The 60948-nt window shown below is 41.5% G+C and overlaps 4 protein-coding genes across 4 annotated transcripts; 1 reads left to right on the top strand and 3 right to left on the bottom strand.

Annotated features, from left to right (window-relative positions):
* Positions 1–481: 481 nt before the first annotated feature.
* Positions 482–4653, top strand: slc14a2 (solute carrier family 14 member 2). The gene is made up of 10 exons (XM_020100833.2): positions 482–630; positions 954–1025; positions 1626–1791; positions 1983–2172; positions 2349–2477; positions 2771–2963; positions 3116–3263; positions 3529–3663; positions 3819–3868; positions 3956–4653. Exons 1-10 carry the CDS (start codon positions 607–609, stop codon positions 4361–4363), a joined length of 1515 nt encoding a protein of 504 aa, XP_019956392.1. The 5' UTR covers positions 482–606; the 3' UTR covers positions 4364–4653.
* Positions 4654–12656: 8003 nt separating this feature from the next.
* On the bottom strand, positions 12657–26460 carry lnpep (leucyl/cystinyl aminopeptidase). The gene is made up of 22 exons (XM_020101036.2): positions 26037–26460; positions 23742–23836; positions 23233–23435; positions 22204–22315; positions 21790–22047; positions 21509–21699; positions 21212–21350; positions 20330–20464; positions 20098–20218; positions 19832–19983; positions 19630–19743; positions 18912–19043; positions 18673–18807; positions 17468–17622; positions 17299–17387; positions 17018–17201; positions 16738–16894; positions 16232–16416; positions 15899–16060; positions 15403–15543; positions 15205–15286; positions 12657–15041 (listed from the first exon to the last, which is right to left on the bottom strand). Exons 1-22 carry the CDS (start codon positions 26062–26064, stop codon positions 14910–14912), a joined length of 3102 nt encoding a protein of 1033 aa, XP_019956595.2. The 5' UTR covers positions 26065–26460; the 3' UTR covers positions 12657–14909.
* Positions 26461–27124: 664 nt separating this feature from the next.
* erap2 (endoplasmic reticulum aminopeptidase 2) lies at positions 27125–34745 on the bottom strand. The gene is made up of 21 exons (XM_020100855.2): positions 34653–34745; positions 33407–33714; positions 33138–33324; positions 32868–33037; positions 32617–32755; positions 32274–32408; positions 32079–32199; positions 31827–31981; positions 31598–31711; positions 31375–31506; positions 30955–31086; positions 30483–30551; positions 30215–30390; positions 30037–30116; positions 29757–29940; positions 29472–29628; positions 29177–29361; positions 28892–29053; positions 28263–28403; positions 27857–27938; positions 27125–27643 (listed from the first exon to the last, which is right to left on the bottom strand). Exons 2-21 carry the CDS (start codon positions 33553–33555, stop codon positions 27497–27499), a joined length of 2817 nt encoding a protein of 938 aa, XP_019956414.2. The 5' UTR covers positions 33556–33714; positions 34653–34745; the 3' UTR covers positions 27125–27496.
* A 3307-nt stretch (positions 34746–38052) lies between these two features.
* Positions 38053–48290, bottom strand: rgmb (repulsive guidance molecule BMP co-receptor b). The gene is made up of 3 exons (XM_069523847.1): positions 47827–48290; positions 43225–43772; positions 38053–40431 (listed from the first exon to the last, which is right to left on the bottom strand). The coding sequence occupies exons 1-3, from the start codon at positions 47942–47944 to the stop codon at positions 39670–39672; spliced, it is 1428 nt and encodes a 475-aa protein (XP_069379948.1). The 5' UTR covers positions 47945–48290; the 3' UTR covers positions 38053–39669.
* Positions 48291–60948: the final 12658 nt, after the last annotated feature.

The following is a 60948-nucleotide window of genomic DNA, read 5'->3' as shown; positions in this document are numbered from 1 at the left end:
GCTGCCCCACACTTGCAGTCTTAATTGCTACCTTGCAGCATTTGATCCCTCATGCAGCCCCCTCTGGAGGCCCAGAAGTCTTTTTTACAACCTTTTTAACATGTGCAGTCGTTCTCCCCAGGACCCATTAACAGACTTTAATGTTTGCAATCAGAGATGTTCCTCTTCACGTTTACTTCTTATAGCAGGAACATGAACATGTCCAAGGAGACATTAACCTCAGGGTCTGGCAGCGACACAGATATCTGGAGTGCACAGCCTCTCAAATGTTGACTGTTGGACAGCGATCAGGGGCAGATCAGGTCATCCACTCTTGAGTTTGACACAGATGCTTCAGATACTGCATCATGTCATTCAACAAACACCTGCAGCTTTCGTCTGTCTGACAGCATCTTCAGTTCATTTGTGCTTCTAAACATAGGGGGACATAGGGGAGAATGTTTTTGATTGTGTGATGGTGTGATTAGAGAGACATGCCTGCAAGAGACATATTGCTGAATTCCAGTGATTCTTCCAGGAGGAGGGGTTATTTCAGTGGCCTGTTGCTATAAAAGCCTTCGTTGGAAGCTGCTGTTGTACAGCTTGAGAAAAGCTGGCAAGCCATTCATGCCTGGATCACACTGCTCAAAGGTAGGAGTATTTGCAACTGTTTGTCAAGATCCAGCAGGACTGTAAACCACTGTCAAACCTGAGTAAATATGTGTCTATCTGAGAAAATATTTAAAGATTATATGTCAAGCTAGGTCTATCTTTGTATGGTCTTTATTTGATTAATGGATGATTTATTAAAAATAAGTGAAGTGAAATTGTAGTTAAGTAATTCATCTTTGTATAAATAATAATTAATATCAAATGGTTTCTATGTTTTAATCTTTAAAGCCAACATTAACAGGTACAGAGGAAGAGTATTTGCAGCAAAGTGACATGCAACATCTTTCTTTCTGTACTTTCAGGATATTCAGAAGAATATCAACTGCTCCACCTCCACTGATCTGTCCACCAGCTCTCCGGTCAATAGCCTCACTGTACGTCACTGCTCACAGTGCAGACACACAGTATTTTTTTTTTTTTTGTCTCCCACACCATACATGTGTGACGACACCATCAAGTGTCTAATGCTAATGTCATGTTGCTACAGCAACTGGCAATGGGGAATGATATAGCTGAACAGCTACATTCGCTATATACAATATACTGTATACTGTGCTCCAAGATGTGGTTAGCTGATTTTAATTTTAAATAACTTTTTTAAATAAATTAGATTTATTTTTATTCCTTTTATTGCTTTTATGTACCTTAATATTTTATGTCTATTTGTTATTTTATTTATTCTATCCTCAATTAAATTTTTTATGTTTGTTTTAATCTGTATCTCATGTTTATCTTTACACTTTCCACATAGTTTCGCAGTACAACTTGCATGTTACCTCATGCTTTGTGCAGCGCATTGTGCTTCCATCTGGAATTCAATGAGCTATGTACATGAAGCTTTGCTTGCTTGTTTGCTCTGCTTTAGGCCTGTGAGTGACCTGTGAACAAACTGCCTTAACACAAGCCAAAGATAATGAATTTCTTTACAGCAATTCAAGTATCTAATGGATTTCTAACTGTATCAATAACTCCAGGAACTTCAGCCACTGATGTTGCAGGACAACACCCAGGAGGACATGAAGGAGAAGGAGCCAGAGCAGCCTGGAGGGCCCACTGGGCTGCAGAAGGCCAGGGCCCGATTCCTCAAGGGAGTCTCCTACTTCGCTGGAGACATGGAGTTGTTTGGGAAATGGATGGAAAGTAAGTAATCACTAAAGGCTGGCTAAAAAAACAAAACATCCACTGATTATTTCAGTGTCCATGGCTCCGCTTGTCTCTGTGGTTCTTCTCACAGTCTTCAACGATGTACAACTTTTGCCCACTGTCAAATAAATGTGTCTTCTTTGCAACTCTTGGAAAATCAGCCCTTTACTCTCTGCGTTCTCTTTCAGAACAGTTCATCCTGCTGCAGCTGCTGGACTGGGTTCTTCGCGGAGCTGCCCAAGTGATGTTCGTTAACAACCCTCTGAGTGGCCTCATCATTTTTGCCGGCCTCATCCTGCAGAACTACTGGTGGGCCCTCAACGGCTTTGTGGGCACACTTTTTGCAACCATTTCTGCCCTCATCCTGAAACAGAACAGGTTTGAACACTCAATAATTTACAGCCTCCACAGCATGGATGTCATCACCTTGTGAGTTTGTGTGTGGCACCAGGAACACAAAAACATGGGGTGACAATAGATATGGATGACTGAGAAATGACTACGCTATGCAACCGGAATAAAATGTATCTATTCAAACTACTTCCTACTTTTAGGGGTGCAATAGCTTCTGGACTGTATGGGTACAACGGTATCCTGGTGGGTCTGCTGATGGCTGTGTTCTCCAATGCAGGAGACTGGTACTGGTGGCTTCTGCTGCCCAACATCTTCATGTCCATGATGTGGTAAGCATATATAGACTGAGCAATAATGAGAATAAAAGTGCAAACATTGAGAAACTGAACTAGGCCACATAAATGTCTAAAATGATTGATTTACTGTAGTCTGACCTTAAGGGCCAACAGGTCTAAGCAATCGAAAGAAAAATAGTTAATGTTCTCTTAGATAAAGATTTGATATCATATTACAAAAATAATAAGAGGAAGAACCGTGCAGAATGAATTTTGAATGTGACCCAATCACAAGCAAAACAAATGTTTAAATCTAACCCTGCTGATGTTGTGTGATTGTGTTTCAGCCCGATAGTGTCCAGCGCTATTGCGTCTATTCACAGTCGCTGGGATCTGCCTGTGTTCACACTGCCCTTCAACATCCTGGTGTGTCTGCACATGGTCGCCACCGGTCACTACAACCACCACTTCCCCCAAGTCCTCATTCAGCCTCGCTCAGAGCTGCCCAACATCACCTGGTCGGAAATAGATCTACCCAAGGTCAGTGCCAGGCCAGGGTTGATTCTATATGTTCTGTGGGGGGCATTGTACAATACCTTTTAAAAGTGTTGCTTGGTGTTCTCAGTTGCTCTGACTAATGGATCCTAGCTCAGATATAATAATGTTCAACCTTTCTGTCTGTATCTCTTCAGCTGTTCATGTCAGTCCCTGTGGGAATAGGCCAAGTTTACGGCTGTGACAACCCTTGGACGGGAGGAATCTTCATAATCTCGCTCTTCATCTCTTCCCCCATCACTTGTGCTCATGCCATCCTGGGATCTGCAGTGGGCATGGTTTCAGGTGAGACCACACATTGCCTCGACAAGTGGGTTGTTGACAAGGGTGTTGAAAATTGAACACTTCTAAATGTGATTCTGTCCCACCTCAATAAACGGTGCTTCCGATTTCTGCTTCCTGTATGCTGATAGAATGAATTAAAGTCTCAATATGTTCCAATTCCACAGAGACCCAAAGATAAAATAACCAGGGGGTTATTATTTATTAAAAGAATCCAAAGATAAATTAAGTGAATCTCTGACAGGATGGATGTGTTTTGTTTTTGCAGGTCTGGCTCTGTCTGCTCCTTTTGGGGATATTTACTTTGGCCTCTGGGGTTACAACTGTGTGTTAGCCTGCATCGCTATTGGAGGAATGTTTTATGCCCTCACCTGGCAGGTGCACCTGCTCGCCATCACGTGTGGTGAGTAGAAACCAGGAAGATAAAACCACAATCTGAAAATGCATCAACAGGACGATCACATGACATGAAATCATGTCCATGAAACCATTTGTAATCTATGATCACACCCACCACAACGTGTCACCTCATGGTATCTCTCTCCTTCTCCACTGCAGCTTTTTTCTGTGCATATCTCGGATCGGCTATTGCCAACATAATGTCCAGGGTGAGTACTCATTGTCTCTCACTGTATTTAAATATATCAGCACATTATAAACTAATAATCGTAACATGACGTATTTGTCATCTACAGTTTGGTCTGCCAGCCTGCACCTGGCCTTTCTGTCTCTCTGCCCTGACTTTCCTCCACCTGACCACGGGAACCAGTAGGATCTTCAAACTCCCACTGGCCAAAGTCATGTATCCCGAGAAGAACCTGGTGTGGTTCTGGAAGATGAAGAAGGAGGAGAAAATGAAGAAGGCTGAGGCAGAGAGGGAAGAGGCGGAGAAGCAGCAGAAAGCCATCGAGGAGGAACTGATACTAAATGAGAAAGAGCAACTGAGGCTTGAGCTCGAAAGAGCGGAGGAAGGGAACGTACAAAACGATGCATCAGAGGTTAAAAATGAAGAGACAAACGTGGAAGAACAAAGAACCCAACGAGACAATGAAGAAGTCGGACACAACGACCAAATCGAGATCTCTCTTCCTGATAATGTCTAATACTTTATTCTACAATTATAAAACTATATTGAATGTATATTTTTATTAAATAAATATTTTCTAATAACTTGTTTTTCCATGTTGGTTTGTTCAGAATTGCCTGAATTTGAAGAGAAATATGAAATGATTGCAAATATTCAGTGAAATCTGTCACCTGTTCTAATTCTTCTTCTGAGGAATCTGAGAAATATAAATATGAATATATTTTTTGTTGCACAAACATGCACAGGACAAATCAACAATAAAGATTTCCCCTTGATTATTTATAATAAAATATATAAATAAGATTATATTGTGTGGTTAAATTTACAAAACATACTGATGTTAAACATACACTATACTTCCTGCTATATCATGTTACTGTAAAATGACATGAATTATAACAGAGGAAAAAACTGTTTGAAGTGTATACAGGACTTCAGGCAAATGGTGCCTGCAACATTCCAGCAACATTCCATCTCTTAATGAAGCGTATGGATAATGGTTTGGAGGATTGTGTGTGAAGTTATTTGTGTCAAGAGTCAAGCATGTGGCAGCTGACTATAATGTCAAAATGTAGTTAGTTGAATACATGGTTACATAAGGTGCAAACCCCGGTTATTTTGGGAGCACATTACAGTTTGGGTTAAAATGTGCACGTACAGACCTTTGTTGACATGGTAACCAGAGCATAAGTTGTGAAGTGGTCATGAATAAAGAGTTTTGACAGAATAAGACAGTTTCAGAAAGTGTTATGCTGACTCATCTGACCCAACCTCCTCCTAATACAGACGAGTTCCAAGTTTGCCAACATAATGACGAGCCGGAACATTCAGGTGGCTAAACTGCTTTGGTAGCCAAGCACAAGACTGTAGTGAACTCTTGTGATCAAGGAAGATTTGACTTTTGACAATTAGGATGTCAGTCAGCTCTGTTTGTCTTTCAGTTCAATATAGCATGATGGAAAATATATTGACAGATTTCCAGTTTCAAATACAATAATCAACTTAGCAGCATAGCATTCATTCTAAGGGCGTGTATGACTGGGTTAATAAAGTGCCAAGTGTGAACAGCTCTCGCCTCAAGCCCACAATTAACATCACTCTATTTTCTTTTACATGACACCCCCATTGAGCTAATGTTTAGTTTCTTTTTCCCACACATTTGCAATGACTGTATCCATTCCTTGCTATCGTTAACAATAACGCTGATTAATATCTTATTTTATTTTAGCTTTCAGTTTATTTGCATGGGTGAACAACTAGAGCACATATGGTCTGCAATGACCATGACAACGTGTGATCAAAACCTAACAATTAAAAATGTTTCAACTCTGATCTAATTAATGAATGTGGGCTTTAGAAAATATTTTAGTATGGTAGACAAGCTGAAACTTTACTTTTATATTCCCGAAACTGTAAAACTATGGAGACAGAACATTTTACAAGACAAATCTTTCTAGAAGCTCACAGGGCCTTCTTCCTCAATCATGTGAGAGCATAAAGAAGATCAGATAACTCTGCCCATATCAGCTCGAAGCTTTCCTGCCATTTGTTTGGAGAACTAAATCACTGTGAACACACTGGACATGCTGACAGAGTGCTGTACATTTTGACCTCATACAACCAACAAAATAATAATATCTTTCTTTAACTCATTTATGGCTCCTACAAGGGTGATCTGGGTGGGGTTTGGGGGGATGAAGAGGGTGAGTCTTCATTGGTGGTTGTTGATGGGGGGGGTCATGGTATGGGCTGTTTTCTGTTTTGACTTCCTCCTGTTTTGACTCTTTTCTTTAGTCTTTGGCAGAGGGAACAGGTTGGTGACGCACATGCAGCTGAAAGCCATGAGTTCAGTGACAACAATCTGTTGAATGTCTCGCCTCCTCTTCCGACTGGTGCATGTTGTATTCTCCCTGCCATGTCAGAGACTCTATCTTTGGGAAAAACATAATATTTTAGTGCTTTTACTGCACATGCTTTTCTTTCACAGCAAAGTCGCCTGCAAAGTTTCATACTCAGCCGTTTCCTTTTACTTTTGGATTTATTTGAAGTTCATACCCTTGTCTGTGAGGATAAGAAGTAATGCCGGCCATTAATGTCGATCCAATATCCTGCAGTAGTGGAGCAAATCTGTTCTCATGATTTTGTTCTTAGTTTTCCCTCTTGCAGTTGTCCACGGCTGTTTTCTGGTCAGTACAAGAGTACAGAGGCGAAGGAACGAGGTGTATTCCATGAAAGGTGACTGTAACATTTCCATTTTTCTCCCTCTCTGGTGGCAATTTAGATAAATAGCTGCCATGGCCGCCACAATAAAATTTCATGGGGGCTCAACATCCACTTTTTTTTTTAGAATGACTTAGGCTGCAAGTGTGACGTATTTGATGCTTTTATCCAAAGATGCACGTTTGTTATAATTTTTTTTAACTAAGCTGCAGTTTCTCTATGTGTTTCTATAGGACACACGAGGTCAGTTGAAAGTTTGAGAGGAAAGCTCTAATAGTGCAGCACAGCAGTGTTATCAGAGGACTGGCAATGTAATGTGGATGTGGTCTTATCCTAACATCTCGGTAGCGTGCACGTTATCAGAAAATCCAAGAACCTCCCGAGAAGTCTTATCAGACAGACTGGGGAGGAGCCACCAAAACTAAAAACTGATGATTAAAACTGGAAGTTTGCCAATTTAGATTGGATTGTGTGATGACCTGAATAGCAACTTTAAACGGGCACAAATGGCAAATTCAATTCTTTGCTAATTTCAATCCTATTATACCACTTCACATGTTAAGTACCATAGCAAGACACTGGTGAACTTTAAACACTAGATCAGAGAGCAGAATACACTGAAATCCAGAAATGAAATGTGTGTTCTTGAATCCGGTCAGTTGTCAGCCTTGTGAAAGAGCTTGTGTGTGTGTGCGAATGTGAACACGGCTCCAGAGGAGGATATCAGAGGACATTTAGTTTTTGGTGAACAATCCCTTCAAACTCTGCAGGCACAGTTGTCAGAGAATCAACAATCACGAACTTGGCCTAAACTACTGGTCTAAAGTCACCATTGGATGGCAGCAGGGGGGAATGAGAGGTTGCTGACCAGATACACACAAGTAGCTCATGTTTGCATGAAGCCTTCAACAAGCAGGCCTTTCCGTCTCTTTTATTGTCACCTTATCACCCCGCTCACCTGAGCCTCACATTTCCTCATTCAGACTTTCACACAATTCTTTGCGTGTCGCTTTCGATCTCACCCGAATCACAAATGGATAGTTCAATCTGATTTCAGCTGAGGTGACACTGCTGATACTGACAGCCTGACCTCTCTGATTAGCAGGATTACATGTTTCAAATAGTTCTTGTGCTTCTAGGAAGGACCGTGATAATAGAATGACAGAGAGGTCAAGTGGCACGTGGCACACGGGCCAACGTGCGCTTTAAGCATCCTCATAGCATCAGGGTACTGACCTGAGACACATGTGACCTGACAATCACCCTCAATCAGAGGCTCAGCATGTGCAAGGTTCTTTTGTCAGACAAATTCTGAAGTAATGCAATGTGGCCTGATACGGTCATCTTATCATTTCTCTACCAATGTCTGCTGTCTCATATCCTTTGTTTATACTTTGACCAGTGACCTTAAAACCTTAGACATAGCTGCTGATTACATTAATTTCAAGGTGGCGTTATTGATTTTGCCTCCTGATGATAGCATTCTCCAACAAATTGACCTTAATCTGCTGTCTTTGCAGTCACTGGTCATGTCTGCAAAGACATACAAATGCTGAGCAAAGAAATGAAGTATTATTATTAAGTATCATAGAACAAAGTAAGAATACATTTTTTCAGTAAGAGAGGATGGGACATTTTATGTTTTATAACAAATAATTGGAATATGAATTGGAATTAATTTACATATTTTAGGTTTTATTACATTTTTTTTTCTTTCTTTGGAATTTTACATGTGAACCTTTGATGAGCACAAAAATGAAAAATGTCTCATTAAAGTTTAGAGTGAGTCATCTACAATATTGGTGGATATATATATTGTATGATTTTGTGAATATTTGTCATATTATATATATTGATTCCATATTTGCTGTTATACTTAAGGTGCCTGTTTAATATCTGGCTTGGGATAACAGATGATAGTTAGTCTCACTGGTATTTCTGTCTTATTCAGTTGTCTTTTCTTTTGAATCAACATGGTCCACGTCAAATAAACGTATAAAATAAATGTTATTCTCTGAAAGGGAATGCTTAACGTGTCAACAATTAATTATGTAAAAACACAACACCTATGTTGACACTTAAGCAAATATTGAATACTGCCACACTTTTACTCAGATAAAATTTTGAATGCATGACTTACTTTTACTTGAAGTATAATTCCATTGCAGCACAGACAATTTTATTTAAGTAAAAGATTTAAGTACCTTTTCCATCTATGGTAGCAGGACCCACCAATACTCTTGTATAGAGTACCTACCGGCATCTGTAGATTCAGAACATACATGTAGTTATGTAAATGTTGGAGTCATGTGACAGGTTATGTTAAGTACATCTGTGATTCAAAGTTACACATGGAATGTCTATGGAATGAGGACACGCCATAGCAGTCACCTCATCTCTTATGCAATACATATGACTGTAACATAAAGAACATCTATCCACATTCCCATCTAACTGTGCTTTGTTGCAGAACCACTGCTGACCTTCAAAATATACATGCTTTTGTGTCGTACCAGATCACCCGATTTAATTGTGCAACACACACACACACAGTTACGTAGAAATGTGTCTATCTATCTATAGTAATGAAGTAATGAAGTATATTGAAGTACTGAAGTGTCATGTTCAGCATGTTTACCATTTTGGTTTAACTATTTTAGCATGCAATAACATTTGCCGATTAACACAAAACAAAAGCTCGGCTGATGTAAAGTGAAATTTTGGAGCCAGAAGAAAAGTCAGAAGAGTTTTTACTGACAATTGTCTATAGTTGTTGACACATTTGACTCAAAACCACAAATATTAACCTTGTGGTGGGGGAAGAGAAAAGTCAACTAATCACCAATGTCAATCCAGCTAATAGTATTTTGGTTAATATTTTATATTTCTCTCTTTATGTCTGATTGACAATCCCACATGCCATCCTCAGACCCATGCCTCTACCGTGGCTAAAAACTGCTGAGTAATGTCTCACCAACTAACCAAATGTTCCAAATATTATTACGTTTTTTATGATATTTTTATGTATCAGTCCCAGGATCAGTCATCAAGATCCCATGCTTTTACATGTATCAGTGAAAATGTAAAGAAATGTCCTATCTCACAAAGTGATTACAAAAACCCTGTGTGTAATCCTATAGACAACCAAAGGGCGAAAAATACTCCTTGATGGATGTACACTCAGAGAAGTCAAATGTTCATTTCTGTGAGAGATAAAATGAATGAGAGATTTAATTGAAGATAAAACCTTAAGTTAGACTATTGTCAGTTAAAGTAAAATCCTACATTTTAAAATTAAAATGTGGGTTCTGTTCAATTCGATTCGATTTGTATAACGTCACATCACAAAACACAATATCTCACTGGTGAGGTCCAGACCTTACAACTATTGAAAAAAGTGACAGTTCCCACAATGAACAAGCTCTTGGCAACAGCGAAGAGAAAACAATCCATTTTCTTTTACACAGACGTGCAAGTGCAATTACTCTGTGTTATTGCTAAACGTGTTTCAAATGTTACTTGAAAACAAAGATTGAAACTGTTCTGACTCCTCCACCCACAGGCATTGTCTCTTTGCTCTGCAGATTTATGAGTTTACTACTGAGGAATCTCCAAAGAAGATTATGATAACTGAGCTCAAGATGCAAGACAGAAAATGTGTCTGACTTGTCACTTTGAACAGATGAAGCAAAAATAATGGGCTTTGCAAACACAGCAGGAATTGGCTGCATACACACTCAGGTGCTACATATCTTCTCATCATGACTGTTGGATTGACAAAGTGTACCAACAGCTACCATGACATCTGGGCCTCTGGCAGAATGAGTCATCGTGTCATTCAAATGTTTCGTTTTTTAAAGCAACATAAACATAAACATTAACACCATTGTCTCCCAAAGATGGGTTCTGTGTTTTTGGGTAGTTCTCAGTAAGTTCTATAAACAGGATCTTTCTATCTGAGATCTATCTTTCTGAGATCTAGCTGAACTCAACCTAACATCCACAGTCAGGTGTCAAAGGGTCACACGAAGCTGGTTATCAACTCGTTAAGTCAACCCAGGTTATTCTTATCAAGATGTGAGTATGCGCACGAAAGGGGCGGGGTTTACTGCATATGATCAATCACTGACATGAACAAGTTTGACTGACAGCAAAGCCTTATATTTCACAACAAGGATCAAACTATTATATTAAAAAAATAGGAGGAGAACATACACATTGTCCAGACTAAAAGAAACACAGTTACAGCTGCTGAATGCAAGAAACACATCTCTGATTGTGTGAATGTGTTACGGAGCCACAGGTGACATTTAGGGAAAAATATATTACGTGACCACGATATAATGGAAAGGAGATAAATAACTCAGGGCCAAGTAATATGGATCTGTTCTTTACCAACAAGACATGTGGAGGTGAAGTGAAGAATGGAGAGAGATGAAATGTTTCACTTAAGGACATGATGTAGCCTCTATAATGAGCATTAGTTTGACACACTGTCTGAACTGACTGAGGTCACTTTGTGGTGGAAACGTTACATGCGAACGTGACAGTCACAAGGTAAATCTGCCAGCTGGATGTATTATATGTATATGACATGTTTGGTCTGTAGATTTGTAAATGTTTTGGCAAAAATAGCCATGACAAAAGAAAAGACCCAGAACAAATGCTGAAAATCAAAGCAAACGCTTGCTAAATTCTAAATAGCATCTGAGATTTGAAACTGTGCGAGGAATATCACAGAAGCTCACGAGTGAGTCTCATGAGCGTCTGAAGATGACTCCCTCACCAGCGGATTCATCTCTGTATCTGGGCAACAATATGATGTGAATCCTAACAAGATAAAACGAATGATCATCATTCAAGGCAAAGACACTGACACTGTTGAAACGTTGGACAAAAACCAATTGTTCTGGGCCCATGTAGCATCTGTGTCTGGGTCTCATACAGCTTGTTCATTCATTATACTCAGTTTGGATTATTTCTTTTCTTTTTCTCAATATAAAGCCCTCTGTTGTCTTTATACCTTGTGCACTTGGGTTGATTGGCCAGGAAAGAAAGAATGAGAGTGAAAATACTGCCTGTATGATGTTTTCCAGCTGTGCGGCGCTTGGCCAGAACACAAAGCACAAAACAGACTTCCTTAAACACATACTAAATAACACACACACACACACACACACACACACACACACACACACACACACACACACACACACACACACACACACACACACACACACACACACACACACACACACTAGTTTGCCACAGTGGACTGGATTAAAATGCACAAAACCCTGCAGTTGCATAAAGTAAAAAAATCTCTTTTCTAGCTGGACAAGTGGTTTTATTTTGTTTTACAGACATGAAGTTGAAGCTTCAGGCTTTTAAACAATATAATTCCAAATAACATCTCCAGAGTACAAGTCAAACATGTAAAGGATTTTATATCTATGCAGTATCTCAGACTATCAACAACATGAATGAGAGCAAATGAGCAAGTTTCCAGAAGAGCAAGAAAGGCATCTAGTGGTACAACCGAGACACATCATGAAACAATTCACTGCACAAGAAAATGCATGCACACAAGCTGCATTGTGTTTAGACAGCATCCTCGCAGAATTGCTTTTATTTTTCAGAACCAAAAAAGTCACTAAAAGTCACTAAAAATATTTTGCAGGCACCTTAACCTGGACACATGGACTCGCACTCAAGCATTTATTTCAGATGACAAATTAAAAATCATAGGAATTTAAATTTGCGTCAATCAGTTTCAGAAAACAAAGACAAGTCAATTTAACTAAAATGACCCTAAACATACCTGGTGTTTCTTAAAAAGATCCATAAATTAGTCTCTTAGTAACAACGAAAATGTTACTGTGAGAAAACTGAATCCTTGATACGCTCCCTGATACGGATCTGCACCAGGATTGGATTCTTTTCCTGACCCATCCTTTCACAAAGTATTTTGTGTGAAATGCTGCTAACTTTAACAGACAAACTGACAAACACAGATAAAAAAAACATAGAACCATATAAGTATAACCACAAAACCAATTAAGTATAGAACCAAAACAAAAAGTCCAACATTTTCATAAAACAACTTTATTAATATTTTGTCCACATAAAGAGCAACACATTTTTAAAAGCATCTGCAGCATTTCTTCTCAGTGCAAGAACGAATAGAATCTGATCAGCTTTACTGTAACTGTGGTCGTCTAATCTAATACTATTCTCTAATCGCTGAAACCAAGACTTCGACTGAACCTCGTACCTGATCAGTAAGAATGGGATCTAAAACTCCACTCTCTGAAAACCTCCTTCAACATGGATCAATTACTTTCTGACAAAAAATATGGCAGTAAAATCAGTTTTACATCCCATTAATAAAGCTGAACTGATTCCTGGATTTTGAAGAATTATATGAGCGCTTAAAGGCATATTTTTGAATTCCAATCACACAGACTTTGACTGACTGGAAGGAGTGAGTCGATGGATATACTGTCAGAAAATGCAGACCTAAACCACAGAAGAATTCTATAGGTAAAGTCTAATTTAGACTTTACCTAATGCCCCCTACCCCCCTACTGTTAACCTGGGGAGTCAGTTGACAGGCAGGTGCCTCCTACAGTATAGTGTTGCGATGCCTTCTAATTATAAGCTTCATTATAATCGATAGGAGTCACTAAGGGGCAGAGATAAGCACCTGGTCCCACACTGGTTTACCACCCATGCACAGGGTCAGGGAGGTTTTGTCTTCCTGCCACATAAATGACACGTCAAAGCTTTGATAGTAATATGACAACTAGAAACAAACCTCATGAATCAAAATGTCTGAAAAACAATAGACAACAAAAAATCAACAGATCTATTTGAGGTCAGTTATCCTGAATAATATGACATTGATGAAGAGAATAACTACCGACTTAAATAAAGCTCAGAATGAGTGTACAACTGTCATTAAATAACATCTTGGAGCAAATGGTGGGGAAACTCCTAACTACACTCTCTTAATAAATAGCTATAGGCTTCTCTTCATTCTGGTTAACATTGGAGAAAATCTTGATCAATTGCATTTTCATTTGGCTGATGAGCTGGACACCCAATATAGATCAATCTTCTATATCTATACACTGTGTATCTTCAATATGCATAGCCCTTAAAACACCAACATTCTTCAGCCAAGGACCTCCACCTGGTGGTTGAAATCAGGAAATACTGTACAGTAAAAAGTATCTGACCAAGACTCTTGCTCAATTCTAGGAATACGTGACCCTTTTACACTATATACACACACGACAGAAAGCAAATCTCAAAACGTTAAAAGTTTGAAGGTTTAAAAGGGTACATCCAAAAATCGCAGGGAAAAGGGTTTGTGGAGGGGTTGAGCATATTTACATTAAAAGATTACAAGCACACAAGTTAAAGGAGTCTACACAGTGACTGCACTGCACACGAAAAAAGCTAATAACATACAAGTCGAAGATGAGAGATAAACTGTGCTCAAGACTGATAGGAAGGAAGGAAACTAAGGGAAAGTAAAAGAAAGAAAGAGAGAAGAGAAAAAAGAGAAAGAAAGAAAGAAAGATTTGGCTCCATTGTAAGCTGCCAGCCCTCACCTAAGACACATTGGTTGTCGATTCAAACCTTTGCTGCAGTGCGCCATCTGCTGTACACAGTGGGAAGGTTTTGTCAGTACATTCGAGTGATGCTGCAACAAGTTTGGTGCTTCAAGCTACCAATCAATCAATCTTCAAGCCAAACCATGACTAAAATAGTAAATGTTTCAACATGGTTGATTCAAGAATACTGACTTCTCATCGAGGGATCTCTGACTGCATCTACATACATCCCACCATTGAGAGAAAATCCAGGACCGATTGAGTTTACAGACATAAAATGGTATCAGTGACATTCTTCATGTTCGCTCTTTCTGAAGTGCCCACTATACAGCTCATGGAGTGAAGTGCCTGAAAGAAAGCTGAGCCAAAGACGTTTAAGTGAAGAGTGATTGTCTGCTCAGGCATAAGGATTACATGAGCGCTGCAGTGGAGGGGTTTGGTCGACAGCATAAAGTATGAGGAGTGAGTGTGTTGGCATCTGATAACCTCCTGTTAAACACACAATCAGAGCAACCCTGAGCTAAAAAATACAACTTACAGGACCAGAGAACCAGACACCTTGTCCGGCCGGGTCGAGGACAACCTCTGGCTTTGTTTAGTTCTCTGGCCTGGATAAAGGGAGTCAGGAGACAGTCCTACAGGAGTGCAAACACTGCTGTTGTATTGACTACATGCTCCAGTTATCTGTAAGTGTGGCTGAGACCTGATGGAGTGCCTGTATTAGAGCCATTTTTGGAGTATAGGTAGATTCTTGTCCATCCAGCGCTGATTTAGCCTGATTGTTTCCAAAGCTTCCTGTACGCTTCTCATCTGAGAGCCACGCTCCTTCAGGCCAGAGAAGAAACTCTGAACCTGCACCACACACAAAAGCACATTCAGATGTTTGCCAGAGAAAAGCAGTCATCAATAAAGCAACAGAAGCGTTCTATGAACTCTTCACATCTCCTACAAGCAAGTGCACAGAGCCTCAAATACATTATTTATGTATCCTGCAGAGAAAACAGTGAAAACATACCTGGTCAAGGTGCGCTTGTGTAGAGAACTGGAAGGTGGCAGATTTGACGATTGTCTGGATGGCAAAGGAGCCCACAGAAAACCTACAACCAAAAACACAATGATGCTGATTTTATTTAATCTTTTCATGTTCATTTGAGATAATCCTTAAATGTATTCACAGTAATAAGACATATGAAGCTGAAAAGGGGCCACTCACTTTTCTATGAGTCGGTCCCAGTTCTCTTGTACAAAATCCCAGACAAACAAGTGGCCAGCGAAGCCTTTAACCATGGTGTTGATGACCAATGGCAACTCCTGTGTCTGGATGATGTTCCCGCTCAGACCTGCTTTAAGGATCCTAAACAGACCAGAAACCTGCTCTGTTCAAATCCTCCTCAGTGCATCAACAACACTCACTTCATGATCATCACTTCCACACAGGATCTCAATAGATTATTTACCAAACTCTTCAAAGATTTTCCTGGTCCTAATTCTTTAACGAACTCCAATTACACCAATAAATTGCTCATGCTAATGTATCGGCCGATATCAGCTTATTGCAGACTTTGTATTTGTGAATATATCATTGAATAAGCTATTTAAGTATTAAAAGTACAGAAATGCAAAAGCGGTGAAGTCAATTCTGGCTGTTTTGAAAATGGATTTACTTTGAAATTTGTTTCACAAACACAGAGACATACGCTCACGCTTACCACACTAACTGCCGTATATTCTGAGTGGATGCCAGCCCCTGTAGCATTTTTCTCTTGTCTGCATCGAAGGTGGCGTGTCCATACATTTGAAGCAAAGTTTCCCAACCTTCATCTGACTGAGCAGCCACAGTGAACACAACTTGCTGCAGATCACCTGGTATACTACAGAAATACATACAGGAGGAAGAAATATGCAAACATATTCATTTTTACTTCGACAACTCAAAAGGTAATTTCTATCTGTAAATATGTGTCCTACACTGCTCACCCTGTTGCCACCATGACCCTGACCAGGTAAAATTAGGTAACGTTTTTTTGTGTGCTTTCACGTACCGTAAAGTCCCATTGGACTCGACATGCTGTTTGAACAGGGCTTTAGCTTGCTGAATGCATTTTTTTTCATTCAGACTACACGCCATCTGCAGAAGGGCTGAGCGCAGCTCCTGTTTGGACACACTCTCCTCCTCTCCCCATGTTTGTTTGTCCATCAGAGACCCAAAATTGTGCAAAATATAATTCTGGAATTGTGTAAGAGAAACAATATGGACATTAATATTAGTACACACACACTTACCTCAACTAATTAGCTCTATTTTCATATTGGCACACTTTGTGAGAAACAGTGGTGCAAAAGTGTTTTTCTGTGGAGGTATTTTCCTTCACTACACCAGTTCGGTATCTTGGTGTCTGCCGAGGAAGAAGAGGCTCAGAAGAGGGTGTGGTGTCACCGAGCTATAAACTGTAATTTTGGTCCTAAGAATGAATGTGTTTTGCACAATCTGCACCCTGATGTCACATCATAATTTGTCCACTTTCAGGGATATCACACACATACAAACCTTCATACGGGCCACAAGAGCTTCCTCCTGTCTTTTGTCCAGCAGCCTGTGGATACTTTCGAGCTGTAACAAGGCTTCCATCACAGGAGTAGTCTCTGTTTCATTTGACATGTAGTTCAACAGAGTGAGGACTTGATGGAAGGATACCCTTCCCAGTCTGTTGAAAATACAGGAAAGTGACTGAGGAGCGAGGTGGAGAGCAAAGAACTCGACAATACTCCTCCACTTGTGTTTTTTTTGAAAGAAATAACATTGACAATTTCTGAATGGTCCCTCTTACCTGGAGAGAGCAAAGATGTTGTGTATGAGCGCGGCACGGTCTTCATGTGTAAGAACACTGACGTTGTTGGACAAAGCATCTTTAAGAGCAGCCCAGCCTTCATTACCGTAGTGCACGATGTAGAAGCCTGAGTTCCTGTAGTTCAACTTCAGCCACTTTACACTTTCTGGCAGCTTAAAAGTGCCTGAAATCAGAAAACAAAGACACATTTAGCTTTTGACATGACTGGCAGACCTAAGATTGAGAAACTTAATCAAGCTGAACAACACTTTTTGTTTTACCTGTCTTTGTCTTCAGATTAAAAACTTGTCTGCACTCAGGGGCAAAACTACAGCTGTCGTTTACGTACGTCACCGGTATATTCCACAGGCTAAAGAGAGTAAACAGTATATTTATGGTTGTGGTATCGTTCTATGATCTGTTGTGTAAGTGTGTGGTAACGTTACACACCTGGAAGTATGAGTGGCATTGTCAGATGTGAGGAGGAAGTGCTCTTGTGTGAGGGTCACTTGATCTCCCTTGCGGCTTACAGTGACCAATGGGAAGCCTTTCTGTGAGGTCCATGAGCTCATCATCTCTGATACATTCTGGTGCTGTGTTGACACCTGCGGATAGGAAGAGGAAATACAGTGTATGCTGTTTTTATTTTCTGAAGCAAAAATGGGATATCCTAAAACTGTTTACACAGTTCACAGATTCCATCCAAACCACATCTTCTGACCAACAACCCAAACCCCAACCCTCTGTGAATTTGAATTAGCCTTTAGGCCTTACCATACGGCCCCAAAGCAAGTGTCTTTGTCAGTTTCAGACCAATGAAAGTTGTCATTTTCCCATCCAAAGCCTGCTAAGTTTAAAGCAAATGCACTTGCCCCATGGGCATTTTGGTCTTAAGATAAGGTGTGGTCAAGGGCATTTTGGGCACAATGTTATCTTAGGACAGTAGAATGTAATTACTAGACTGTCAAACAAAAACCTGGTCTGAAGTCAGTGCTATTTTAAGTGTGCAGTTTCAAGATAGTAATAGGTGCCTATATAGGCTGGTGCAGAAACCCACTGCTGCTCAGATCACATGCTGTCACTTTGAACTTGAAGATCAGTTTCCTCGGCAGAGGTGTCTGGAAAATCGTTTTTCATGTTTCGTCAATAAAGTACATTTTCATTTAGGACTAGTAGCATGATAGGGGAGGCAGTAGCTCAGTCCATAGAGACTTGGCTTGGGAACTGGAGGGTGGCCAGTTCAAGTCCAGCATGGACGGAAGTTGGAGAGGTGCCAGTTCACCTCCTGGGCACTGCCGAGGTGCCCTTGAGCAAGGCACCGAACCCCCCAATTGCTCCCCGGGCGCCTTCATGGCTGCCCACTGTTCCGTGTGGTCACTGTGTGGATTGTGTTCCTGTGCAAGTCTATGTGCAAATTAAGAATCTACAGAAGCAGCAAGGGAAAATAACGAGTCGACATTCTGCCATTAAACTGTGTGGAAGCCTTTCTGACAGCAATTACCCAACCTACTGTTAACATCTACAATGTCCTGTGCTCTGGCTTTCCTATAACATTTTGACATTATCAACATTCACATAAGTCATTTTCTGTTCTTGTAGTGTCCAATAAAATCCATAAAAGTGGCTTGTACCAATACACAAACACACACACACACCTGTGTAAGGCTGTTCCAGAGGTCGGCAGTGTCTGTGTTTAATCCACTGAACTGTTTGAGGTATTGAATGATCCCTTTTCTGAACTGTTGGTCCCCTGGCAGGGACGCGTTCAGCATAAGAAGAATGGATGCACCCTGAAGACAGAGAAAGTGAGGCTCAGAAATGCTGGATAAAATTGTTTGGTTAATTAATGAAAACCGTCTATTTCTCTAGATACATATTTCAAATAAAAGGGTACCTTTTCATAGGAGACAGAGTCGAACATCTCTTCCACCTGTTCCTTTGTGTTAACCTCTGTCGACACAGCATGGGAGGAGTTAAGTGCATCTTTGTCCATGGCTCTGAAACGCACTGCCAGGAACAAATTACCCTGCAAAACACAACACAGGACTTACTGCCAAGACACAGTGAAGCACACAACATGCTCTGCTTGAAAGCATCCAACAGACTTTCTCCACAGGGGCTGTATGTGTGAACGCAAATGTCCGAGTGAGAGCCTTCAGAGTTTCTGCGGACTTTCTCTGCCTGGCCCCCTAAAATAAAGTCAGCAGAAAGTCCGAAGGAGCCGATGTGAAAACACAGCAGGAGATCCTCTGCTGGATTCTCCAAGAGTTTGTGGGGGGGTTGATGGAGCTTTTAACATGCAACAGACGCAAAAATGTTAAGATAAGAGCCGATGCCCGTGTTAATGTGATGTAAACATTAATTTCTCGGCACATGATCTCCACCGAGAAATGAATGTGTTACACCCTATCTCTGCCTGATGCACCACCCCTTGCCTGAATCCTCCAGAAGATTTGTTGCTGTTGTGAACGTGTCTGGGCGAAGAATCTCTTTCAATTGTGAAAGGGAGCCTCTGGATAAAATCCGGGCCCAATTCTCTAGAGATTCTGAAAGGTCATGTCTGAAAACAGCTTATGTGAGAAGTAATTTATAATCCAGATGCGAAAGCTTACAATGTCCAGCTGAGGCATCGTTTTCTGCAGTGACATGTACTGCATGTAAGTGGCAAAGCCTTCGTTGAGCCACAGGTCGTTCCACCAGCTCATAGTCACCAAGTTTCCAAACCACTGCAAGACAACATCAGAGATAGGTTACAACCTGTATCATCTTCACTGTATCTGCTCTTTTCACAACCACAAAGATGGACAAAATTACCTGATGAGCGAGTTCATGCGCTACGACTGAAGCAACAACTTGTTTCTCCAGAGGGGAGGACTGTTTGCCCACCAGCAGGCTGGTCTCACGGAAAGTGATGAGTCCCCAGTTCTCCATGGCTCCTGCCAAGAAGTCTGGGATGGCTACCAAGTCTGGCAGAAGAGAAAGAATGAGCATATTGGGCATGTAAACAGTGAAGAAAAGGAAAAACAATCAAAGGAGGTTAAATGTGTATTTGTGTGAAATGTGTAGGTGTGTGTACTCGCCTAGTTTTTTGAGGGGGTAGTCTATTTCAAAGAACGTATTGTAGAACTCCAGCAGTTGGGAGGCTGTTTCCAGAGCATATTCAGTGTGCTCCTTCTTCTCTGGCACAGAGTACACAGATACCTAAACGATTCATCCAGAAAGTTTATCAGCAGTTACACAACCGCAAATATATGTAGATCATATTAAGCCAGAACTAAAAAACAAAACTCACAAAATTTGTGTCAGACCTACTTGAATGTTTGAGACATTTTTGCTGATCGGGGTGAAATTAGCAACGATGAAGGCCACCAGATAGGTACTCATGTTGACAGTGGTTTTTTCAAACTCATCTTGGATGAGGCCACCAGAGAGGGGTGTGGATTTAGCCTGAAACACACAGCACAAGGACAAGATGACTTAGAGCTAAAGTTGCTATTATACTCCAAATAGAATTTTGGATCGTTTTAAATTAAGACTGCTGTGGAAGACAGTACTGCAAACACATACAGCACCAAACACATACAGCACCAATATGTAGTCTGTTAACTTAAATATCCTCATGCTTTGACCCTAAAATCCCAGTTGGCACATTAATGACTCACAGGTCCCTCAGGAAAAGAGGGGACATAGTATAGAGAGTGAAAGTCAAGAATCTACTGTGGTTGTTTGAGTGAGAAATACTGTATTTTGGAGCTGCCGTTAACAATGTAGTCACATGCTAGTAATAATTAAAACCATAATTAAAAACATCTGTTGTAAGGTGGTGATGCTGAACACAGGCACTGATACATTCTGTTTCTTGCTGGTAAACTTTAAGAAAGATTTGCTAACAGTCACTTGTAATTGGAAAATGAAATGTCCCACAACTGAAACCAAAAGTTCTTCAAACCTGTGTAAGGTTTAAAGTCACTTACTTTGACCATTAAATAAAAAAGGATGAAAGAGAGCAGCTGTCAGTGTTTCAGTTTAAAATTCAATTGTCAAATACTACAAGCCCTTCGAGTTTTTGAATTCGAGAGTAGCAAAAAAATTGTGTCAACCAAATAAATTGAAGAACCCATTTAGAAAGCAGGATGTTTCGACACTTGGTTACATATTGTTAAGATTAACAGCTCTTAAGTAATGTTACAGTACCAAAGGCATGTTGGAAACAGCCGTGTAGTTTGTTTTTCTGTTGATTGTAATCAGAAAGGTGGCTTTGAAAGATGGTTCATCGAAGCAAGGGAAGGCCTTCCTGGCTGACAGTGGTTCAAACTGGGTTGCTGCAAGAACACTAGTGACAAGAGAGAGACGAGCATGATTATACTGAAATAACAATTTAGATAAATGCGGTAAAAACAAAAAACGTTTTTCACTTATTTTTTACAGCACTGATTTGTTAGTACTCCTTGAGCTGAAGTAGTTACAGCAAAGACTGTTAGTCAAGCATACTTTTTGTTTCCATCTTTATCAGTGTAAGAGCTGTTGTAGAAACCATCATAGGTCTGTGAGAAGTTGGCAGAGTAATCCAGGGTCAAAACACAGTACTGGTCTGACTTCAGCTCTGCAGAGAATTTAATAGCAATCTGCTGTCTGGGTTTGTACTCCAGTATAGTCACATCATTGGCCTCCCCATCACCCAGCTGGAAGAGAGTAATTATCAGTTAAAAATTAGTACAAGCATAAAAAACAGTATAGAGTTCTGTGTACAATGATGGATGAGCCAATCCCACCTTGAATGTAGCTTTGGTAATGTGCAGATTAGCACTGTGCAGGATGATACGCTTGGTGTTGTGCAACACATACATGTTGATGACAGTGCGCCCAGTGAAGGTCATGTTGTCGAGGTCAGGGCTCAGGGTAAGGTTATAGCTGAGAGGACGTATACTATGAGGCAGCCGGAACTGGGCCCATGGAAACAGTTCGCCATTGGTGGCAATAGGGTAGACTATCTCCTGGGGAGTGGTGTTGTTTGGTTTACGACAACCTGCCTGCAATAGGATGGAGGGTAGAGCCAGGGAAATAGGTGTGTGATTGAACATGACAGAAAAAAAGGAGAAAATGTCTAAAAAAGATATTTGCATATTAACAATCATACATGGTATTGCAAAAGCAACCCAAAAAGAAATAGGGAATGGTTTTCTTACTCTGGTGAAGGTGCATTCGGGTAGGAAGTACAGTACCATGGTCATAGAGGCCACTATAACAAGGAATAACACACATACAACCATTGTCCTGGCTGAAGGTCGTGAACATGACCTGAAACCAAGAAGAGATTTACAACACTTTTTAAAAAGGATGCAAAAGAGCAGCAGTGTTTTTAAAGGAGTTGACAGTGGTGCTGTGGAGGACTGAGTGAAAGTTTAAGTTTCACACTTGTGCTGCTCAGTGGACATAAGCCCATTCCCATGCATGTAAACATTTACATATTTTGACATAACATCTTTTTTCAGTATAAGGAGATTTTATAAGCACACAGTAAACTATTATACCAGGAAAAAGTGTCATTACAATAAGTTTTAATGATGAAAACCTGAGAAAACTCTCCCTTGTCCCTATTTGTTATTGTTCAGGAAATACAAAACGTAACAAACCCTAAAGAGCATATTGTTCTTACAGATGTTAGATATCCAGGCATTTATACTGGATTTTGTGATCGCTAATTGAGAGATTAGGGCAGATATGTGATTTATTGACTTCATCTGATCAGCAATGATGAAGATGGTCTCAATAAAAAACAATATTTGAAAGGATTTCCTTCTTTACTTAGCTAGGTTTCTGACAGAGCCTGAAATGCTTGTCTGTAAACAACTGGTTGTTCACCAACTCCCTCACACGTTGTTTGATGATTCAATGTTAACAGCTAACAGAGATTACCTGTGGTAATGTAAATTGCTGGTATGTTTGTTACTTCCATCTACAGTTAATGAGGCTTAAGAAGACAAGCTTATCATGTGTCACCAAAAAAAGAAAGGTTTGGTTAAAGTAGCTGGACAATTACAATGCATTCCCTTCAATTCAACACTTGGTTCAACCAGGTTTCACAGATGCTTATGATATTGCATGCATGATTACTTATGCACGAAAAAAATGTCGTGAGGCAAACCTTTCTGGAAAAAGATCTTTATACCATCATGCTAAACAGCACCCAATCCAGAAGTCAAGCTTTGTATTACCTGGGTGGATTCTGTCTTGTGTACGGGGAAGAGTTGGGTCTGAGAGAAGAGCTACGATTCATGAAGGACATGCCCAACAGACGGGCTGAAGACTCGCAGTCCTCCTCTTCCTCATCCATTTCATTCTCTCCCAGGCCTCGAACAAGCAAACGTGAACTACGAGGTTCAAACACTACCTCATCTGGGTCAAGAGCAGGAAACGTCTGCCGAGAGCATGCAAAGTACACACCTTTATTCTCCAGTTATGCTGCGCAGTATGATGTTAATACATGGATTAAACTGCTATCCACAAGTGTGAGTCTTCCTCAAATTTACTGAACATTATTTATATTGCTAATTACCAATCTATTAACATTATCAGATTCACAGATGAAAGCACTTGAGGGATTTGCAGAATCAAGCAAATATGTATTTCTGAGATATGCAAATTAATGAGCCAGGCTGGGTCCTTGAAGTGAAGGCGTGCATAGCGTGCATAGCATGCATGGCATAAGATGAAATGAGCGTACCGGAAATGCAGCAGAGTCTTTGGCTAAATCCACGACATCAGGCTCCTCTTCAAACATGCTGTTCTCAATCATGTTCCTGGGCAGGTTGGCTCGCTCTACAAAACACACACAGGAAGAGAAAATAGACAATGATTTTTAGAAAGAGGAAATGAGAGAGGTGTGAAAAAGAAGAGAGCATATTCCTGATGGTTAAATACACTGAAACACTCATAGACAGTACAGAGACAGTCTGTCCACACTGTGTTTTAGGGCAGCAAAACACAAGTGCCATGAAGACACAAGCAACACAAAGGCCTGTTGTCATTGATTGTGCAGGCATCATAAAACCACATGTAAAAAAAGCAGGGGGTTTCTACAGGTTCCTGTAAGTAAACCTCCTGCAGTTTTCCCTAATACTTTGACCTACATAGCTGATTAAGCAGTTACATTAAAGTATTGCTATTAAAAAGTCTGTAAAGACAGAAAGCCCCAATTTCTTTATGAAAGCTTTAGTTACAACTATTCTTCATTTGACCACCCTATACTTCCCCAAACTAAACTGCATCTTCAGCATCATAAGAGTTCCCTCAAAAAAACATGTGATTTGCCTGACTGCTACATTCTCCCTTTAGTAATTCTTTAAACAATCAGAAGCATGTTCAACTTCCTAATTTGATTATAGCCAAAGTGGTAAAACGCTAAGCAGTGCATTTCACCCATTCTACCTCACGTTCCACTCGTGCTTTTATGAGTTAAAGACAACGCTTTTTTTCAGTCTTAGTTGCTGATAAAGTTAAGTGGAAATTAATAGGATGCAGACAGTGAGAGCATGTTGTTCACAGAGACACAAGGACGCCAAGAAAAAATGAGCTGTGATTACACAAAAGGAAGACAAGTGCTCAGAAATGTGAGAGGTGAATTTACTTCCTGGTCGTTACTGTGCAGTGTTTCTGATATGACTGTATGGGCTGTCACTGTGTCACTGTCTGGACTTCAGTGCTGTGGTAGGAATGTTTAAAAATAGACTGGATCTGAGTAGTTGGTTGTGTGTAATAGACAGAGAAGGGTATGATAAAAATTTTACCATCCCCAAAAAACACACATCAAACTTAAATGACAGCTAAGGGGTATGGTTATGCTTTTATGTTGATTGTAATGTCATATAACCAAGACGAGAGAGGCACGTAGCGGTTATTATGCAGTTATAATGATTGTGAATGTGAATAACACACAACTCACAACTCCTGATGCTTTGTCAAGTGTGTATGTAAATACAGCAGTAAGGCATGTTAGCTGCTGACTGTGCTCTTCCTGTTTTCTGAAAACATCTATCAGCTGCGAGGCCTTAGAGGGTTAGGGTTAGAGAACTACAGTTGAATACATGTCTGAGTTGGACAAGAGTATGTCCACTGATTGATACCAAGTAAAAAAAGACTGTTATCTGTTGGTTGGATGGTCAAGAAAAATGGCAAGGAAGAAGGAGCTCTGCCTTTCTCTATCTCTAAAAGTGATTTGAAATGTAAGCTTGAAAAGAGAACAAAGACACACACACAAAAAACAGGAAGTCAAACTACTTTGATTTGGTGTTTGCTGCTTCCAGGTCAAAATCTGAAATGAATCAACATCCACAGAGAACAACCCCTCTTCTTCCCTGAGAGCTGTTGTAGTGTGTGGTTGTGTGTGTGTGTGTGTGTGTGTGTGTGTGTGTCTGTGTGTGTGTTTGTCTTTCTGTTTGTTTTAATAAAGCCCTGGACGCCCTAGGGCCATAGCAGAGGTTATAAGGGAGCTGGCTGCTGGTTGGAGCCAGAGCTGAGAGAGCATGACTTATCAGCTCTCCAACCAAGACAAAACATTATCAAACCAACAGGCTTCAAATGGGCAAACAGTGCTGCTGCTGCTGCTGCTGCTGCTGCTGTGCTTGAACAGACAATTTGAACCTTGACAGTGACAGATGTCTCAAGACAGACATGTGGTTTTAACTTTCTTACAGAAAACCACTACATGAAAATCTGCTTTGTGTTTTGAGAAACAGTCATGTGCAGCAAAATATTACCATGCCTCTGCAGCACTGTCAACACACTGACAATGTGTTGAAGTTAGCTTCTGAGAATCCCTGAACCATAGACAACAACAACAAAACACACAATTACACAGAAGATACAAAGGCAGCTTTCATTAGGGTTTCCAGTAGTCAAGTCCAGCCATGTGTCCTCCGGTAAATGTCACTGCCAGCGAGCCTGCAGCTAATGTCCTGTTAGTTATTAGCTGGCCTGCTTCTGTTAGCTTCCTGGTGCTGTACACATCCAGCTTCCTTACCTGCACTGTTACTGTCGAATGGATCCATGGTGAGGACACGTCAGAAAGCTCCTCTCGTCCCGAACACGTCCACAGCGGCTCCACGGACGCGATGTGTTAGTGTGTCTGGCCACGACCCACCTCAGGCAGCCACACGCTCACAACACACAGCAGCCGCCCGTCCTCCCTTGCACTAACGTTAGCTCCTACGTAGCTAGCTTGGACCGAGACAACTTCCAACAATTGGAGCTGACTGAGGGACATTAATTCAGCTAGCGTTAGCTCGTCTCCACAACTTTATCCTCCATGGCTGTTTACTGAGCGGGTTTGTCTAAAATCACAACGCTACGGTAGAAATACGTAAACAATTCTTATTCCGACACGAAACGAACGAACACGCAAATGTCACTTTGTTTCCTCTCTGACCAGTTGTTGACAACCGCCCATCAAATTAAGACACTCGCACCCTATTGGACGATGCTGACGAGGGGCGGGGCCGGGATGTCACACGCACACCATTTAAATCAACATTAAATTATCACTTCTTATGACTCAAGTAGTTAATATGAAGGACTACTTATTCCTGTGCGCTTAAATATTACATATTATAATAAGAATTATCATACAACTTTATTTCTACATAATTTAAGAAATAAATGATAAAAAGAAATATGTAAAATAAACATCATCTGTTCAAACCGGTTGAAACGTTATATGTTATAAACAGGTAAAGTTCTGGCAAGTTTAATCTCTTAAGGCAAAGAATTCCAGAGCCTCAGGGTCCTGATGGAAGTCACCCTAAGTCACCAGCCTTGACTTGGAACTATCAGTCAGGGTTAGGTGGACGATCTTAGATTACGGCTTTGAGCAGAAGGAGTTAGAAGCTCCATAATAAACCTGGGGGCCGGACCATGATGAGCTTTAAAAGTTATTAAGATAGTCTTAAATCAATCCTAAATTTGACTGACAGCCAAAGAAGGGAGGCAAGAATTGGAGAGGTATGGGCCGTACACTTTGTGTTGGTTCATGCCAAACCTCAAGCACCACAAACCTTAACACTTAAATGAATAGTTCAAATGATAACTACCAAGAATAAATATACACGCAAGTACAAACACAATGAACCAATTTATTGTCTGTTTGGTGAAGAATCCATTTATGTGTTTATGATGGAATGGGTCTCTTTCTCTCTCTCTCTCACTCACTCACACACACACACACACACACACAAACACACACACACACACACACACACACACACTCACATAGACACAGTCATAGTACAAACTAGCTCTAGCTCTATAATAATATTTTTATCTTAATCAATTTAATTCTCCCTTAAAACTTACAGTCTTAAAACACTGTACAGCGATGTCAAGCAAATTACAATTTACAAATAAAAACACACATACAAAATCGAAAAAACATAAATCATCCTTAATATGGACAATGTCCACCACCACCTCCGTTGCTGCTGTGCTTCACTTCATTTGCTCATGGAGCCAGTTTCTCAGAGTCGCCAGGTTCCTCTGAATCCAGCGAACATTTTTCTGCATGTTTTCAAGGGCAACCTGAGTAGCTCTCAGCTGAGATGACTGCTCTTTGATGGACTCAAAGAAGGACTGCACCTGTGGGTCAAACACACCTGAATTTATACATATGCATACAAGGACACAACTGAAAAGTGGCAGTATAAAAATGTGTTATTGATTTTACTGAAAACAAATTGACACTTCACTGTTTCACCATAAATACATATACGTATTTCTGATATTGCCAATTCTGATTGATATCTACATCGCCTGTGGAATAATGATTATAAGATTTTAGAGTGTATTTACTTCAGTGAGCTCCTCTGTAGAGTAAAACTGGCCTGTGGTGCCAACGATGACGTTTCTAATGCAAGATGAGGCCAAGTGGAACCTGCAGGTCAGAAAACACAACAGTGGCAATAGTTAGAATATATGAATATATCTTTAATACACACAAGAGGGTCCAAAAGTCTGACACAACATTCCAGTTCACTTGAAGTGGAGAGAGAATGGTCTAATCTTGACCTGTTGGTCTAATCAGGTCAAAAACCTGCTCTATTTGTTACTGGATTGAACTTGCTCCCAACTCAGAAGACCAGACCAGAGTACAAATACTTGATGAGTAACAGAATGTGTTTTTGTATTTTATATCAAATGGTTTTACTGAAAACATTCTGTGTTTTCATTTGTAGTGTCTCTCGTATGATATACTCACTTTTTAACCAGCATGTCCCAGTTGTTTTTGACAAAGTTCCAGGCGAGGTGATGTCCCTGCGCGTTCCTGCTCACCATCAGGATGAGACCAGACAGGTCCTGAGATCGAATCACCTTCCCTTCCAGTCCCAACTCCAGCAGTCTGCAACAAACACACACACACACACACACACACACACACACACACACACACACACACACACACTCACACACACAGACGTGTTCTGATGAATAAAATACTAATACGTTTTCACCCGAGTGTGTTTGTTGGTTTGTAAGCAAGATGCATTATGGGTCAGGAAATAACGTTTTCATGCAGAATCTGATGGGGTGTGTACATTTTCCAGCAATTTTCCCTGTTTTCCAAGCAAATAATTCATGAATTTAGATTTTTTTTTGAAAACTACTTGTACATACTTTTTTCCCTGATTCACATCAATGTCACTGTAACATTTTCCTTTGACAACTGAAATAAAAATTGGACTATTGAGCCTTAGTGGAGGTATGCACTCTAATGTAGTACTGGCCAACAATGAGACAGTTCAGTGATGGCAGCAGTACTGTGTGTACACCATAAGAGTCACACGATTGCAACATCACAGTAACTGTGTTGAAGAAAATATGGTGTACCTTTCCAGTTTGCTGGTGTCTTTGCTGCAGGTCAAGGCGAACAGGATTTTGCTTTTTAGTGCTTCAGAGAGGGAGATGTTGTATGTGTGTAAGAGCGAGGCCCAGCCATGGTCATCCTGTGCTCCAACTGAATACACGGTCTCTGCCACATCAGTGGGTAAACTGTAGAATGAACACAAGCAGAGTCATGCATACTGAAGACCAGGTGAAACCTCACATTAGTGTTTATCTGAATTAAATCAGTGATTGTTGATCGATGTGTGTTAATATGAAATCTAGACTGACTTTAGTGTTCCATTAGACTTTAACCAGTCTGTGAAGCTCTGACGTGCCCGCTGAAGACAGCGAGGGTCTTCCAGGTGACAAGCCAGAGACAGGACCTCTGACCTCAGCCGTCGCTCTGACATAGAGCCGCTGTCGCTCCATGTCTGCTGGTCGATGATGGCACGGAAAAATCGCAGGATGTACATCTGCACCAAAGCGCACATATTGTCTCTTATTAACACAGCATCTCACTCATTCCCTTTCATGCTGACATTGATATAAACTTCATGCAGTGAGCGTTCGTTTGTCTTCTTACCCCCAGGTCGTGTGTTAGCTCAGACTCATTCCTTTTCTCAATCACATGGTAATATGTTTCCAGATATCCCAGTCCTTCAAGGAGAGGCACTATGTGTGTCTCCTGTCGCAGATAACCAATCAGGTCTAAGGCTTTACTTATCGGCAGGTGACCTGCACTATAAAGAAATACAAGATTATTTGAATGGTTGGGTGCTATTTCATTTATCTAAGTGTAACAACAGACACTCAGAGAAAATGTATCTCGGAGTCGGACCCACAAATACAGTCACACTTTGATGCTTACGTGACCAGTTGAAAAGAGTTGTGTATGAGCTGAGTCCTGTCTTTGTAGCTCAGAGCGGTGTGGTTCTCTCTTAGCAGTTTGGTCATCTCATCCCAACCATCGTCCTCGTAATGAACCACATAATAGCCAGTCATGTCAGTGTTTACCTTCACCCAACTGACCTCCTCTCCTATGTGGACACTGTCTGAAAGGCACATGCATAGAAAAAGGTGAAAAACAATATCATACCTTGGAAAGATTAAGATATGTATTGTATTTTGTGTTCTTTTGTCCCTCTTACCTGTGTGTGTCGTCATCAGGTGTCTGTGAATTGTGCTGGAAGCATCTGTCTTGTATGTCAGAGGGATATGCCAAAGAAAACTATACAAGAGCAGAAAGTATTTTTACAATAAATAACCTAAAACTGGAACTCAAGAGCTGTTTGAAATCAAAGTTTTGCAGGTTATGTGCATGCTCACCCCTTCTGCAGTGTGGGCCAGAGAGGGTCAGAGGGCAGCACTGTTCTCAGGAACCTGTCCTGTCTCAGCAGCAGACGATCCCCCTTCCTGGTCACAGTTACCAGAGGAATACCTCTTTGCAGAGTCCAAGTGTTCATCATGGCCGTCAGATCCAGATGTTCCCCTGCAAACAGGTACTGTAGGAGACAGCTGGATCAACACACGCTGACGGTAACATTTATAATTAGGAACAGAGGTCAGAGAGTTTATTTTTTAAATGTTTACTCACTGCATTCTTGGTGGCCTGACTGCTGCTGTAACAGTGTTTTCCAGAGATGAAGTCTTCTTCTGAGCATGTCTGAAAAACAAAATAAAACCAAATCATTGAATTTATGACATTCCCTGGTTTACTCCATGGTTTAGTCAATTTAATACAAATCACATGTACCTTACATAACCACTGACCATACAAAAGTATTTCCAACTCTCATAGATATAAGTTCCTTAAATGTGCTGGTAAACAGTGAGCTAAAGGGTGAAAAAAACATCTGGATCCGCACTAAAATTTAACATCCTTTTCCCTGCCCTATACGGCATCCATTCAGTTATTTTTGTTCCTCAAGATTCTCTTTTTCATGTAATCATATCTCCATAAGTGAAATCTGAATCATCTCAATTAAACTTTCTTCACTTTTCTTTTCTAATAGGATAACTGAGGATCACACAGTGAGTAGCAGGTTGAATGTAGTTTGTGCTCATACATTAGTCAGACTGTCCCACAGATCCTGGTTGACTGCATTATTGTAGCTGTACTTGCGTAGATATCGCACAATCCCCCTTTGAAACACATCATCAGTCAGAAAGTGTCGCAGCATGTGCAGGACACACGCTCCCTGGTGGGAGAGAGACGAAAGGTCAATTTAATCACAGCAGGTTATGTTATATGTTGGAGTCAGAGTAGATGTTCTATATATCAATCGATTCACAAGTGTATAACTGCTGGCAGTTTGTATACTATTTCAAACATGAGTAGGTCAAAAAAAATAGTAACATATCTATTTTTTAATTGAATTGGGGTTTTTTTGACAAAATCTTCACAGGTTATATATATCCCTAACAATACCCCATTATCTGTTGTTTACCCTTCTTTGTGACAGAAGGCACATCACATGTATACCTACCTTCTCGTAGGAGAATGAGTCAAACATCTGTTCGATCTGAGTGGGGTTCTCTGCTGTGCTGGATATTGGACGAGAGGAATTCAACGAATCGTGGCCAACTGCTATAAAGCAGGTGTGCAGCAGATATTCCTCCTGCAGGATTATGCACAGAACACCGTTATCAATCTTCTCTGTGGTTCTTTAATGTCCATTAATTAATCAATAATTAGATGGATGCACGGACCACAGAGAGCTCAGGGTAGGTGGCCTCCACTGAAATGAACTCCATGTATCTGGCAAATCCTTCATTTAGCCAGAGATCGTTCCACCATGCCATGGTCACCAAGTTACCAAACCACTGCAGGAGAGACGTTGGCTGTTACTGCACTGACTGTTTGTGTAATGAAGACATTTATGAGCATTTGCGTGAGATAAACAGACTATGTTATTGCTGTGTACACTGTCACACTCACCTGATGGGCGAGCTCATGTCCGATCACCATAGTAACCCAGAGTTTATCAGACACAGAGGAAGTGCGGGGGTCAAAGAGAAGGCTTGTCTCTCTGTAGGTGGTCAGACCCCAGTTCTCCATTGCACCAGACTGAAAGTCTGGGATGGCGATCAGATCTGAGAGAGAGTAAACACAGGACATGCAACAGCAGAAAGTGACAGGATAAACAGAAGATAGGTGGTTTAATTACAGAAATTAAAAGTAAAGGTTTACCTTGTTTGGGGAGAGGATAGCGAATGTTGAAGTATTCCTCGTAGAAGTCCAGCATTTTCACAGCAACCTCCAGGGCATAGTGTGTCTGATGCCACTTCCCAGGAGCAGCATAGATGGACACCTATAGATCCACAACAATGCGTGAAAAAAAAGGAAAGTAGAACATTTAACCACACATTGTGTTGGAGGCCTTACCTGCACTCCAGAGGATGTTGTTGCAGTGACAGATCTGAAGTCACAGATGACAAATGCCACAAGGTACGTGCTCATCTTCACGCTCACAGCAAACCAGTCCTCGAGCAGAATGTCACTTACTTCGACTGTCTTGACCTGAATTACACAAATGTTTCACTGTAACCAATTTTTAAACATATACAATAACTAATGTAAGCTGGGGGGAGGGGCGGTTGTAACCTCACAAATTAAATAACTTCACTCACCCCAATTATATTATAGCTACATTTGGCTACTGGCTAGTTGGTATTATCTGGCGACTATGATGCATACATTATTATTATAAGAAACGTGTATCACTCACTACAGGCATGTTGGAGAGAGAAATCTGCTCTGGGCTCCTCCTAATCCGAACAGAGAAGTTGGCCTTGAAGTTCGGCTCATCAAAACAAGGGAACGCCATGCGAGCACTCGTGGGCTCAAAGTGAGTTGAAGCCAAGGTTCTGGGCAGAGACATCAGCAGGTTTTTTATTTTCGCATTGTATTATAATTGTAACAAACCTGCATGTGTCGGGTATTTAACCAAACTTCCTGTGAAATAATCTCAGCTCTTACCTCATCTCTCCTGTACTGGTTCTGTAGGTGCTACCGTAGAAGCCATAGAATCCTTCTGCTAGCTCTGCCCCAAACTCAATATACAGGAAGTACTTTTGCCCACTGCTGAGCACCCTGGGAGAGAAAATGCCAATCTGCTCATGCGAAGGGTTATGAAGAACTGGAAGAACCTGTAACGGAATGTTCAAATAAATTCAAGTCATAAAATGCTAAAAGAATATGGAATGGAGAGAAGTTGGGTCCAGTCTAAGATGATGAACTTCCATCTACCTGGTCAGAGAGATGATCGAGGTTTTGGTTCAATATGGTGGCTTTAAAGATCTGCAGATCTTTGCTGTGTAACACAACCCAGTTGGTACTGTTCTGGACATCGATCTGGATCTGCACTGAGCCGGTGAAACTGAGACTCGTGAGGTTGGGGTGTAGGAGGAGTTGGTAGTGAAGAGGAATGATGTACCTGAGATAAACAAAAATGAGTTGCTTTTTTAAACATAGCTCCACCAATTTGTGTGTAGTTGTAAAACATAAGTGAAGGGTACCTCGGCAGGCGAAGACGGCTCCAGGGGAAGGACAGATTATCGGTACCCAAAGGAGGTTGTGCTCCTGGAGGACTTGAATGCTGGGTGGGCTGACACTCAACCGGAGACATGTGAAGTAGAGACAGTGCTAACAGCATCACCAATACCATTGTGGAAGAAATGTCCTTGAACCAAGGCCAACCTGTGTGACAGGATGACAGCTAGTATTGAAATCACAGGGAGGGAGCAACTAAGGGGCATCTGATCTGAGTGTTGGACACCGATGTTGCTGGAGCAAAATGTCACACACAAACGTCTTCTGCTTGAACCTGAAAGACATAAGTGGAGGAAGAAGGACATTGTTATCTTAAAAGGCACAGAATTAAATGAGATTATTCTTTCATTGATTTAGTGGAGGTCCAGTGGTGGATCTTGGATTTTTCTAAGAGTATCAATTTACACAGATTATTTATTATATGTCCATCAATTATATGTCCAACATCCATGGACAATTTCTGATTCAATACGTGCACTATTAAATCATTCCATGTTCACTGTTAGCTCTATAACTTTGAGCAAAGCCACTAAAGATATTTTAAAAATGGCTCCTTGTTAAAGCAAATTGTCCACTTTAAATTCTTCACAAACTGTTATATTTATTTTTTTGTATTGTTTAGTAAGCACCAGTGTTTTCTTTTAAAGACTACTGACAGGAAAGGGGCACCTCAGGGGCCAGTCGGATTTTAGCTGGGGATAGACCCCCTCTGACCCCAGCCCAAGATCCGCCTCGTGGAGGTCTGTGCTTTCTACAGACAAGTTAGTCACTGCAATGGTTGAAATTAATATTCACTCACTTCTCCATATCACTCTCTCACTCCTCAATCTATGTGTTGCACTGGATTCTAGCCCAGGGAAGAAATGTTGACATGCTTACAGTAAGTACAAGTGTCAGGCCACAGCACATCTCATCCCAAAGGAGAATCAAACATGTGACAAATGAACCACATGATTTTCCATGCCCACAAAGCAGGAGAGGACAAATCTATCTATGAGTGTGAGGTGACAACAGCTGCAGCAGCATAACTGAAGTTCAAGTCCGGCCACACCACGTGGTGTTGTACCGAACCAAACTGAAAACATGAAGCTGTTACAATGAGATCAGGAACTGTAACTTACTGTGAGAGAAGAAATGTATTTAAATGCTTATAAAGTCAAATAAAGCCGTGTATTCTGAGGTCATGTTTATAGAAATGTCCGAAAGCTTTACCTCAGTCATTTTGTCCTCATCACCCTTCCTTGTTGTCCATGATAACTTTCACTTTCACTTTTAAACTCCCGCCCACTACAGAGGCAAAGAACCTGCCTCTCTCTCTCTCTCTGTGTTGTGTGTGTGTGTGTGTGTGTGTGTGTGTGTGTGTGTGTGTGTGTGTGTGTGTGTGTGTGTGTGCGCGCGTGTGTACTTGCACTCATTCATTTGTGACACACCTTTAACGACATTTTGGCTGTTTGGGGGTTAAGACTTGGTTAGGGTCAGAATAACTTGGGGAAAGGGTTGGAGTTAGGAATTTAGTTGTGATGGTTAATGTTAGGGTAAGAGGTTAGAGAATGTGTTATGGACAACTATGTACTCATTTGAAAATGTAATGTTATATTATGGTAATCAATCATTTTTTTCACAAAATGAAGAGAAGTTGTGAGAACAGCAGTTGTATCATTTTTTATAAATTTTTGATTTTAAGGTTTGATATTATCCACCTGACCACGTCAGCAGAGTGCAACATCTATTCATAACCAAGCAAGTTACATTATATAAGACATTATTTACCCAGGATAACATTTGAAGCAACATTGTCTAAACTATCTTTCTCATTCACAGACAGTGAGTGTGTGTGTGTGTGTGTGTGTGTGTGTGTGTGTGTGTGTGTGTGTGTGTGTGTGTGTGTGTGTGTGTGCAGGTGCACCCTAGAAGTGTTGACTAATGTTCTGGTTGCGTTGATATGATCAGCTTCTCACCTCAAGTCTAACAGACGTAGGCAGGTGTGTCTCCAGTTGTTCAAAATGACTCCTCACTAACACTCTAATGTCCACATCAACGTCCTCAGTTTTTGTTCTTTCTTTATTATTGCACATATATCTTCATACTCCTGTCTCTCTACCTCTCTATCTCCTTCTGCACGTGTGTGTTTAAGTTTGTATGTGTCTGTTGCAGTGGGGGCTGGGAGTGGGGGGAATGCCATCGTACATAAAAGGTCAAAACAATGCGACATGTCTATCCCCCATAATGCAACGCTCCAGGCAAATCCAGACGGCATGCCCCCATTTCACACACACACACTCACACACACTCACACACACAGATGGGACAGTGAGCACAGAAGCCATTCTGATGAAAGCAGACATGACTGAGACGTCCAGAGGTTTATTTTACCTTCCTATAATCTACTTATGGACTGGTAAGAGCTCTTAATCTCTCATACATGACTCCTGTAAATGATGGATAGTATGAATCAGTCAGTGAGAAAGTTTAACAGCATTGTTCAGAAGAATATACACTTCCAATGTGTGCGCTTTTGTTTTTTCAAATTTCAAAAGATTTTTTAAAAGACAGAGGCAGAAGCCTGCATATAAGAGGATGGAGACCTTCTTCCGAAATGACTACATTAAAATCATTAAGTAACAGCAGCAGTTTGCAAATATAATTTTAACGCACAGTTTGTAACATCATTACATTTATATATTAAGAAATAAGGTTAAATTCATTTTCACCTCATTTTTACCTGAGGTTATATTTTCATCATCTTGTTTTGTTTGTTTGTAAGCAAGATTATGCCGCAACAACTGGACGGATTTCCATGAAACTTAGTGGAGGAATGTTTTGGGTCATAAGGATCATAACACACAAACATTTTGGGGCAGATCTGAATCAGGGAGAATATTTCACTTTCTTTAACATTGCAGCATAGGGAGTTTTTTTTTTTACATTTTTACTGTTTTCCTAGCAAATACTCTATGGATCTTGATGAAAATCATATAATTAGTGAACTGTAATCTACGAGTATGTGACATTTGGTACAGTTTGATTGAACTGAAGGAGAAATTTGGGCCTTTGTAGTGGTATACCAAGTGCCATTCTAGTTTAACATTTTTTCAATCGTAACATATTTTTCTTCATGATCCCTCTTCCTCGTCTGGGTCAGGAGGGGTGAAGGGTGACATCCTGGCATCTCTGGCCCCTCCGGTACATCTGTCAGGGGAAAGGCTGGGCTGGACTCTGCTGGTTTGTATGGTAGGTGACTTCAGGATGGGACACCTGGAGGTCAGCTGGAGGTCACCGTCAGATGACGACAAGACTATCAAACCACACAGCATTGCTCTGAACAAGAAGCATCGAGGCCACAGCGCAGTGTCCATAATCACAGTAGTGACCAGCGACTGGCCGTCTTATCGTTGCTCCGTGAGTCACAGACGACACCCTAGAGTCGCCAAGCGACACCACATCACGTCAGCAGGTAGTAGTACAGCTGCACTGTGAACATATTGGAGTCTTATTGTGCTTTACTCTAAGATCTTGAAGTATTTCAAATCATCAGGTGATCAAGACGAGATTTGCAATGAAGATGAGAAGATGGAAGGTAAATTATTTTCTTGTTTAAACACAGATGTTACAGAACAGATGTTGTTCCTCATGCTAGTCTGGTGTGGTTTGATCTGCAGATGTTGATGTGTGGACTAACGCAGTGGTTGTACTGTCGATGAGGATGCTTCTCATTAAGAGCATTGGCTTTAACACCCTGATGACCTGTTATGCTGTTATTAAGTGGTAAGAGTCTGTGGATGAAAATATGATTGGTTTAGTTTATATATAGATTAGAATAGTATATTCTATTGTCTACTAGTGTTATAAACCATAAGCTTTATATTTTACTTTTTAGATGGAGATCTTCTGACATGTTATATGACCGTGAAAAGAAAAGTGTCCCAGGGAAGGGAACCTTTTTCATGTCTGAAGTCCACACAGTGAGGATTTCTTCACTGGAACATCATAGGCATGGTCCTGTCATCCTACGCAGAGCATTTTGGACATTGGACATCTTGGATTGAATTGGGAAATGATTCACAGTGATGATCAAAGGAGAAGCAGCTCTCAAATGCTTCAGATCTCGCGCCATTTTCAGCTCTTCCACTCCAGGTGTTGCAGAATTTGGCAGTTGAAAGCAGATTGTGTGCCTGTTTAAGACCTAACCTCAGACAGATGGGTTAGTGTGTGTGTGTGTGTGTGTGTGTGTGTGTGTGTGTGTGTGTGTGTGTGTGTGTGTGTGTGTGTGTTTTCCTTTTAATTACCTCTTTCCACCATAAACACTGATCTTGTCAGGACCTGTAGTTCCCATATGGACCAAAGTCAAGTCCTAATGAGGTAAAAGGTCACTTTCTAAGTTCCTGGTTAAGGTGAGGGGTAAATTGTGGTTATAGTAAGGCTATAAGCATGAAATTGTTATGGTTAGAAATAAGGTTTGGTTTGGCTGTCCACAATGCATGGACAATAATAAGGATGGCTGCATAAACCTGCATGTATGTGCGTTTGTGTGTTCAAGGTTTTTTCATCAGGGTTTACTCTTTTCTATTTTATTTTACTTATTCTCATAAATCCAAAATTAATAAACAAGAAGTATGCTTTGACCATTTGGACTTTATTGTTTTTTAAATAAAACACTTGCACACAGTTTGTTTCCTTTTTCTTTTTTTTTTCATAACACACATAGCAACATAGCACCACTAGGTGGCAGTACAATCACATCTGACATTATTTTTAAATTATTATCCAACAGTAAGAATATGGAGCTTTACTTCCTCTACAGGAGACTACGTTCATAAATAATTAAGTATTTCAACACTGACCAGTCACTCCGAACCGAACTGACACTCACACGTGATGTAAGAGGTCACAATGCCAAAAAAACAGATATTAAGCTTATATCGCCAAACAAGTGGGACATAACTATACAGGCTGTTACATGTTAAGAAAGCTCACAGTTGAAGGGATTGGCATTTCTACCAGGTATTAAATGGCATTCATTTCCCACTATACAGTGCTGGAGTATATGTATCGGAGCAGACTGTGTGGTGAAGTTTCCTCAGTGATTTGCAGTGTTTTGTCTACACTCCAGTATTGTACACATACGTCATTAAGGAGCAGCTTGTCAATTGTGGCAGTAGGAGAAAAATAGTCTACAGTAGCAATTTAAAAAACAGGGGAGAGAGGGACTGCGAGGAGGGGGAGTAGGAGGAGGGTGCTGGTTTGGAGGTGAGTTATGATTTCTTTTCTACATTAAAAAAATACACCATCCGTCTTTGGCTCAAATTAAAACAACAAAGAAAACACTGAGAAGCAAAACATGAGCCAGTATCGTCACAGATTCAAGCATGTCACCAATGACGCACCCATACACACTCACAAGTACACACACACACACACACACACATTTGAAATCAGGACTGAGGAAACACAACAAATTCATAAAGCAAAAAATAGCACTGATGGCATTTGCTGTGACAATGTTCATAATACATTCAACAGAACAACTCACAATGACCGACTTTCAAACAAGACACTGAGTCAAATCAGCTACTGGAAGAGTGATTAAATTTGACAGAACTGGCAGCTCTTTGTGATCAACTGACTTTTACTTTGAAAAGATCAAAGAACAAAATTAAAGCTAAAAAGAATCCACTGGAGCTTTATGGTGGAGGAGAGCAAGTGGGAGGAAGAAACACTGATGTGGATTAGTTTTCAAAAAGAAAATCAAAATAAAGTGCTTGTGTTAAAACAAACATCCTCTGTCTGAGGTATTAAAGAAAAATCACATCAAATGGCACAAAAAAACACTATGATATTACACTGTGCACTGATGACAAAATTAACTATATACAGTCTGTAGTGTATATCCACACACTCAATTCACCTACTCATCAATGTCTGTGTTATTGTCCATGGGTTCCTATCCAAAGAAGAAGACAAGATTGTGTAAGCCATCATCACATCTCCTGTGTTGTTTACCTCCAGAGGACTGATTCTAGCAGGTAAGATGCAGTCAGTATCTGCTGCGCCCACTGGGAGGGTCTGCCACCTCTTCTACAAAAAAATCTGGATTCTGGTAATTGTCACATCATCTGTACACTCGCTGCGTGAGAGGAATCAGTGCTCATCAAAAAAAACCTCTGTTTCTAGTGCACAAACATACACAAGCCCGCACGCATGCAGGCACACGAAAAGATTTCCTCTTCCGCTAATACGTCAACACCACACTTAGAGCAGATAGCAGGAGCAGAGTGAGCCGTTTGATAGGTTGGAAATCAGAGTGTAAGGTTGAGGTGGCCGAACCGCGGGGGTAGATCCTCCATCTGTCCCGGTGTGGGTGAAGACTTTCCATGTCCTTCTGGGCGCTGAACGCCGCCACTGTGAAATTAGCATCCCCAGTGGTCAAGAGGTCAAAGACGCAGGAGTGAAAGTAAATGTCCTGCACCTCCAACTTCTCCCTGCAGCGCTCCTTTGCCCCTTCCACGTTGAAAACCTGCGGAGTACCGTAGGGAGAGGATTGAATCTGTGAGGAGTAGCTGGGCCGACGGAGCTGCTGAAGCTGCAGGCCAAGCGGCGGAGGGGAGATGGGCAGGGGGAGGTGTCCCGCCTGGTCGATGCGTTCCCCACTGGGGCAGCCATTCAGACAGAGCTGCAGGTCCTGGGTGGCATCGTAGGCCTGAGCCAGCTCCTCAGGGATCCGCACCGCCATGGTCAGGTAGCGGCCCATCTGGCGAACAATTACAGTCACGCCGATGTAGCCGGCATGCAGCTCTACATGGTGGCCTGGGGTGCGCTCAGAGATCCATAGAGCCCGGACCTTCCCACTGGCACCGTCTGCACCAGCTAAAGAGTGAATGGGTTCTCCACTGCTCACAGTGCCATCATCGAAGGCAGCGGGGAGGTTGTCTGTGATGGCCTGGTAGACCCTCTGATCTGTGCAGCCTTCATAGGGTTTAAAGATGACGGTTATCTGTAGAAAAGTTATAGAGACTTGTTAAGTTTAAAGTGTGCTCAGTTAATTTCAGTTTCAAAATAAAGAAATGCAAGAAACAGTTCACAGTTACACTTCCATTCTCTGCGCCAACTGAATGTTTTTAGTCTATTTTTCTTTGCAGTCAGTGTGTTGTTCCCACAGCTGATTGTGTTGATTGATGTTGTCTATGTTAATACTTGTTGGATCTGAACCCTGGCTAAAATCCATTTAGGCTAAGTGGGACAATAAAGACAACCATGAACCTTGTAGTCCATGAAGGACAACAAAGCTTCGATCACTAACAATGGGAGTGGAGCTGAAACAATAAATTCTTTGTAGCAATTCATCTTCCTAAAAAAATCAATCAGGAACTATTTTGATAATCAGTTAACCATTTCAATAATTGTTAACAAAAATGTCATAACAAAAATACCAAATGTTTGAGTATCAGCTTCTCATATGTAAGTATTTGATCATCAGGCATACATTATTTATATTATTGTCATATAAATGTGATGGAAATAACTTATTTTAGGGTTCTTACACATGCCTACATGTAACTAACTGTGGATATTACAACACCAGTATTAACACCAGTAACTACAGTAGTAGTAGTAACACCAGTAACAGCAGTAATATCACTAGTAACCACAGTAACAGCAGTAGTGACTATACTAACTACAGTACCGCCATTAATAGCAGTACCACCAGTACTAACACCACTACTAACGATAGTAACAGCAGTAATGAAACAAGCAACTGGAGTAACACCAGTAATAACAACAGTAACACCAGTAACACCAGTAACACAAGTAATAACACCAGTAATAACAACAGTAACAACAGTAACACCAGTAACCCTAGTAACACAAGTAATAACACCAGTAACTACAGCAGTACCACCAGTAATAACAACAGTAACACCAGTAACCCTAGTAACACAAGTAATAACACCAGTAACTACAGCAGTACCACCAGTAATAACAACAGTAACACCAGTAACCCTAGTAACACAAGTAATAACACCAGTAACTACAGCAGTAACACCAGTAATAACAACAGTAACACCAGTAACCCTAGTAACATAAGTAATAACACCAGTAACTACAGCAGTAACACCAGTAATAGCACCAGTGGCAACAGTAATAACAACAGCATTACTATAAGGTCCTTTTTCACAATTTCTTTTTACATTTTTTGAATAATACTCGTCAAATGTATCAAAGTCATATCCACTTGAAGCAGTAGTTAACTGTTTAGTTGATCAACACAATTTATCTACAAATAATTTGATGGCTTATCCTTTGAATAAAAAAAACACAAAGAGGACATTCACTGGCGAAGATTTGTTGCTTCTCTCCATTTTGCATCATTATAAATTGAGTATTTTTCTTTGGGAAAAACTTTTATCGACTCCAAGATTTGTTAGTTATAAATCACAAGATTGGATAAGGAAAATTATCATTACAGCCTTAAGTAAAGGGAATCTTTTGCTCTCTCTCTCTCTCTCTCTCACACACACACACACACACACACACACAAATATCAACTCTCACCGATTACACAGGATATTGACTCTCATCACACAACATTTGAGAAATGACTAAATTACTTTTTAACAAGTTGTAATTTGACACAGCTATGCAAACATGCTGACACACACACACACACACACACACATATATATAAAACACATAGGGTGCCAGTAGTGAGTGGAAGCAGTGGTGGATGCAGGGTGTGGTGTGAGCATTACGGTTAGCACTAACATCATAGTTCCGGTGAATGGCTGCTTTGTTCACATGACAGCTGTGAGGAATGAGGCCTGGCAGCCCATTAAGCTTAGAGGGCTGTTAATGTGTGTGGTTTTTTGTGTGTGCGTGTGTGCGTGCGTGCGTGCGTGCGTGCGTGTGTGTGTGTGTGTGTGTGTGTTCCTAATAATCATGACTAATAACCTGCCCCACCTCTGACACAAGGTTAGACCTTCAGCTCCACTGTATAGCAACCCTACTACTTGCTTAATACATGCGTGTGTGTGTGTGTGTGTTGTGTGTGTATGACTGGGTGTGTATGTGCTTTAATAATTAAAACTATCGACTAAACTAGAGAGGGTAGTAGACCATCAGGGAAACATCAACATTGCTTCTTTAACACCACAAAGATGACCTTGTATGGCTTGTCATCCATTTGGTGTTTGTGTGTGTTTATAAGTGCATGTGTGTCATGCTACACAGATAAGGACGTATATTTTACATTAGTGCTTTAAGCGGAGTGTAAGAAGGGCCACGAGTCAGACAACACATGCGCACGCACTAACACTTGAGAACACATGCGTAAGTAAACAATAAGTCCTTTCACACATTTCATTCCATGTTATTAAAGGTCATGCTATATGCAGCCATTAACCAAGTTAGGTTTCCAACACTGCTTCAGTCAAAAGAGTCACAAGATCGGACTCTTTTCCTCACATCTGTGAGTCAGGAGGAAAGAGAGAAGGAAAAGTAGAGCTGGGAGAGTGAGGGTGTTTTTCCAGCTTCATGTTGATAAGATTTCTTTCTCTGAGACACGGGAGGGCAACGTAGATGTCATTATAGAAGCACACACACACACACACACAAACACACAAACACACACACACAGAAAGATATAAAGTAAATTACAGCAGCTGCTCTCACTTAGGTAACTCTTTCAGTCTTAATGACACCAAATTAGTCCACAGAAAGCCCACTTATCTGTGTGAGTGTGTGTGTGTCTGTGTTTTCTGCAGTCTCTCTGCACCAGTGAATTCCTCACCTTATTGGTTGCTGTGGCACTGGAGCCAGGAACCACGGGAACATTAGTGACCTGCACGGACAGATAGTCATTATCGATGAGAGGCCACGCCCCCTCCACCTTACAAGTCTGGAAACTGTCCTTAAATGTCCTCAGGTGTGGGTCTCCGAACAGCCCGCAAAACAGGTATGCAGGCGGAGAGTGGCCGTGGCTGTGAGAGGTTGCGTGCGAATGTGCATGCACGTGGGAGTGAGTGTGGGCATGCTGGGTGCGACTGTGGTAGCTGCAGGGCTCCAGGTGGACCTCGGGGTGTGTCGAGGAAGTGGGCCCATCTCTGGAGCAGTTCCTCTGGCTCATGAGGTCTGAGATGCCTAGCACGGCCGAGTGAAAGACCAGGTTCCCCCGGCAGGACTTGGCCGTCCTCTGGGTGCAGGCCGAGTACGCGCGTAAAGCCTTGCAGAATTCAGTGTGAAAGCCATCCACAGCCGGCGTCAGGTGGGAGGTCAGGGAGACGAAGTCGGTGGTGCACTTCTGGATACGACACTGAGGGGTGGCCACTTGACACTGACCTGGAGAGGACACACAGTTTGTCAGAAATACTGCGAGAGTGAGATAATATTACAGTAATCCAAGTGGGTGACTGGCTGAAAAACAGACAGAGAAATACGTCTGATAATTTAAAAGTGAGAGCTGGTTCTCACTGGAAATGGGAAGTCAATCACAGAAGACAACTGAGGTCGGCTTTGGAAGACAGAAAACTTTGATCTTAAACACACAATGCTACCAGCCTGTTACAATCCAGCCTCATAAAATAGGAAAAAGAACAAACCACTTGTTCAAAGTCTTGATCAATCAGCAGAGCCGCTCTGTGAGTGTAATAAACCTTAAGTGTAATAAACCAAAGAGCAGCCGGAGAGAAAAGATAAAGAATGTTTTCCCACAAGGAGTTAGATAACACTGCTTATACAGGAGCAAGTGAGAGAAAGACATTTATAAATTCAGTAGGCAGAGATAAGTGGACAATACAAGGTGTGCCTTGCATGCATTCATACTCCCGTGACTGTAAAGATTATTTTTCTTGACACCTTCCTAGATTAAACTCTGTGGTCAGTCTTGACATGCAGAGTCAAAATTCCCCTTCATGAAGTTAAAAAAGCAGCTTTTCTTACTCAAATGTTTGTTTACAGCCATAACTGTGATCAGCAGACCAGGCCAGAGTACTGCATGTGTCCTAGACGGATTATTCTGCCCTTGTGAAACCATCAAGAACCAATTTCTTGGTCTGAAAATCGTCTGTGATGTTTTATCTGTTGCTACGTTTCTGAATGTAACGAGGGTCAGACCAGCCTTTTCTATCATAGATCATCAGAGAGAGGGAGTCAGAGCAAGAGAGAGAGATTAGAGACCAGACCTAATGCATCAGTCACAGTGTGCTCCTATTAAATTAGACCAGAGAGAGAGAGAGAGGGGGGGAGGTTCTGCAGTGTATGGGCAGCCACACACACAAACATACACAAACACACGCATACAAATAGCTATAGAAAAAATGCTGGACGTGTGTTAAATGCGCACAGTCCCTGATTTGTTGTAATGGAAACGCATAAGCAGAAAGTACACGGTTCTTCACTGAAATCAACAGATTCCTTTAATGTCACAGAATCTCTTAACAACCATGAGTTACCACTGACACATAAACACACACATACGCAAACAGCACATTCCAGCTCTTCTGTGTACATTTATTTGATTTCACTGGCATGAAGGAGTTGGATGACACCATTTGGGGGCAGTAGTGCTCTGAGTTTTACAAATCAGGGTGCAGGTACGGACCCCCACTCCCTCACACTGTGCTTCAGAATCTCTCCCCAGCCTGTTAAATACTGACACCACAAACACTCCCGACACACACACGGACTGCCGTCCATGCCAACCACCGCTGCACAGACGGTCTGAGCACTGAGGACACATTGTGTGTTTGACTGGCGCACCAGCAGCCTCCGTCTCTCCCTTCTATCTGCCCCTGTAGAACCTAAATGCTGCTTCCAATCTAATCAGAGTGGGTTTTTATTCTCTTTCAGAGGATATCAGAATCTGGAGCCGCTCTGAAAACACACACAAAAGCTCTCATTCACTGACATTGTCCCCAGCAGGGTGACGTAGCGAAAAAAAAAAAAGGGCTGATGACCCTGTCACTGAAGGATTTCAAACCACTGACTTATACAAAGGTTAAAAGCTCTGTGATGACAAGTATCTGCTGAAGTTTCACACCAGCTCTCATTGTGCTTCTGCTTTTATAGCTCGCCCGGCACTCTCCCCTTGTGAATGCACCAGGATTTTCATATGATGTTCTGAATCAATATTAAAGCGTAATTTTCATACTTAAAGGCTTCCTCATGATCTCCCTTTTGTGGAGTCGTCCTCCTAAGTGTCCTCTCTGACTGCACATAGCAGTACTGTCAAAAGAAAATCCCAGCTGATGTTATGGAGAGGAGATTTTTGGTAAATGGAGCCGTGGTTGTGAGCTGAATTGACTTGACGGTATTGTTAAGGAGAGAATAAAGAACTCCACGTGTGAAGGCCTTTCAATACATGCACAGCCTGGTTTGTTTCAGCCCCAGGGGCAAATATTTAATATAGTCACAAATGCTCACACCATCACTTCCATGTCCTATATTAAACTCTCTATTTCACTCCATCCCCCTCTCCCAGCTGACCCTATCATCTCACAGGCCTCTTCTCTCAAGCATCAGCTGCTCCAACCTGCTCAGATCAGATTCTTCCCCCCCAGTTTGAATCATTTGCCTCCATCAGCACTACTCTGTTTTCAGCCTCATGGCCTTTCAACCCTATTCCCAGTCTCCTCGCCATTTCTCAGCCTCTCCTCTCTGCATCCTTAGGCTCCCTCGCCACCATCACACAGAGGTCAAAAGCTCCGACGGCTGAATCTCCCACGGTTCTAACCGGTTCTTTGTCTCCCCATACAGATGCCTGCAACTTCTCAGGTCTCTGGAGATCTCAGAGGGATCTACTGGGATCATCTCTCGGCTGGCAGAATGGCTTGTGAAGTGCTTATTGATCACCTTGTTGTGTGCACTCTCTCACACAAACAGCCCTCCAAGCCTTTGGTGATACAAAGCTTTACAGGAGCTCACTAAAGCGTGCACTCTCTCTCTCTCTCTCTCTCTCTCGTCTGGACACTGCAAACAATAGTCAACAGTTCCGACATTCCTGCCTTGAAGTCAAACCCGACACATGGGCCTGACAGCTGGACTAACAATGAAATGTGTTACATTGAAATTTTAACAAATTGCTGAAAAGGAGCAAATAATGCACATTCTTTCCAAATGAGGCACATGCAGGAGAAAGTGCCACGAGGGTCTTTACAGTGAAGTGGGTCTGTGTGTTCCCACCAGGCTGTGTGCGTTTTTTGCCTGAGCCGTGTTAAACTAATTACTGGAGGTGTGACTGCTCAACAGACAGCCACCAACAACAGCCGACCCCCTGCGCACACACGCACACACACACACACGCACGCACACGCTCTCTGGTGAGAGGGGACATTATGCTGCTTTTTGTACCAAATGAGAAATGCACATGTTTTTTCACAAGACTGAAGCAAAACAATTTGAATCGAATGATCAATGTGATACGGCACTTAAAGCCTAAATCATGACATTTGTCTATTTACAAATATGACACACATTATGTTTTACTGTTACTAATCCTTACAAACACCTTTGGCTTTAGGTCAACACACTCTTCTTTTATTTATTCTTTCTTATCTACCTGGGATTTGACTTTAAACTGGGATATGCGAGTTCTACCTTTTTCTGATTATCAAAAGACAAACGACAATAAATACAATGAAATTTAGTTTAGATGAATTCACTTTTTTGTTTTCAAGAGTCCAGCTTGCATTTTATGGAAATTTACATATTGTCATTCATGCTCATTAAGGAGGGTTGAGTGAAGACATTATAAAATACGCACACAGACAATATGTACATTTCCATTACATTGTGCAACTTCATTTCATGTTATGATTTTATGACGTTTTATTAATTAGCACCATGCAACTGAACATAAACTATATCCCACACAGATTTCCTCTGATTTAAAACAGTGCAGCTCAAATCCAAACTTTTTCTCATTAACACTCGGATACATTCTGCTGTTTCTTTCTTCACTCCTTTTATATTGCTCTGAGTGAAGCTATAATCTGTTCTATATAAGAATACGAGGAGAGGTAGTCACACTCTCTCCCCTTCTCCTCCCCTCCTCCATGAGCCATTAAGGGGCAGACAGGAGAATGACGGCCCAGGAGAGAGGGGAAACTCGATCCGGGCTCAGACTGCAGCACTGCCGCTGGAGAGAGAGCCATTGTCAGGGCCTAACACAAGGATCGGCAGCACAATGACTACTTAATAACTAATAAAGTGTCCGATGACTTCAGACTAATAATCCAACAGACTAAGAAGAAAGATTGCAGAGGTTTGTAGCTGCAGGAGCGCACAGAAATGAGTGCGTAACAGCGTAAAAGAGTGCGTAAAACCACAGATGTGTTGCGATTCATGACCGAGAGACGTGCAGTCGCTGCGGTGTGGAAAGTGCAGTTCTAGTTACCTATGTGAGCACCGCAGCACAGAGCAATGACCAGCAGTAGCAGTGGCCGGAAACGGCGCACCAGAGACGGGGAGGCGAGGCGCTCAGCCCCGCGGCAACAGCATCCGGCTCTCCCCATCCCCGTCCATGCAGGGCCAGGAGGGGAGAGTGGACAGACCTCCAGAGGGCGAGGAGGGGTGGTGTCCAGGCCTTCTTCTCACTTCTACCTCTTCTTCTGTCTCTTCTTCCTCACTCTTCTCTCCTTCCTCTCCTCCTCGGGTGCGCATTAAAACACAGCTGCTCCGCGGAATGCAGGGCGGAGCGGGTGAAGAGGAAGCAAGGAGCAGAAAGTACGAGCTGAAGTCACTCCGGCCAAAGACACTTTTACTTTTTCCTCCCTGCGTAAATCCAGTAAGTGCGCTCCCTCCACGGTCTGACTTTTACCTTGTGATGATCTCTCTCTCGCTCTCTCTCTCCCTCTCTCGGGCTGGGGTTTTCTCCTCCACTCCTCCCCCTTCACTTTCTTCTCCTCCTCCTCCTCCTCCGCCTCACCGACAAATCAATACTGAATCAACCAAACCCTGTTGGCGGAAAACCCGCCTACAAAGACTCAAGTACGCACACGCACACACATGCACACACATACATATATATGTAGAGAGAGAGACACAGAGAGAGAGAGTGAGAGAGAGAGAGAGAGAGAGAGTCTGCAAAATAATGGAGAGGCTGCAGATAAAACTTGTAAAACGTTGGTAAGATGCCTTTAAATCACTGGGTACAAAGAAGACAATAATGGGTTTCCAATGCTGTGCTGCCAACACATTTTATATTGCAGTGAAAGCTTTAAGTGAATCACCATATTTACTTCAGTGTGTGCATCCTTGGTTTCTAGTATTTTTCTTAGATAACAACAACAACAACAACAACAACAACAAAAGCAACTGCAACAACAACAGCCACAATAATAACAGCACCTGTAATAATAAAAATGATTTTTATTTCTTTGAATATGAAGAAGTGAGGGTTTTAACTGTATTGGAAAATGTCAACGTGGAAAATGTGAAGGTTTATATATATATTTTTTTTAATCACTTTTTGTTTTCACCCGTCTGTGTGCTTGTTGGCTGGTTTGTTTTTAAGCAAAAATTATGCAAAGGACTACCACACAAATTATCTGGAAACTTGGGTCAAGAGGTGGGGATTTTCGACCTTTTCTTCAATTTCTCAGAAAATAATTCATGGTTGTTGATGATGATGATATTCATTAGTGCCCAACTGGGTGCAGATCCGACTAAAATCTAGTGAATTTAAAATGTGGTTTCCAAAGGGGACTGTTGGTCCTTGATAAACCAGTGCCAGTGTTTTCTGCAGAATCAAGAGCCACTAGCAGCTGGATATTTCATAGGATAAAGTTTATTAATTAGTGGGTATTCACAAACCAGTGTCTGATTCCATGTCTGGTTCCTTGATTTATATCTTCTGATCAAACAACACTCTTTTAACTTTGTGCCAAATAATGATGTTCTAGTTGGAGGGAGCTGTGCACCAGCCTTCCTGTGTGTGGATTTCTTTAGATAAGTTTGCATCTCTGCTTACTTCATAAGCACAAAGGGGAGAAGAGAAACAGATCAGAACTGTGTGTGTGAATGGAGCACCTCTGTCACACTCAACTATCTAGACAAAATAACACACAGACACACACCACACTGCACAGTTTGTAAACCTGTACAATCAGTAGAAGACTGCAGAAGGTACAAAGTGAGCAGAGAATGTACACACCTCCCAAGAATAATGACAGAGGCTGAACATACTCAGCTTTATGCAAATTGGCCTGTATCGTGCTATTGCTATTGTTTCCTTCACCTACAGCTATTTACGACTAGTACACCTTCACACCCACATTCAAGTAAAGGTTGCTGAGTTGGATAAGTTTAAAGAAAGCACAGAAGTATCTCCTTTAAACAGTATTTTTTACTGTGTGTGTGTGTGTTTGCTCATTTAATAGTCAGGTTGTGTTCTGCTGAGATGAAAGTGGTATGAGAGAAGGTATTTGCTACAATCATTTTCTGCGACGACATTCTGTGTGTATGTGTGTGTGTTTGTGTGCATGTCTCTATAACCTTGCCTGCTATGCAGCAAACAGAGCTTCACTGTGATGGATATTTTATATGCCATGTGTCATAGCCTGGAAGTTTCACTGTTAACATGACTCAACTACCATCGCTATGAACACTCTCAGCGTTGCTCTCCAAAAGTTTGGTCATGGCCACTCATTCTCTGCTGATTGTGTGGGTAAAATAAACACACAGTCATTATGCGGCTCACGAGGATTTTACAGTAAGTGTGGCCAGCGGAGATGATGTGTGCAACGCATATGGCTCTGATATTAGATTACATTCACTTCCTGTTTCTGCCAGAGGCCTCTGATCTTACCAGTGGGGACACATAAAGATGTGAGTGTAAGGAAATCTCGCCAAAATGTCACATTTTTGTATAAACCTGTGGATTTGTACCATTGTGTATACTAGTTTGTGCCTGGAAGAGGTAAACATACTGACAGGAGACAAATTTAATGAAAACACTAGAAACTGGATGTAACAGTGGTTAAAAGTAATTAAGTACATTTACTTATGAACATCACTGCAGGATGAAGGGCTCTCAGTGAACATTTAATCAATGCTTGTACACTCCGAACACAGGCTGGTTAATTCAATTACATGTGTGCATATGGTGCTATTGATCGTGACTAATTTCATATTTCATTTGAATCACACATCAGCGTGCACACACTCACATACAAAGAGAGAGAGAGAGAGAGAGAGAGAGAGAGAGAGAGAGAGAGAGACGGGGAAGCCTAGAAACCTAGATAACATAATGACCCTATTCAATGGAGTTTAATTCTATATTTCATACTAATTAATTTAATCAATTACACCACAGCTGAGACACAGCAGAGGAGGACCCCTGAAACGAATTCATCCCCCTCCCCCCACACACACACACACAGACCCACACACACAGCAGAGCTTCTCTGCCTAGTTACACGTGCATTCATACACAGTAACGCAAGCACAAAGACAGTCTGTTTCTGAACGTCCAGCTTGTCTTCACCTCCACACCTCTGCCTCCCTCCTCCACTTTATACCTCTCACCAACTCCCCCTCACCCCGGGCAGTCACTCAACAAATGGCTCTCGCAACCCAACAGAACACCTGCATGTGCACGCATGGGTGCATGTGTCAGAGCATGTAAATGCAGAGAGTTTGCATTGTTGGAAGCACGTCAAAGGTTGTGTAGGGGAAGATAAGACATCTGTGTCACACTCACACACATATGTGTACACATACAATTAACAGATCCTTTCAGCAAAACCAAGAGTTCAAATTTATAATCAGTTGCATTCATAATCCCACTTAAGTAAAAATAAAGAGATATGTTCAAAATATTTGTTGAGTATTATTATAACTGCATTATTATAACTGGTGTGTTTATGTGTATGTAGCATTTTAGGTCAAAGTACAATCTTCTAAAGCTATAAATCTACCTGTAGGCTACAGGCTCCTAAAAACTAAAAGCATTTTAATTCAAATTAACTTGTCAAAATGTCACTGCATTTCAGTACTTCGATATGCAAAATCTAATTTGACTTCAGGAAATATTTGTAACAAAATAATTTGCATTGGTTTGTAATTGGACTGCACCCATTTGGTTCTGTTGTTTTTGGGCTTAAAATGAAATAAAATAATGTGTAAACTCAAATAACTTGATGAGAATAGAAATTTAGCATGGAACAAATGCATGATAATATAACAGGGTTATATGTTTTGTATAAAAAATCTTGACTAGAAAAGTGAACAGCTAAGTCTGAAATAAATAAATAAAAGTAAAAGTTTAATTTGACTTTTGAAAGGTTGAGGATTACAGGTATAAAAATATCCACTCACACCACACTTCATGTTCACTTATTCTCAGTTAGTCAGCACAGCAGACGAACAAAAATCCCTCACATCCAATCTCTGACTCAGATAGGTGGTAAAGGTGGGGGTTGTGGGGTGGGTGGTGGCGTATGTTTATATTCCTGATGTGAGACGAGAACATAAGAGATAAAATCAAAGTAGCCTCTCATAATGCAAGTGGAAACCCAATCCCATAATAACGTGTTTGATAGCTGTGTTCCTACCCAGGCAAACTCATGTTGTGTTTCACCTGACTTGGTCTTATCAGACCATCTTTTGTCTGCACATTCACTCCACTGTTACAGAAAGACACAGAGCGAGGCCGGGGCTGGTTTCAGGTGCCTCCATGCAAAAAGTGTCAGTGGGAAAAGCATAAAGCGCTTATCTTTGGGGTCAGTTTATCTTTTAAAACACTCGAGAGAAATGAAGCGTCACCGGAGACCTCATATCAGTGGGAGAGGGTTTCTTTAATACAGGCCAGAGAGGGAGGTAATCACACAGATCCTTCTCTGCTTACGCTCTCAGTCCCCAGTCTGTTTCCCAGACCGGCCCGTTGATGTGCACTGATTGACTGGTGCTGATGCAAAACCCAAATAAAACCATGACTCCACAGTTTTGAAAAGAAACAGAGGAGACTGAAGAGAGCTCATAATGATGATAGTTCTCTCTATTCTGCTTCTACACACATTTCTGAAACTCTGCTTTCCTTTCTTTTTGCTGTGCAGACTTTTTTACCTCTGCCGAAAAAAGTTGTTATTGTTTGCTTTTCTTTATTCTTTAATTAGCAGGATTACACAAAAACTACTGAACTGATTTCCATGACATTTGATGAAGGGGTGGGACATGAAGAAGAACTCATTACATTTAGATGTGGATCCGGATCACAGGCGGATCAAGGAATTCTTTTCACTTCCTTCAACATTGTTTTTCGACATTTTCCTTAAGGATCTTGATGAAGAAAATCAGACACAAGTAGGGGGCTGATATTTATAAGTGTGTGTGATTTGGGGTGAATCCAAAAATCCAGATCTAGTGAATTTGAGAGGGGACTGTTGAGCCTTCGTAGAGGTATGCACTCCACAGAATGCAATTCTAGTTTACTAGTGCAATGCACGTTCTTAATATGAATGTTTGGAATGGGCTGTTTGGTTGGCCTGTGGTAATGCTGGTGGCAGCATTCTTTCTGAAACTCCAATTGTGAATAATACATGTGTTTTTTCATTTTAAGAAGGATTGCTTTGATACGCTCCGGAGCAACTTCAGAATTATTCTATATATTGTGCTGGATGTTGTGTGCAAAGGTTTTAAAAAGAAGATAGAAAACGTTTTGTTCATCATACCTGGTTTAATGGCAATAAAGATGTTGTGTGTCTATGATCTATCGGATGCTGTTTTTTTGCATTGAATATATAAAAATTCCTGGACCTGACCCCTGATCTAATAATGGGTTCTTCCCTTCTGTGGTGAGTTTCGTGGTAATCCGTCTGCTAGTTTTTGCGTATTCCTGCTGACTGACACGAGAAAACATTATCTCCTTGATGGAGATAGTGATTCTTGCATGCATACGTGCATTGAAAATAATTATTTAATGCTGTGAAATCCAAAGTACACTGCCAATATATTTTGGTAAATATAAATGTATTGTTTGTCTGTTAAAGTATAAACCAAGATGTATGTTTTGCTGCACTTAGTGCAGTTTTTCAAAGATTAAATCAAAACCTAGCAAACACAATACAGAATGTCTAGTGAAAGTGTCACTGTCCCATAGAGACACTTTCCAGTTTTAGCTTGACAAGGTATCATTCCATAGAAGAAAAAAAACAAAAAACATGACTTGTAATTACAAAGGGAACTTTTCTCTGTAAATGGTATAACAAATCATGTGTGAATAAATCTGAAATAAACATCTATTTATCTCATCATCCTCTTTATCTTTAGCTTCTCCCTCTTCATTTCCCTCATCTATCATTTCATCCTTTGTGCTGAAACATCTGAAGCTGCACACAGCTGCATCAGACGGCACACTCAGTGACAACGAAGCCTCTGTTTTCGCTCGGCAAACACATCCACACACACACACATCCACACAGAGCAGTAAGAAGGAAACAGCTGAAGGATGTAATAGGGCAGATGAGGATCATGGGGTTGCAGTATGGTTTGAGTCAGGGTGAATGTTTGGCAGCTGCGGGACAAAGACACACTATTAAAACTGATTTCCTCTCGCCTTCAGCCCACTCTGCAGTGAAACTTGTTTTGTCAGTCATCTCGCCCGCTACCATCGAGTTAAATAAGCAGAAGCCTTGTGATTCTACCAACGCTCATTTTTCATGCATCATTTGTCACTTTTCCAGTCTGTACATCTCATCATGAAGGCAGCGCTGGTGATAATTGTTCACCAAGTTTGTTGCTATATTTTCTGTGCATATACTTTGATCACATCACACACAAACATCCCTCGTTCTTTTCCGCTCTGTCTTTCTCTCTCAGATACACGCACACTCAGACACGCACACTCAGACACACACACACACACACACACACACACACACACACACACACACACACACACACACACACACACACACACACACACACACACACACACACACACACACACACACACACACACACACACACACACACACAGGCATGTTGCTTTGTTGTTGTGCTGGTTTCTACACATGTAGAGACACACGTACACACTCGTACTGAGGCTTCATGGGTATTTTGAGCATTGTAGCTACAGATGGTCATCTTCCATCTCCTGCTGGGCCTTCCACATTCTCCAGTGGTAAACACAAACCCCCTACACACACACACACACACACACACACACACACACACACACACAGAGTGAGAGTGTGACAGAGAAAATGTAGGGTATCTATAAATCACTCATAACATCAGAGCCATATGCTCATACCTGTCTGTGAGGATGAAGCCCAAACACAGGTGAGCCCCTCACATTCCAGCGGCCTACAACCTGACAGATATGGGGGGAGAGAGAGAGCAAGAGACACATGGAGAGAGAGAGAGCGAGAGAGAGGGAGGGTAAGAGCTCACTACCCCACTCTCTTTCCTACATCCAGCTGTGACTGCCTCTCTCTCTCCTTCTCCCCCTCTCCTCCCCTCTATTCCCCTTGGGATAGAGTGCTCAGAGTGGCAGATGGGTGGAATGCATAATACATCGTCTATTTGGGGGGCTGGGAGGGTGCAGTGTCTGTGTGTGTGTGTGTGTGTGTGTGTGTGTGTGTGTGTGTGTGTGTGTGTGTGTGTGTGTGTGTGTGTGTGTGTGTGTGTGTGTGTGTGTGTGTGTGTGTGTGTGCAGTCAGTCCACAGGGAGTAGGCTGTAGAGTCATTATAGATCTAATGGTTGTGTTTTAGACGCTGCGCCGTGCCGATCTCATTTGAAGTGCAAAAGCCAAATGAGTGTGAAGCGTTTCATTACTCATGCTCTGTGTGTGCACACTCCCAGTCGGTTCATGGGAGGCAACAGATCAGTGATGCAGTCAAGACTTTGTAACTGACACATGAGTATATATACATATCTGTATGTATGTGTGTGTGTGTGTTTGTGTGTGTGTCTGTGTGTGTATCCTGAAGGACATTTAAGGTGGATGCTTGATTGGATTGAATCTTTTGTTCTCCGCGCTCCTGCTTCTTCTGCCTCCCTGCTCGTGTAAACAGACTTTATTTCCCTAATTACTATGATTACAGCAAGATGAGGCCTATGTATCATAATGTTGTGTAATTAGCACTCAATTGTGAACTAACAAGACCTCCTCAGGCATAGGTAATGGATTTTGGATAGACAAGCTGAGCTGAGGCATGACTAATATATCATGCGTAAGTATAATCAAGGCCTCCTTCTTTGGAACAAGGTTTCTTACACACACACACACACACACACACACACACACACACACACACACACACACACACACACACACACACAGAGGAAGTTTGAGTAAGAGTGCATCGATCAGCATTATTGTGAGAGAAGTTCATTTCATCCCTATCATGAATAACACCAGGGCCACGCTCGGACCATTTACCTCCTTGGGATTTAATGGGGGTACATATACCCAGAGCGGATAAAGGAAGGTTGTAAGCTGGTGGAGGTAAAACCCACAGCGGTGAGGGAGGCAGCATCGGTTTAAGCAGACAAACAGCGAGGGGGGGCGAGAGTGTGAGGAAGAAAACAACATGGTAGAAAACAAAGTGAGAGAACAATGAAGACAAGATGGAACAAGAGAGAGCTGGCAGTGGTTCGCTGGAGATTCATTAGGCTTGTCAGAAATGCTGGCTGTGAATATGCTTGCACAGCAAGCTCCTCTGTGGGCACACACACACACACACACACACACACACATACATACACAAACGTACACAAACATGCACACTCCATTGCCGCAGGTGTATGGAGCTCTCCTCTGCTGACAGGTAGGGATGAAAGCATGATAGGGACGGTGGGATTTGGAGCCACACTGCGAAGACAGCAGGCTGCATGTCTCCAAATGGCTGCTGCGGGAATTAACTCATCCTGAATGGCAGTAAGTCCTGTGCTTTGTGGCACACGTCGAGAAAAACGATGTACACAAAAATCTTGTGTAAACGTGACTGAAAGAGCTTCAAATTTTCTATTAGTTTTCTGGGACTCAAAACAAAGACGCTTAGTTTTCTACTGCAGCGCAACACTTTGGAAACTTTCTGTTCTGTGACAGTTAGTAGGAACTCGAGTGCCACATCAAGTCATAAAGAAAGAATCAGTGCCGAATTTGTCAGTTTGTCTGGTTAAATAGGGCTTAAAATGCTGCTGAGTGAGTGCCCAATGGAGTGAAAAAGTAGGTAGCATGTTATATCACAAGTAAGCTGCTTGAACAGGAACCAATTTGTACACGAGACACTCTCTTTCTACTCCCCTCTCTTTCACTTCCAGAATAAATCAATGATTCTATTATGCTTGTTTGTTTAAGGTGAAAAGCTTGAGATGAAAAATGACTAACAGATGATGAAATGACCTGAAATGTGTGATGCAAGCTGTGCAAGTGCAAGACTCCTTTGTGTGTGTGCACGCATGACTGCATGCATATGCATGTTTCGTCTTGGAGCGCTGTGTGCCTGGGCTTTGGGCAGTGTGTAAATCTCAGCTTTTAGGTGGAAGACAAAATCCCCGTCTGATTCTCCAGCTGTTCACACAGCCGTTTCTCTGTCTCATAAGCCCGGCCGTTCACAAAGACGTCTTTGCTTCACACAAACACACACACACACACACACACACACACACACACACACAGACAAATACAAAAGGAGAATATACTAACAATTAATAGTTTTTTTCTTTCAGCGTCCAGTGAGTGAAGTGGCAGCTCCGAGATGCAGCCTCTCATCACAGAGACGATCTCAGTGGGAGATGGAGAGAAACTCCACTCCAGCAGCTGTACGCTGGATGACTGTTCCATGTGTTCATGTCTCACTGGAGATCCATAAAGCCTGACCGCCACAGCCCAAGACCCATCCCGAGTTAGTGTGTGTGTGTGTGTGTGTATGTGAGTGTATGTGAGTGTGTGTGTGTGTGTGTGTGTGTGTGAGTGTGTCAAAAAATTGCACAGAAGGAGAAAAAGATATAAGAACTATCTGTATATATTCTTTAGACCCAGAGAGGTATTGTATGTCCTCCACACCCTACAGTAGTATAACGTTTTGTGATCCTGTATAATGTCTTACTGCTGCTGTCATATAAAACCAGTCTCTCTCTCTCCCTCTCCCTCCCTCTCTTAGAAATACTTTTCTTTCCTGTGCACTTTTTGACATGGCGAGACAGTATTTACTTTTTTCAAACATCATTCTCTGTTGAAATGATCAGACTGGCACAGTGCATCTCTTTCTCTCTCCTCTTCCAATGAAAGGGGGGGGGGGGGGGGCTCAGCTGTGGGCTCCGGATCATGGGACTATGTTTCCGTGACAACCAGACATCATCAGTGAATGCTGACACTAAAATAACAGACTGAATAATTTAGACGGATCCATTTTTAAACAGCATGTCAATTCACATCACTGGCCGCAGACACCCCTGCTTGGCACCCTGCAGACAGGCCCACCCACCCAGGCCGGGTGAAGGGTGGGGCCCAGTGTCCAAAAGTCATTGAACAACAACAGTGTGACTGTTACAGAGAAAGTAGTCATGGAAAGTAGTTGTAGTGGTGTTGTGTAGTCGTACAATATAGGTCAGTGTTTTCTCTTGAGATTGACGAATAACTGTTTAAAATGAATATTCGCATGGTAAAAAATGTATTGCAGTACTGAAAAAAATACACTTGGTAGCAGAATATGGAATAATGAAAATGGCATACAAATATCTGTAGGACCCTAAGTCATACAGTCTGATTTTAGATCCTGTTTATCCATGAGAGATGAAAGCAGTTGGACGCACCACATGGCTCCAAGATCAAAGTTCAAAAAGACGTCATCCATCAGGGTTAATTGTCATGACTAATTTTCCTCATTTAACTCTGTTTAAAAAAAGACTACAGACATTAGCAGTGATGAATGACCGTTTATCAGCATGAAGCCTTGGTGCAATATTATAATAAGTAGCTTTAATTAATTAAGACTGATTTGTAAAGGATGTAACATAAAGAAGTAAAGTAAGGGTCAAAGGAGAGTGAAGAAGCTAAAGGAAGTTGTTATGTGATTCTAAAATTTGAGGTTTTTTTCACAGTTTACTTTAACATTTTATAACTTATTATCAGTTATTCAGTTATTCCATACGAACACACTCTCTCTGTTAATCTCCCTCGAGCTTCTTATAAATTCTTCCAAAAAGCTTTTGTATCAAAAGAAATAGACACAAATATGTTTCACATGTCACACAAAAATCGAATTGATGAGTGACTCAGATGGAACCTCGGGCAAGGAACCAAATTTTTCTGAACACATGATTTATCCTGCTTTTCCTCAAGGCCTGAATATTGAGAAATATTCACACACCATTGTGTCTGTACATGTTTGTGAGGGTGTCTGTAGAGAGTGTGTGTGTGTGTGTGTGTGTGTGTGTGTCCTCTACCATTATTTTCCAAGTTTGCATTCACACCCACACACACCCAGTCACCAGAGGGCTGAGTGGAGTAAGAAATCAGGGCTAGTAAATATCCTCATAGGTGTCTCACTCACATTTCATGTCACCAGGAACTTTGGAGTCAAAAACGGATCTGAGGGTCCCACATTGAACCAAACTGAACAACCCCTCCTCGCAAAGAAACACATGATACCAACACACATTATTGTATTCTTGTACTTAGCCAATAATAGAATTTAAGATGGTTGTAACCAATTATTGTCGCTGTGAACGGCTGATCATAATCAGCCGTTCATGGGGGCCCTCTGTCACCTTGAGGCCCCAGGCAATTGCCAGCTTCACCCGACCTGTTGCAATGCCCCTGAGTGTCACGTTGTCCTCTCAACCTCTCTCTTTAATTGTGCTGTCATCTAACTGTTGTGTGAATTCTTTAGTTCACACTATCAGAATCATAACAGCTCAAAATCAGTCGCCTTGAAAACAACAGCCTATAAAATGTTCAGGTTTAAGAAGAGTAAGTCTGTGGGTCCACAATATTCTTCCTCAGGAGTGTCTGAACACACCCACCCTTCAGGATAGTGCAAAGTCTTCACGCAACATTATTATCTATCTACATTTATGGCCCTCACTTTTAATCACATTAACAAAACCTCATGTATAACCTTTGTGCTGCTGAGAGAATTCTATTGACATTTCCAGCTTCAATTCTGCATTTGGAATTCAGTGGATGATCATAATTTACATAAAGATACCTCCCAGCTCTCTTTCTTTCTCTCTTTCTTCCTCTGACATTAGTGTTCAAATTTGACCTAATTTCTTGTGCTGGGGTTTGGGGACATACAAGCACCCCACCTCTCACCCCACCGACCTCCAGGCATTGCACCTGGGTACAGCTCTCACATGTGCACACAGAGATAAACACACAGAGAAATGTGTGCATAGACATACGCATACGGATAACATAAAAAGACAAAAGCACACAAATGTGTGTGCTCATACAGATGTGTGTTTCCAGTCTGCAACGGCCAATCAGACTGTGTTTGAGCAGTGTGCCACTCCTGACAGCCGTCGTCAGGAGGTCTCCCATCAGGTCCTATAACAACTAACCACCATGAACACCTGGGTAATGGCACACACACACACTCTAAATACATTGTGGAAACCGCTGAGGGACACACAGCAGGATTGATCGTCCTCAATGGTATTGATTAGCCTACCCCCAACTCAGACCAGAAGATACCAGCTGTGTCAAGCCGTTTACTTCCCAAAGTGCTCCGTCTCCTGTGTGGAAGATGAAAATAATGACGCTGAGAGCGTTTCCTCTCAGAGAAATTCTGCTGCCTGCAAAAGGGCAGGAAGTCCGTGGGGAGACAGTTACCTCAGATGAAGGTCGCTTCAAGACATTTGTTTTAACCCCTGCCCTGGTCCTGTGTGTGTGTGTGTGTGTGTGTGTGTGTGTGTGTGTGTGTGTGTGTGTGTGTGTGTGTGTGTTTGTGTGTTTTCCTGTACATATAATTTGGTGAGCACCATTTTAAGCATAGATCCTACAGAGGGACGACATTTTTGGAAAGTGAGGATATTTTTACATTTTGAGGGTTAAGATTTGATTTGAAATGTGTTTGTCAGGTCAAATGTAACAAATGTAACTAGTCTTGTGTATTAGGCTTTGTGTCATTTTGCATGTGCACACGCTTTACACCCAAATTTGCAAACTCGAATACAATGCTACAAAGTTCAGAGTTTTCTTTTCTAACTTATTCTTATTTATAGTTTATACTTTATTCTCATAGGAGGGAGCAGCGTTTCTAAATGATTTATAAAAACATGAATATTTTCCTTTTTGCACAGCTACAAGCTGAAACGCAGTATGATAATATCCCAATGTAAGATTTACTGGGCTTGGAAAAGATTATTATGCAGCTCTTTTTCATTTGGGACTCACAGATTTTCCTTCTTTGTATCACTCTTCTGTCTGGTACCAAGACAGAAAATCCATGATTCTCCATCGGAAGCCTTTTGTTCATTTGCTCTTTGCAATGTGATTTGATGCACTAAAAATAAGACAAGCAGTTGTATTCATGTTCAAAACCTAAACAACTATTGTTAGTA

This window comes from Paralichthys olivaceus, chromosome 4 (genome assembly GCF_024713975.1).
Source record: "Paralichthys olivaceus isolate ysfri-2021 chromosome 4, ASM2471397v2, whole genome shotgun sequence".
In the NCBI taxonomy this organism is placed as follows: Eukaryota; Metazoa; Chordata; class Actinopteri; order Pleuronectiformes; family Paralichthyidae; genus Paralichthys; species Paralichthys olivaceus.
The sequence above is the reverse complement of the archived record's forward strand: the minus strand, read 5'-3'. Positions and strand labels throughout refer to the sequence as shown.

What these genes read in the sequence shown, in the direction of transcription:
- slc14a2 (XM_020100833.2), top strand. Translation starts at nt 607, where the DNA reads ATGCCTGGATCACACTGCTCAAAG. An exon ending in GTTTGGGAAATGGATGGAAA is followed by an intron (nt 1,792 to 1,982) that starts GTAAGTAATCAC and finishes GTTCTCTTTCAG; the next exon opens with AACAGTTCATCCTGCTGCAG. An exon ending in CCTGCTCGCCATCACGTGTG is followed by an intron (nt 3,664 to 3,818) that starts GTGAGTAGAAAC and finishes TCTCCACTGCAG; the next exon opens with CTTTTTTCTGTGCATATCTC.
- erap2 (XM_020100855.2), bottom strand. Translation starts at nt 33,555, where the DNA reads ATGGTATTGGTGATGCTGTTAGCACTGTCTCTACTTCACATGTCTCCG. An exon ending in ACCAGTACAGGAGAGATGAG is followed by an intron (nt 32,756 to 32,867) that starts GTAAGAGCTGAG and finishes GTCTCTGCCCAG; the next exon opens with AACCTTGGCTTCAACTCACT. An exon ending in CTCTCTCCAACATGCCTGTA is followed by an intron (nt 32,409 to 32,616) that starts GTGAGTGATACA and finishes TGTGTAATTCAG; the next exon opens with GTCAAGACAGTCGAAGTAAG.
- lnpep (XM_020101036.2), bottom strand. Translation starts at nt 26,064, where the DNA reads ATGGATCCATTCGACAGTAACAGTGCAG. An exon ending in CCGAATGCACCTTCACCAGA is followed by an intron (nt 22,048 to 22,203) that starts GTAAGAAAACCA and finishes ATCCTATTGCAG; the next exon opens with GCAGGTTGTCGTAAACCAAA. An exon ending in AACATCTTTGCTCTCTCCAG is followed by an intron (nt 16,895 to 17,017) that starts GTAAGAGGGACC and finishes TATTTTCAACAG; the next exon opens with ACTGGGAAGGGTATCCTTCC.
- rgmb (XM_069523847.1), bottom strand. Translation starts at nt 47,944, where the DNA reads ATGGGGAGAGCCGGATGCTGTTGCCGCGGGGCTGAGCGCCTCGCCTCC. An exon ending in GTGCTGCGGTGCTCACATAG is followed by an intron (nt 43,773 to 47,826) that starts GTAACTAGAACT and finishes TGTCCTCTCCAG; the next exon opens with GTCAGTGTCAAGTGGCCACC. An exon ending in GTGCCACAGCAACCAATAAG is followed by an intron (nt 40,432 to 43,224) that starts GTGAGGAATTCA and finishes ACTTTTCTACAG; the next exon opens with ATAACCGTCATCTTTAAACC.